Source organism: Platalea leucorodia (assembly GCF_965183815.1).
Source record: "Platalea leucorodia genome assembly, chromosome: 17".
NCBI lineage: Eukaryota > Metazoa > Chordata > Aves > Pelecaniformes > Threskiornithidae > Platalea > Platalea leucorodia.
The window spans coordinates 4946075-5017394 of NC_138839.1; the positions used below are offsets into that span (position 1 = coordinate 4946075).

Here is a 71320-nt window from a genome sequence, read left to right on the forward strand (position 1 = left end):
GCCCCGCGGGCCGGGGCCGCCCCGCGGCGGCGCCCCCCGGCCCCGCCGCTTCCTCCGCGCCCCCGGCCCCGCCCCGCTTCCCGCCCCCTTCCCCGGGGCTGCCGGCGGCGGGGCGGGGCGGAGCGGGCCCGGGCGGAGCGGGCCGCGCCCCGGGCCAGGCCGGGGGCGGAGCGGGGCCGCCGCCGGGCGCTATTTGGGCCATGTGACGGGCCGGGCCCCGCTTGCCGCGCCTGGCGCCGGGAGGAGCCGGGCGCTGCGGCTCCGGCCTCCCCGCCGCGGCGGAGGAGAGGCGGGCGCTGCCCTCTCCGCGCTCCGCTGCGCGCCGCGGCCCCGGGAGCAGCCTCCGGCCGGGCCGCTGCCATGGTCCGGCCGGCAGCCTGGGAACGGTAGGAGCCGGCGGGGGTCGGGCGCGGTGCGAGGCGGGTGCCCGCGGGCCCGGGCGGCGGCGCGGCGGCCCTTCCCCGGGGTGGCGGCCGCCGGCCCGGCTCCCCGCAGCGGGCTCCGGGCTGCCGCGGCCTCGCCTCCCTCCCTCCGTCCCTCGGCGGAGGCGCCTCGGGTCTCTCCTCCCCGCTCCTCTCCCGCCCGTGCAAGCTGCCCGGAACCGGTGCCAACTTCAAAACCAACAAACGCCAGGCTGGGGCGAGGCCAAGCTTTCTGACCCTCCCGAGCAGCTCGAAGGCACTTGCACGGTGGCTCGGGCAGCGTCTGGTGCTGGCTGTGGGGCTGCCTGTGAGCGTGGAAGGCCCTGTCCCCGGGGAGCACTGGTGTCAGTGGGGCACGGTCACGGTGGCTGGGCCCAAAGCGCTGGGGCTAATGGGGCACCCGTTGCTTAAGCAAGTATCGGGGCCCGAAGAGCTCCCAGCGTTTGCAAGGCTCCTGGAGCTGCGGTTGGGATACGGTGAGATGGGTGGCTGCCAGAGGCCAGCTAGCGTAGCTGTGTGTGGATTTGAAAAGCAAACACTGATAATGTCAGTTCAGAGATCTTCAGCTCATTAAGGAAGTCGGGTTGTTTGTTCAGTATCTGTGGTTACAGTGGTGGTCTCTGGAGCACACCTTACAAGGCCTAATTAATATGTCTGGTTTTTTACTACATAACCCTATGCTAATACAATGGGAGCTTATGTAATCCTATATCTGAAGTACCTAGACTGTTGTTATGAGAAGAGACAAATCTTGCTGTAGCCTTGTGCTGAAGTATGCCATTTGTTCTCCTTATTACCTGGCTGAGAAGGGGGCGGTCAGTGTGGCTGATGACTGGTGGTGGCCGTGCCTGATTAGAAACCGATGAATTGTCCGGGCCATTGCTCAAGATAAGGAAGTTTACAAAATGATTGTAAAAATGGGAGTTGCTACTTTGGAGAATGATCAGCTCTTTTTTTTCCTCATAGCGATGCAGGATGAATTTATGAACCTTTTGTTCTAGAAGCAGTCTTTACTTTTCCCACCCCTCTAATGTCTGGTTTCTACACCAGATCCGGCATTGCAAAGCACAGTAGTATAGGCAGCTTAGTCTTGCTGGGTGCAAGCTGACTGCCAAATTACCAGGACCAAACGATGTGGAGTTTCCAGTGGCTTGCAGTAAAAGAGATCTGGCTATAGGATGGATGGGGTCAAAGTGGCTATCCCAGCCTACGAGGAAGGATATTTCTGCAGTGAGTTGATAAGGGAACTACTGGGAATGTGATGGAGCCGTGCTACTGTTTACAAAGTGAATGGCCATGCTGAGAAGCACTTCACTGGCTTGTGGAGGAGCGTCTTCCCTGCGCAACCAGCGGGTGCTGCGCCTGTCTCCTCCCTGCTCTGTCCGTGGGCCTGGCCACCGGCCCTGTCATGGCTCTCGGTAGTTGTGAAGATGGATGCGTAAAGCAGCAGTTTGTTCTTCTCCCCCCTTGAAGACAAGGGATGAACTTCAGCAGTGGATTCCTCTGGGAGGCATCGTATTGTTGCAGTACATCAGCAGCAGGCTTTTTGCAGCCTCTCTCCTCTGCTTTAGAGGTTACTGAAGTGCACTATAATGTGGTTGGAGTTTGTTTGTAAACTTATGTTAGATACTTCTGAGCTGTGGGTTTGTATTCCAGGAACTGGCTAGCTAATATGTGCTGCATCTGTGTAGAGTCAGTTCCCTGCTGCTAGATCCTGGATGTGGAAAATGTGCTCTGCTCGTGGCTCTCCTGTGTCTTCCCCCCCCCCCCCCCCCCCGGCCCCCTACATTTCCTTTCCTCAGAAAAAGTGAAAGCAGTCTGCAAGGGCTGCTTGTCTTGTCAAGTCTGTCTTGCAAGGGCTGATTAAGAATTCATGAAGTTACTGGAATTAAAAAATCTGTAGCTAGTGAGCCAGACAGGACGCTGTGTATGCCAGGCTTTGTGAATGAGTGCAGACCGTGCTGACAGTTCATCTTCCAAGTCACAATGTAGTTTTTGAAGAGATGTGGAAGGGAGTATGCTCTGTGCCTGGCTGAGGTTTGTGTCTCAGTCAAATTTTGTGGCTGGTGCCACTGAATATACTGGAATTGGCACCTGATAGGCTAGCTCCGATAGGCCGATGCAAGCTGTGCTTATTGTTTTGGGCTGTAGTATACATGTACTGACCGAGTCTGGAGTCACTGAGGGCTTGTGTTGACGAGGGGAGCGAGGATTAACTGATGTTGGCAGGGAGTATCAATGAGATGACCTCAGCTGGGCTGTGCTTATCTTCATGTCCTGTGGAAGGAGCCTTGTACATGTTTTAACTAGTAGAGTGATGTAGCATTATAGCAGTGGAGAGACAGCTTACTAGACCTGCATGGATTATACTAACAAACTCTGTTTTGGTATGAGTTTCCCTAACCTTGACTCTACCAAAAGCTGGTGTATGTGGCTGGCTGTGAAATTGCTGCCTTGCTCCTTTATATTTGCAAGCATGTGATGGGACTCAGCAAGTTAAGTTGCTGGTACAAGATACAAGTTGGACACCAGTTGCTTCCAGACAAAGCTGCGTAATGCCTGCGGAACAGAAGTGAGTAAGTGTCTGAGAACCAAGGTTACCAAACTGCAGTCACTGGACTGCTTTGCTGGTGGTCACTGCAGAATGGGTTGATGTCAAGGTGTTGACTCACTTCCAGTTACTGTGCTGCTCTGAGCAACCAAAAAAAATCTTCCCTTGAGTTACTTCATGTGAGTAACTGCTACAGCTGCCACTGTTTCAATAAATAATTGCTGGGGGGGGAGGGATGAGTACAGTTGTCCTTAGCAAAGATGTGATATGTGCTACAGGAGATGGCCAAACACACTCACGGTGTGAAAACCTAGCTTAAAAGTTCTAGTTTCCCAGCACATGGTGGGGAAAAAGTGCCACGGTTAACTGTGTTTCCCCAGGGACTACTAAAGCAGCGTCACCTCTTTAAGAGAAGTAGGGAAGGGGTTGTTCATAGATTCCCTTTGAACTCCGTACTGCTCTGCCCTCACAGGTAATGCTTTGGAAGCTCCTGGGCTAAAGTAAATTGGTCTGTGGCATTGATCAGGAAATTCTCTTCCAGGTGATCATATTTTGGGTGAAGTAGTATCAAGCCTAGAAAAAATATATAATGGATCTGTCATAGAAAGATTCAGCAGTCTGGTTGGGCAACTGAGTATAATAGGAGACTGAAGGACACTCTTGTGCATGGCAGGATGCCTTCCTGGAGGAATTACAGCGGGTTCTATAAATTAAATATAATGTATAAATGTAGTGATGAGTGTGACTGAGATGCAGCCTTGTCTTACAAATGGGAGGAGAGAAGTGCAAACCAAGTAGCCTGAAGGATATGAGCACGCTACTGGAAATGAGGATGTCTGGTTTGGTGCATACCATTGGGAGAACTCGTATGACGTTCATGTATGTCTGCTTCTGCTTGCCTCGCAGCTGGGAGGTCAAGAACAATCTGTCATCTACCCTGGTCCTTCCACCAAAGGACAGACTGAAACACTTAGCTTCTGCGCTGTCTCTGCCCAAACAGCTTCACATAAATGTCACGAGGAAAAAGTTTGAGAGCAAGGGGATGGATGTCTGTCAGTCTAGCTCTTTCACTGACTTTCTTTTGTCCTAGTTATCTTGCCTGATAAACTTGCAACTCCGTAGTAAACACATATATTGCCAGTGTTGTTAGGTATATGTTTGTTTGGCAGTTCTTCCCTGACTTAGTTGCAGGAGTTGACATTCTTGGTGGCAGTGAAATTCTCCTCCTGTTCAGTGATTGGAATAACTGACCAAGTACCAAAGTGCTAACAAATCCCTGTACATCTTCATAGGCAAGGCTTGACTTCCCTCCCTTGCAGTCAGTCCAGCTGGGTACTTCTTTTCCTTCTTGAAACATGAAGGTTTCTTCATGTCAACCAAAATGTCTGTTGCAAATGCATCCTATTATGGGGGATTTAAAAGCCAGCAACTTTCTAATAGTGACTTCTTGGCTAGTCACTAGACAATCTGTCACCATCTGCCTGAACCAGGGATACAGTGTGATCTTGAAACAAACCTGTCTGAGCTTGGAAGCAGGCTGCGCTAGTGTGGTTTTGATCCTGAAGAGGCTCAGGAGTTACTGATGCTGCAGAGTTGCCCATCTGGAAACAGTGTGTGACTAAGGAGTGTTTTTATATGGTGAATGCAATTTAAATCTTTATTCTGGGTGTTAACTGGGTATGGGAGCCGCTTTCTTCTGTAGGTTTGGGGCAGCACAAACTGCCTCAACTCTGTAGTGTTTAAGGGAAGGAAGTACAAGAGACTTTCCCTAGTAAAATAAATTTGGTGTGAGCTGGATGCTATACTGAGGTCCACCCTCTGCATGTAAAGGCAGTGAGTAAGGGTACTGACAGAACAGTCAGCTGAACCATGAATAATGTCCTACCGTTGTGCTGAAAGTGAGTAAAACTTAAACTGTCCCAGCCCAATGGACTGCCTGGGTGCTGCAGGCTGCCTTTGCAGGGGCCCCCTCTTTGGAAAGAGTACAGAGGGAAGAACGATTTCTTAGTGTGTTAACTATAAGTTTGAGCTCTGGGCCTGGACCACTGGGATGAGCAGATGCAAGTGCTGGCTAGTGAGATGGGTGCTTGGTGCTATCTCATGACTGCTGGGGACGGTTCTTCTTGTCACAGGTTGTCATGCTTGGGATTGGGCTTAAGGTCCAGAGCTTTCCAGGCCAGCTGGTGCTTGTGGCAGTCTGACAGTATTGTGTGTGCCCCAGAGAGTGTGGTTTAGAGGGATGAGTGTAGGGCTGCAAGCCAGGGACAGCTGTGGGCTGATCCTTTCTAGACATCTGACTTGATGTGTGGCCTTGCTTCAATCGCTCAACATTTGGCTTTGGGGTTTTTAAAAAGGGAAAAAATAAAGCTAACACTGTTCTTGTCTGATCACCTTTGGCAGGGATGCATACTAATACCAGGTTTTATTTAATGGGCTCTACCTTGTGGCTCATCAAAGCAGCTGGAATAGAAAAGACTTGTGATGCAGGGATTTCTGGCAGTGGGGTGGAAAAGGTGGGAAATGTCTTTTCTGTCCACAGTGTGGAAGTGCCACAGCTAGGAGTGGGAGGCTTAGCACGCCAACGACTTTCTAGTGTTTCATTCATGTGGTAGATGTCTTGCTGTCCTCCCTTCTGGTTTTGTGTGTTGTGCTTAAGCAGCATCAAACTTCAGCTTCAAAGATTTTTGGATTAACATCTTTTTCTGATCTGGATAGAGACACAGCCACCTGCCCTTGCCTTATCTTTTTTTCCTTAACCCTGGAGAGTCTTGTCCACTGACATTTTCTTGTCTTATGGCTCTGCTAGTTTTTCCTCTTCTAGAACATGGGAAGACAGACTTCAAACTGTGCTGCTACTGTATAGTAGTAAGGCTTTTAACCTGCAAAACTTCCCCTGGGAGGAGAAAGGTTTTACTTAAACAGATACAAAAAAACCCACCAAAACACACCACCATGTGCCTGATTTCAAAGTGAGAGCAACAACTTTTGACTTGAGAGCTTTGTGGCAGAAGGTGGTAATGTCTGAATGGAGTTACCAAACATGGGCTTTTTCTTTTAGCCTGGGAGGGGAATTTGATGAAGCTTGTAAGTCGGAGCAGCTGTGTAGATGTTAGCTTCAAACTGCTTTCTTTGGATAGCTGGTATGTTATCAAGTCAGGAATCTGTCCTGAGGAGATCCCAGATGGTGCCTTGACACCATAAATGTACAAAGGCACTCGGTTGCACAAAAACTGCAGAAACAACTCAGCGCTAAAGAACATGAGCCACAGATGGTAAAGAGCCAAGAAAAGCAAGCAAGGGGTAAGGCCAAGCTGTTCTCTACATGAGAAGGCTGCATTGGTCTTGGATGTTTAGAAATTCTTAGTTTAAACTTTTGTGAACTTCGCTGTGGATAACTTCTGGTTTGAATGGCCTTTTGGAAGGTAAATGCTACATTAAGTAGAGATGTGAAAAATGCCTGCATTCCAACAACAGTGTTTGGAGGCTTGAAGGAAGTCCTGGAGTTTGCCAATGTGCGGTTCTTACCTCGATACCCTAATTCATTGTCATATGGTGCTTTGGGATCCCTTGGTCTGTACTGGTGTAGCCTAGTGAGCTGTGCTGCAAGGAAAGAAGCATTGCTCCTCGGTGAGAGGAGAATAAGGACCCTTGAAATGCTTCTGAACAGTAGTGTTTGCTCCATACTATGGAGGAATTGGAACACTGGGTATGTGGAATGGATGGGGTTGGTGCTGTGTTGTCAGCAGTTCTACATGGAGCCTATCTCTTTGATAGACAGTCTCCCCATGCTATTTAAAGGCTGGACCGGTCATGCTATTGAACTTGGACAATGAGGGAGGGATTGCTTTGTTCCATACTAATCCCAGGGCACTAGTACATCTGGGACTTGAAGTTTCAAGTGGTGCCCATTTAAAGAAATACCTAAAACTTTATGGATCAGCTGGTAAGGGGTAAGCTGAACCGGGAGAATTAGCGTTTATGCCCTAGTTCCTATGAACTGTTGAACAGCTGCAGAAGAAACCTGTTGCCATTTTTGCTGAAAAGATGTTTGGGGCTTGTGTGAATCCAGAAAGTACCTGGCTTGACTCCTATGGGCAGGAAATGCAGTTGCTTAGACTTTCTGTTGTGGGGTTATATGATAGGCATGAGCTGCTGCAGGCTGTGCTGTGTTACCCTACAGCTTGCTGTCAAGGTTCTGCACTACTAGCTTGAACGCTTGGCTTCCTTGCCTGATGTCCACACAGTTTCACTACTAATGTTCTGGGGTTTTCCATGTGGCATGTTGTGCGCTTCCAGCTGGAACAAAATGGAGCTGGGGGTGGGAATGAATCAATCTAATGAACGTGTTTCCTTTTTTTGTGAGCCAAGGCATTGCTTTCCTCCCTGTTACCTAACAGGTTTTTTGGAGTGCTGTGTGTCCCTCTTGCAACACAGATCAGACAGGCAGTTATAAGGGGCTTCAGCCTCAGACTTGACTCTAGTATTGATTCAGGCACATGCACCTCTTAGATCTTGCTAGCATAGCTTAGTTTGTTGCCTAAGAGGAAAAGGGCAGCAGGGCTGCACACATGGCACTGATTCCAGCAGGATATTGCTGTAAGGTTAGGTATGTGGCATGCTGTCTTGCCAATGTACAGCTGCTGTGTAGAACTTAAAAAGGGGCAGCTAATCTGCTGTGAAGTGGCTGTGAGCTTGGGTAATGCTGAAAATCCTGGGACTGAAGGCAGACCAGCATGGTAATATGCTACTAGTTTTTCAACTTGTGGGTTTGACTTGCTGTATGTTGGGATGGGGAGAAGAAGAAAGGGCAAAGTGTGTATCTTATGTTTATTAATATGGGTCCATTTCAGTGGCTGAGGTTCATCCTGGAATTTGGATACTGTAGTTAGTTCTTGCTATCTGCCTTAGTTAATTGACATTGAGATGATCTACTCAAGGACCAACAAGCTGCTAAATAGTTTAACTTTCTTAACTCAGTGTTTGCAAGAAGCAGCTTTTGAAGGAACTGAGAGCTTTCTTGGAAGGTTCACTCTAAGCATTCCTCAGCTGAATCTTTCCTGTTTTACTGGGGTACTGGTGTTCCTCATGTGCTTCTGATCCTCTGGGTATGAGGCATGCCCAGTGGCTGTAAGATGTTGCCTTCCAGCGAGCTTGTTGAAAGGGCAGGTCATATGTGCCCACGCAGGCCCAAATCTGCACTTTTGGCATGAAGAACATTAAATCCCGAGGCTTTATCTGAGTAATCAGATAAAGCCTGGTGTGTGGACACTGAACTGGATTTGCAAGAGGCACAGCTTTGTGTGTCAACACTTTTAACTGGGAGGGGACACCTGACTAGAGGGAGCCTGGAAGGAGCAATAACCCACAATGGCAGGCAGGGTGTGATTGTGCAACTGCCTTCTGCTTGCTCCAGAGCCAGAGCAGTGCACTGTTTTACGAGGGGAAGCTTGCCAAGTATGCTGTGTCACTCCGGGATGGCAGATATGTCCAGATGTTTGCCTACAAGGAACTCCAGTGAATCTGCTGCTTTACTGAGCTTATTAGTTTTGGAAGAGGAGAAACTTTGCTGCTAGGTGTACTTGCATACATACTTGGTGATATTTTTTTCTATACGGACTTTCTGCTGTACGTGTTTTCTCCAAAAAGGAATTTGGCTGTGGTGCCTTCAATCTTTGTCCCTCAATGGAGGGATATGGTTTTAAGTGCATGCTGGTGTTCCCTTCCCAGCCAGACCCCTGTAGGTAGAACAGCTCGGCTTGCTGCCGTGGGCACAACCATGTGGCAGCACATTAACAGTGGGGGTAAACAGAATTTCCATTGACTGCACATTGCTGATGGGACATGTGCAGTGTCCTCTGACTAAGCTTAGTAGGCAGAAGCAGGTTTGGGCTTTAGGCCAGAGGGGTGGCATGGCTTTTGGTATGCATCTAGGAACATACAAGAGCAAGATAAGATATATGGCTTATCCTCAGCTGGACTGTGTCTTACGGGATAAGTGTAGCAATAATTTTCTGTGAAAATGGAGAAGGATGGCTGTTATTGGTTTCACTGTTTCTGGTAAGAAGCAAGAATTGAGTGGCTCTTAGACCTTTAAGTGGCAAGAGATTTCTTGATGCAGGTAAGACCTTAGTGGGCACTGGGGAGCAGTGTGCTGTAGATGATACAGTAAGATGGATGACAAATCCCTCTGTATTTGAGATAGGAGAAAGGTTTCAAGCTTATGGTTGTTAAGGTGAAGAGGAAGGACAGGGTATTATAACCAGCACTTGTTCGGAGGCATGTGCTCTTACGTGATTTGGATGAGGCTGTCTTCAAACCTTCCAAAAATGGCAGCCAATCTCAAGTCTAGACTGTTCTTGAACAAATACTTGGCCTCATGGGAATCTCCATTTCAAGGTGCAAAACAGTACAGCAGAAGGCTCATCAGTGATTTTACTGTTGAGATGGCTTTTGTGCTAATGCAGCATTCAATATACTCTTAAATCTTGTTTTGGCATGTCTAAGACACCCACAAAACAAGCTTGTCGTGGAAATTCTGTCTGACCCAGGGTTGTGGTGCTGAATAAGTATCAAATGGAAGTCCTGTCCTTAGGCCTGAGAGGACAAAGCAGAGGGCCCAGCAGGTGGCAGGCTGGCAGCAGTGAAAGAGATGGCTTTGCAGATTGCTGAATGTAGCCCTTTTTTCTTTGCAAGTCTGATAGAAAAGCTGGGCAGTCCAATTAATACATGCCTAGATGCCTTTATGCAGGGTGAATATCTCTGTAGCTAGCTTTTTCAAGTCCTAGTATGGTATCACCAAAGCACTGGGATTATGTGTAGGGGGTAGGTGTGTAGGGTGACTTCAGTTTATACCTTCATAGAGTATTAGAAGTAGTGTAATGAATTGATTGTAGAAATAAAACTGCAAGGTGGTGTGGTTTTTTTTTTGGTGTGAGGTTTTTAAGGGAGGAAAATACTGTTGGATGTGGTGGCTTTGTTTGATATTCCAGGCATTAGATGTTCTAGACAGTTTACATCTATTCCATGTTTGGGAGGTTGTGCGGTACTGAATGGTGGGTGGCAGTGGCCTTCTCATTACTTTCAAATTGGTGCTTGTACTCAGCAAATCTTGGCAAAGCCATCCAGCCTCCTCAAAAGAAGGAGTAAGGACTTCTGTACCAGCCAAAAAACAGTTGAACATATCTTGGCTGAGACTGACCAGCCTTAGAAAAGACAGAACCTTAGATACTGAAGGGAGCAGCTAGCATAACTGTGCTTGTATCTCTACAATTCTTACTCACTAAACTCTGAAAAGCAAGGCAGCTTATCTTTTCTGCTTGTTCCTAAGTATATTAAGTGCATCTTTCTTAAGAACAGATCTTTTGACTGTCTCTACAAGGTTTCTTCCTCTCTCTCTACTTAAGTTCTATTAATGTGTTTCAAAGAGTTTCCTAATTGGAAACTTTCTGTTGATGTCATGGAAGCTTTCTGCGGCCCACATCAAATAGCTTCATTCACCAGGAATTAAGTGACTGTACAAATGTTTATATTAAACACTTATTTAGAAGGCATGTTGACTTATGAGGACCCATGATGATGGTGGTATGTTGGGAGGATAGGTTGCCTGTACAGCATTTGTCTTGCCTTTAAACTGTAAAAGTACTAGCAGCTGTTTAATGCCTAGATAAGACAACTCGGGCTTGCTTACACCTAATGAACTTGTCCCATCCCTGACTATAGTGCTGTTTCTTTTCTCTTACATTGGAGAGGTTTTTGAATGGCTAACCTTAATGGAAAGGACTTGGATGAAAATCTCTGGAATAGTCACAGCAGAAAGCTGTTGGCTTAATTACAGGTACTGCCATTTTGCTGTTTTAGAGAGGAAACCCACAGTTTAGTCTGCTGAGAAGCCCTAGGGAGGGAAGGAAGAGATGGTGAACATGCATGTTCTTCAAACTCTGCTTACTCAGGCTTCTGTGGTGGTGTCAGGGCATTTGAAGGTGGAAATGCAAGGGATAAAAACCATCTTCGCTTGCCCTCTCACCCCCAGATAGACCTCAGACATCGAGCACTGGCCACCTCTTTCCTTCCCTGCAGGAGATTGTGTTTCTTCCTAATTTAAAGGAAAGATCTTTTCAAAGCTGCTTGGGGTGTTATGGAACCTTCCTTATGAAGATCATGTGCTAGTAGCTGCCATCTTTGCAGGAGACTGTCTTAGCAGGTAGCTAATGAAAACCTTTGCATCAGTCAGCTTTGCATGACTTGCTGGACTTCTGCACTAAACTTCATTATCACATGTGGCTGGGTACTCTCTGTATGCAAGACTGATACGTTTCATAGTTACGGGGAGCAGAGGGAAGTCTTGTGTAGAGCTGCAAACTGTTCAGTTACTTCGCTTTTGAGAGTATCCTTCCTCAAACTGATGTTGAAGTTGTCATGGACGCTTCTAATTGCAGTCTTTCCATGTTCCAGCATCATGCCTGTTGATGTAACTGTTGATGATGCTGAGCTGGGAGGCTTTTTGGAAGTGGATAATTTGGGAGAAATATTCTTGTGGCTGGGTGTAAAGATGGACTGCTCCATACAAGACTTAATCTTGTGAGTCTGGATGATTACGCTAAAGCGGCCCAGAGTAAAAATTACTGTGCTTTCAGATGCTATCTGAAAAGATGACGCTTAAAGCTCTTTACCATCAAAAAGCCTGTACAAATGTGTCTCTTTAGCCAATATATCCTATCTCTTCAGCAATATATCCCCTCTGCATGATTCAGAGCATGACTATCTCCTAACCAGTTGTTCTGGTTGCGTGTGCTGAAGCAACTGATGTGAACTGTTACTTCATAATCACTTTTTTCCAATGGAGAGGCACTACCACTATGTAAATTAGCAGTGTTGGACCTAATCATACAGATTTACTTCGTTGCTCAAACTAAATGATTGAGGTGTAGGTTAATGTTGGCACACAGGAGGTGATGAGGAAGCCACTTAAAATATCACTTGATTTACAGAGCTTAAGCTAGTGAAACTGTTGCTTAGGAATGCATTTCTGAGTGTTTCCCAGTAAGACTGAGGGACAAATTCCCCTCCTTGCCACTTGAACCAGCTGCTCGGGACACTAACCAGTAGTGAAGCAACTGTGAACAGTGCTGTAGGTGCATGCCTTGGTTGTGCTTTTTGGCAAAAACATTTGTTCTGCATTACCACAACTGTTATGTCCAGGAAAAAGTTGCTCTTGGATATCTGGCCACCTTACAGTGCAGATGTCCTCTGAAGGCAGCATGTGTATTCCTGCAGCCACAGTTTGTATCATGTGCTTTAATCCATTTCATTTTGGCGTGCTCTACGCTTTCAAATCTGTTTTGTGTAGTTGCACTTGTATAGGGATAAAACTTCAAGCAGTCAGGCTAGGAAAGGGTTTCTAAAATTGTGCTATGTTATGCAAAGCCTTTTGCTGCATGATGTAAGAACCCAGCTGAAGCTTTTGGTCACCCTGCCTATCTCAAACAACCATAGCAATTTCCAAGGACCCTTTCAGGTAATGGTGAAAGCAAAACATTACATCATGCTGAGACTGTGCCCAGCTATAGGCTTCATTCAGATGTACAATGTCTCTCTTCCTAATTATGGTATGTCCCAGGTCAATTATATTTAAACAGAGTCCAACCATGTCATTAAACTTTTTTGGCTAATGACAAGTCAGAAATCTAGTGAGGCATCATCCCAGAATGCTCTGCTTTGGGGAGTTGCTGTGTATGTTCCAGTAAAGCTGGCAGTGTGAGTTGTCTCTTGTGTAATCTGTCTGCCAGGAATATCCTCTTAGTTCAGCACTTTGTTGAGAGCTGCTGTGAGACAGCTTGTTGCTTGTGTGTATTCCTGGATGTGGAGGGCTCACCTTACTAAGCATACTGATGGAGTGGTTTGCTGAATGTTGACAAATGTCTCGGCACTGGTCTGTTGCATGTTTATCTGGATCTTCCTCTGGGTTTTTGCTCATATAACCACTGTTTGAGTTACATAGCTTCTGATAGCTGCCTCGGAAATGAGAGGTGAACGCATCTTTCTAGAGACTGGCAATGGGTTGGGTCAGGCAGAGTGTGCTGTGTTGGCTTCTTTTTGCTTGATAGTTTCAAGCATTTTAAAGGCTGGATAGAAGCAGCTTTCCATATTAACTGCTAATCAGTGGAAGGATGAGGATCCATGCTTCCACTGCAGAAATCATGGGCTAAAGTAGAAGAATAAATGTGTGCATGGTAATCAACATAGCATTTAGATTCTGCAAATCTTGTATTGGATCCATGTTTCATAGCTAGTTTTCATGTGAGCCGCTTGTACCTTGTACTTTTGTGCTAGCTATCTGGTCCTTTCTGGATGCTTGCCCCAAGCTCTAGCGGACGAAGCTTGATGCTACTAGAAGGCATGGGGAAAGGGCAGAGAAGAGTCCTTCCCCACCCAAAACCTCAGGATGGCAGATCACGGTGACCCTCCGTAAAGCTAATGAGTCTGCATAGTAAAGATATTTAGAGGGACTTACTTCAGACGTACTGGGGCAGTGGGTGGACAAGAGCAAGGTGCTTATATATTCTTCTCCCTGCTTAGATAGTGCAAGTGGCATTGCAGAATGTAAATTTTCTGTTTGGGTTGTTTCCAGTGGAAGTCCATTGTACGCCACAGCATGGCTGCTCTTCCTAATATTTTCAGTGCTGTAAAAGCTACCATCTCTTGCCCTAATGTGTGAAGTGCTAGTAAATCCACTTAACACAGCACAGTTGACTTACCCTTGATACGCTTCAGTGACAAACTTCAGGGCCTCTGTTAGGGGACTGGACTTGAGCACGTCTAAAAATTTGTGTTATATAACAAACTCATGATGATCCTGACCTGCCTCTCTGCAAAGAACAGACTGTACCAGGCAGACAAGAAATGCCAATGCTTTTTTCCTTTCTCTACTGGCTGGATTGCAAGCTGTTTATGCCCAAACATTCTGGAGGTGTTCTGCCATGGTGTGACTCTGCTTCCTTTTTGCTAAGGGAGATCCCTAGGAAACTGCTTTCCCTCTGGAGACTTGGAGGGGAAGAGGGAATTGGAAGCTGAAGGGGGGATATCGTGGGCTGGAGCAAGCCAAGGTGCTTGATTACACTAGGATAGCAAGTTTGGATTTGTCTGGACTCTTCACCTCAACTGGCTGTTGCAGCAATTGGAGAAGAGAAATTGCATCTTCCGGCTATGTTGTTGGATTTGGAAAGGGTTTTTCCACAGCTTTTGTTATGTTTTAAGGGTGGTTGTTGTTCCCAGATCAAACTTGAATAGAAAACATAAGGCTGCTGCCAGCTTTCTGTCACAGACACCTTTTATCTTGCATTCATCTCTTCGAAGCAGACGCTGCTTTCATTTCTTGTACTTTTTTGCTACAAGACTAAAATGAACAGCCCTTTGATGCAAGGGAGAAACTGTATTTCAAAGCAAAGTGCCTAGTTAACTTTGATAATAAAACTGTTGTTTTTATCTTGAAGGTAATTCTGTGTTCCTTTGAAACAAATCTGAGGGCTGGAAGCTCCTGAACCCTGCTTGCTCTAACTTAACATGCAGATCCCTCCTTGCCTGGGAACATCAGTGACTGTTCTTTTTGGGTGGGAGGTACAGATGAAGTTCAGCTTCTCAAGGTGAGGCTGTACATGGGGAAGAAGGTGGCAGGCACTGATGTTGATGCAGTGTTCCTGCAGATTGTTTTTCTTACAGCTGATTATAAGCTGCAGTGCATGGCTAATGCTGTCACAGGAGTGCCAGCCACATAGCTCAAGGTGGAGCCCAGCAGGGGGAAGGAGCTGAGGAGAACACAAGTCTTCAACACTTCATTGTGGTAGTGAAGCAGTCTGTATCCTCTGGCCAGACAGTGTTGTCTTTCCCAGTCCACCCTGCCCTCCCTAGCCTTCCTGCCTTCAAAGACTTGTATGGAGCACGAGGTTTGTATGAACATCCAGCTTCTGGCTTTCATCTTTTCCACTTAAAAAGATGAGCCCTGTTCCTGTAAGGTGCAATACTTCCTGAAGGGTGATGTGGGTAAGCTGCATGCGTTGGGAGGAATGTCTCCAAGGGGGAGGCCAGAGCATGCCTGTCCTCATAGGGAGGGCAACTGGTGGATAAGGCTGAGCCACAGCATTGCTCATGTAGCAGGCGGCTTTGGGGAAAGAAGAATTCCTAAACTTAGGCCACGGCTGGCTTGGCTAGTGGCCAGGACATGGAAGAAAAGATGTTGCTGTTGTCTCTTAGCATGTTACAAGAACTATCTGATGCAGCAGGGGCACATCTGATGTGCGGGTTATGGGTCCAAGATCTCATTTGAGAGTAGGGGCTAGGGGAAATACCTCCTAGAAAATGGTAGAAGCCAGATGCTTTTGGAGATGAAATGCAAAAGGCATTTTTTTTGAAAGTGGCAATGGTTGTGTTTTTTTTGTCTGCCTCATCCTACTGAAACTACCAGACTTTCTGCGGGAGGCCACAGAAGGCTTTTTTGCATATAGGCAGGTGCTGGAGGCATTGAAGAATCTGACAGACTTTCAAGTTAGGAAGCCTAAGCTTGATTTAAAGAACCTGTCATGATTGTGTGATGAGCTCCTGCTTTGGATGCATGTGCAGGGGTGTTGACTTCTGAAAACATCCTTTTGCTAAGTGAACAGAATGGTTTTCTAAACAGTATGAAAAAAAATCACTTCCTCAGTGACTCAACTGTCTCCTTTTATGAGGCTTTTGTCTTCAGTGGTGACACCTTCAGTCTCCACAGACCTCAGGACAGGAAAGACTTGAGTCTACAGTTTAAGCTAGGAGAGATCTACTGGGTCTTTATACGCAAGGATGTAACTTCAGTCCTCTTTTTCAACACTTAACAAGCCCAAGATGAAGAGATCTGGGTAAATGTTGCAGAGGAATGCTGAGTTTCTCCATGTGGCAAGGTAAGACAAAAAGACCTGTGAACTAAATTTGTATTTATATTGCTTAAAGTAATTCACTGTCCAGAAAGAACACACTAACTAGTACAAGAGGCTGAACTACATTCACTTGTTTAGGATTTATTTGACCTGAGGATTAACACTAAATTCACCTGAAACTGGCTGATTAAGAGACTGGAACGACTTGAACAGGGAGGAAGATGCAAAACCCTGAGTATAAGGAGAAGTTTTTGTCACTATGGGGCTTGTCAAGCATTGGAACGGGTTGCCCAGAAGTGGTACAGTCTCTATTTTTGAAGGTTTACAAGAGTAAACTGGATAAAGCTCTAAGTAACCTAGTCTGACCCTGCCTGGAGGAGGAGATTGGACTAGAGACCTCCTGAGGTCCTTTCCAGCCTGAGTTAGTCTATGATTCTATGAAATAAGCTTGTACAGGCATCTTGCTGTGATATTATCAGAAGAGTTAAATTCTGGAAGTAGGCTGCTTTATTAGTTGATAGACAGCAAGACTTATCTCCTGCATAGCCAGGCTAGAATCTGGGGTTTTTGGTTGTTTGTTTCCCAGCTTGTCTAAAACTCTCATAACCAGTTTCTGTCCTACAAATTGCCCTGAAACACAGAGGAGATGAATTACTTGTTTTAAGTCTCAGCATTACTACTAAAACTTCTTTACTGTAATTAAACATTCGTATATAAAAAAAGCTTTCTTCCAGTCTTGTGTCAGTGTCAAAGGTGAGCTACAAAACAAACTGACTCTGATTTAACTTCACAACTACCCCTATCCTGCAGTATTGCTGAATACTTAGTAGTGGCAAGTCCTTTTGCTTTAATCATAGTATTGTTCCCTTTAGAGAAGGCTGTCCTTGGAAGGACACCAGTGTTTCTAGGCTCTCAAAGCAGCCACATAAGCTTGCTTTATCTTCTTCCTCTGAGCCCATCCATCTGTCAGGAGGTTTTCTACAGTTGTCATATAGGGGTTTATTTTGTCATAGCAATTGACAGTACCTGGTACAACGCTGTGCCTCTGAAGGCTTTGACGACTTGTTGCAGTGCTGTGGGCTGGACAATGGAGCTAGCTCTTGTTAGTTGTTTGTCCCTTCTGGGATGCTGGAAGAATGTGGTAGGAGAGATGAAACTGAGGGATCCTTTCTCAGGGTGCAGTGAAGGACTAAGTTTTAAGAAAGCAGACAGTACACTGACCGAGCGGCTTCCCTCTGCTTTCTGGATTTATAGGAAGGAGCAGCATCATGAATCATGTCCTTAAAAAGTGTTTGGAATGTGGGGGAATGATTAACAAGGCAAACTAGCTTTCTGCTCAGTATTGTAGGAAAAAGTTTATATCCCTTAAATCCACAGGAGGACAGATCTGACTTGCAAGATGTAAGTAAGATCAGTCAAATGTAGCTTTGGAAGGTGTTTTTCTTCCCAAGATGTTCAATAAGACAAGATGTAAAACAACAGTTACTGAACTGCAGTGCTTCTAGGCTTGGCACTTTGTTTGACTGTTTGAGATCAGCCCTTCTCTAAAGAGGGACATGACTATCATGATAAGTCAAAGGAGCACAATTAAATTAATCGCTTGACCTGGTTGTGAAAGAGTGGAGGGAAACCTACTGTACAGGCGGAGGCAGGCTGCTGGTGACAAGCTACTGCTAGCAGCAGTTCTTGAGTTGGTGGAAGGAAAGCGCTTGGGGAGAAGTTGTGCTTGTTATACTGCATCCTTCTCTGCCCTTTCTTCTACTTAAAGCTCTACGTAGATTGGGTTACGCTATAGCACTGGTCACATGTAGAAAGACACAGTAGCTATGCAGAGGTTCTTAACTGCATTAAGCTCCAGGGTTATAGAATGAATTTTCTTATGTCTCATGATTTGATTGTCATAGTATCTGATCAGGTGGAAAAGACTCAGTCAGGAAACGCATTAGCTCCTGCCTGAGGGGCTTGTGTATTTCCTCCCTGAAAAACAGCAGCAAGCATGCACAGTTGGATGGGAGCCTTTGTACATCCATCCTGCTGGCTGTGGTGGGATTGCTGTGACAGTAGAGGACAACACAGTGACTAAATGCAGACTGTAAAAGGGAGGATGGAAGGGGTGGACTCGGGAGTGGAGCATGATGGTTGAATGTGAGGAAGAGGGTGCCAACTGAGTGGCTGAGGATGCAAGTGTAAATAAATTGTAAAACGGGAGGAGAAAGAAAAGCTAACTCTTGCTTCCTTAAATGTCAGGGAGAAAGCAGCTTTTTGTGAGGAGGAACTGAATACTGTCCTGCAGGGTGTCAAGTGTGCTGGGCCTTAATTTCCTCCGCAGTAGCAGGCAGTTTGCGGGGCATCCTCTGTGGTCCTGTTGTTCACCTTTTGCCCCAAGTATCTCCCTGCGGTGCAACAATGAAGTGTGCAACGCTTCCATTGACCTTCCACTCGTACAAAAAGCATTTTCCCCTACTCTACATGGTAGGTTGGTAGTGGTATTGCTGCCCATCTAAATGGGGGAAGTGCAGATCCAAGGAAGTGCTGTGCTGAAGCTTCCCAAGCTGAGTGGCGATGAAGCAGGAATGGAACATAACTTCAGTTCTGCACCAGAAAGCCCTGATTTTGCTGTGACTGCATGTGCTGCTCTGTCCTCTTTTGCAGAGAACGGTATTCTGTTTGTGGTGGTGTAAGGATCTAATGCTCTGCTTGGAGGGAGCAGAGAGAGACTGTTGTGATGGACCAAGAATTATTTGTTTCTAGTACATGGCCCAGATTTCAACTATGCTTTTTGTGTAGTGCTGATGAGCGGTACCAGACACTTGCACAACTTCCCCTTTGGCATAGATGTATTTGATGTAGATATATGTACTGAAGCTTCAGACACAATAAACCTATTTGAGGGCAACAGGCTGAGTAATCTGGTGCTTGGCAGCTGCTCTGTTGTGGGGATTTTTGCTTTACTGTTAGTAGTGCTTGTGTCATCTTTAAATGAAAAGAGGAAGGAGGCGGCAGTAGCTGGGCAACCTTAATATTAAAATAGCTCAAACTGCAAATGGTTTTCCTGAGAGAAGGAATCCTGCTGGATTCTACATGTCTCCTGGCAGAGTATCCTGTATTGCTTTTAGGAGCAGGGATTGAAATCCTCGCAGTCTGCTGTGCACCTTATATTTTCAAGCCATCTAGTTGAGAAAATGCTGCTTTTCAGGTCTATAATACCCAAATCTATGTGACCCTAATACAGTAAGGGCTCAGTTCCTGTTCTCATGCAGGTATTAGTCCTTGGTGTGTACTGGTGACTTCATTCAACTCTTGATGGGCTCTCTGTGTTTATGGAGGTGTTGTGCATTGCCTTATTCTGCCCACAGCAGCTATCCTGGAAAAAAATAGAACTTCTAAACTAGGATTTCCAGCAGTTGGGATACCATAGTTTTACTCATTAGCCTATGACAAGCCCAACCATGTTGTTTCCCCCATTCCTTCAAACACGTGGCATATGAGAGAGGCTTTCTAAAAATTTGCTTCTAGGCAAAGGATAGCTAAAATAGGAGGCTGACCTCCCAGGAACTAGGAGAGGATAGCACAAGATGCAGCTGTACAAGTGTGTCTGCTCTGCCCTGCTGTCATCTAGGAAGGAGACAGAAGGGGAGTTTTGGTAGGTGACTGCTGAGAAATTTAACATGGATTTCTTTGAATGCAGCTGCTGCTAGCATTAAACCACAGTGATTAATTGTTAACTGTTTCAAGGCTAAAGCAGTGCTTTGTTACCAAAGCCTTTGCCCTGATGGCTTGTTTTGTTGCCCAATCTTGCAGTCATAGCAAAAAAAAAAAGTGCTTTTGATACAGGAATGGAAACTCAGGACAGAGGTAGACATATCAAGCTTCATTCTTTCCACCCACTGCTCCCCTCGCCATCTACTGATCATCAGACAAAACTAATGAACCAAGATACTTAAATGGACATGAGGGATGGACAGTGAGCTGTGTAGGCTGCAAATTAGTAAGTGGGGAAATAACTAAAAGCAGGGAGTTCTTGTGCAAGAGGGTGGCTTATTGTGGATTATGTGGGCTTCTTTAATGCAAATAGCTCTGAATATGAACATCTACTATTTAAAACTTATGGTGGCTTAATTGTGGAGGAAATGCCTTTGTAAATGCAGCCTGTCTTGGGATGTTACAGCTCCAGTGCTGGAGGGAAGGAGGGAGAAACATCAGGCAGGCATGGCAACTTGGCCAGGTGCTGACTTTGTTTTTCCAATGCCAATGCTGAAGTTCACTACTCTGCCTATTGAATGGCTTCTGGAGGGTCGTGGCTGTCAAAATAATTGCTGCTTGCTTCTGCTCCTCTTGTGAGCTGGGGCAAATGTCTGTAGCACAGGGCAGTGAAACAGCTTGCTTGGGGAACAATATCCTGGATTGGTTCCCCAATTCAGTCTTCAGTGTGATTGCACAAATGCTTGCATGGGTACAGCAGTGTGAGGGAGTGGGATGGGAAGGGCTGGAGGAAGAGAAAACAGTAACTAATAGGCTGTAGGACTGTGGTTTTCATTGCACTGGAACGAGGTCTGACCTGATGGTCATCCTCTGGTCCAGCCAATAACTACAGTGAAAGGGCAGACTGTCCTGCTTCCCCTGCTTCTCCCCACCTTCTAGATCAGTCTTCAACAGAAGATTCTGAGTAGCTGACCAACCTAGGCACTGTGTTTGAAATATTTTTGAATGGGAAGCTAAAGTGGACCAGTGTTGTAGTTTAGCTTTGTCAGGGCAGGTACCTCTTCGGTCCTTCATTGTTCCTGTTCATTTTCCTGACACTACTTGGACGATCCTTCTGTTGATTGTCCTGGTTTCAGCTGCAATAGAGTTAATTTTCATCCTAGTAGCTGGCATAGTGCTGTGTTTTGGATTTAGCATGAGAATAATGCTGATAACACAGTGATGTTTTAGTTTGTTGCTAGGTAGTGTTTATACTGGTGAAGGACTCTTCAGCTTCCCATGCTCTGCCAGGTGCACAAGAAGCTGGGAGGGAGCACAGCCAAGACAGTGGACCCCAACTGGCCAAAGGGCTATTCCATACCATATGAAGTCATGCCCAGTATAGAAACCGGGGGAAGTTGGCCGGGGGGCAGTGATTGCTGCTTGGGGACAGGCTGGGCATCAGTCAGTGGGTGGTGAGCGTTGCATTGTGCATCACTTGGTTTGTATATTCTTTTATCATTTTTTTCCTTCCTCTGCTGTCCTATTAAACTGTCTTTATCTCAACCAGTGGGTTTTACTTTTTTTGCTGATTCTCTCCCTCATCCCACTGTGGGAGGGAGGGTGAGCAAGCGGCTGTGTGGTGCTTAGTTGCTGACTGGAGTTAAACCACGACATTGATGCCTTAAAACCTAAATTGCAAAGTTATGGTTCAAAGGTAGACTTTCTAAATGCTTGCTCTTCTCCTGAGTTTTTGTGACGATGGACTAAGCCCTGGAAGACCCTGGGACTTCTTCCTGAGTAGCCATCTAACCTACAGGTCCTGAAGATAAGCTCATTTGAGACACTTCCATGCTGGCTGCACTAGCACTTGGCTGTCTTGGAGTTGCTAAGCTCCTTGTACAGATAAAATGACAGTCCCATTCTCTGAAAGAGTTCTTATCTAAGGGCAATACTATATGGTATCTGAACAGAAGCCTCAGTATAATCCTTGGTTATAGAAGAATTTTTAAAAACTGGGCTGTTCTTTAATTTTAAGAATATGTGGCAGTAGAAAAGCAGCATGGAGTTGGCTGCTGGAGGACAGGGAAGTTGTAAGACAAGTACTGTTAGACAGTGTACTTGATAGTTCAGTCCTGCAAGCTAGTCTTTCAGGTGTAGCTTGTTTATAAAACTGGGTTTTTTTTGTTTGCAATGTGCCAAGCACAGATTTCAACCTTACAGGGATGTGAGGCTTCCTCTGGAAACAGTGCTTGTTTACATGCAAAGTCTCAATAACATAAGGAAAAATCAATTGAAGGTGGCTGGACAGGTACAAAGGTGTAAGAAAGGTGAACCTCTGGATAAGGTGAAAAAAGGTTGCGTGTGATCTTCCTTCCTGCTACCTATGTGACTGATTTCCCATAGTACTTAGTCTGCAAGCAGATCATAGAGCCATCTCTTCAGTGCACATAAAGAAATCGGAACCGTGAAAAGACTGTCTTTTGCAGGTGACTTCTGCAGTTGGTGTATCTATGCCAGCCTAGTTTTTTTCCTTGGAATAAGCTCTTCTGAGACACTAGTGCCTTTTTCTTAAGGCTAAGACTGCACTGAACCAACCTGGGAGCAGCCTTCCCTAGTTGTATCAAACAATTTTAATTTCAATACAAGCAAACTCTATCCCCAGAAAATGGATTCTTGACACAAGCAATGAGGAAAAGCATCACTTGTCTGGATCTAGTCTGGAAATGGTACCAGGAGCTAAAAAAATGACTTTACTAAATGTGACCAGTGAAATGAGAACCTGGTGTGTGGGAAGTATGTCTTGCCTGGTCTGGAAGACATTTGATCTGGTCCTGCTGTGTTCTCTGAATGGGTATCCGCAAGCTGAAGCACGCAGAGAACTTGCTATGCTGGTGGAACATGTTGCAGCTGGAGTGCTATAGCCTCCCATAAGCTGCTCAAACCAGTGCATTGGCTGTAAACAGCCTGCACTCCAGAATGGCTGTGCTGATGACTGTGTGCAAAGAACTCCGAGTGCGAATAGGACTGTACGTAAGGGCATACTAATTGCAATGACTTACTAATTTTTCTCCAGGCTCTCTGTCTGCAGTGGCTGCATTGCTTTGTGCCTCTGCTGTCACATCCCCCTATGCTTACTCACAGGAAAAAGGGAACTGTGTGGATCTTCCTGCTCCTGTAACACCATGTACAGGTGCTGTCTCAGCTCAGGCCTAAATGCCAAACCACAGCTGTTTTGCTGTTTCCTCCAAAAGACATGATCTGGAGTGCAGATCTATGGCTCAAAGCTGAACTTGCCACATCTGTTCTTCATCAGCAGTATGTCCCCACTATAGCCTGTCTACAACTTCTGCATTGAAAACAAGTGATGTCTGCAATTCATTTGTATGTATTGCTAACTCGAGAGCCACAGGCAAATGGTTAGGCTGCTAGCTGAGCTGACTGTCATCGGAGCATGTGACAATCTGTTTTGTGGCACCAAGCATGATTCGGATGCTGAATTCTACCTGGAACCCAAGTTCATCAAGTCAGTCTCCTAGGTTTGTAACAGCTGCCTGTAAATACTTGCTAGAATACAGAGTTTAAAGTTGCTTCTGGAAAATAGCACTTCACCAGTTGGCTACAAACAAATATTCTAGACCAGCAGGAAGTTAGAGAGGAGCAAAGGGGAGAGGTGTAAGGAAGGTCAGTGCTACAGCTGCAGACGTGGGACATGGGAAGGGACTCTGGCTAAGTTTCTCAGTGCTTAGCTAAGATGCAGAGCTGTCAGTTCAATGTAGGATGGTAAACTCAGGGCTCCATCCTGCCATATGGGGGAAGAGCTTTAGTTGCCGGCTTGCTGGCCTGTTCAGTCAGCTCCTACTCACTGTGCATACTTTACCATGGCTTCTCTAAGGCCCCATGGTCAACTTAGCAACCCTCCTTATGCCATATAATGCTGCTTACTTTGCAGTACAGACACTTGCATGCCTGTCTGGTGGTGTTCTGCAATGTTAGGGATATGCATTCAGCGTACATTTCTGTTGTACAACTAGCATGCTGGGAAACCAGAGCAAATTGCTTAACTCTTTAACATCTGTATGTTACACTACCAATAAATGAACTATTTCTAGCCAGAATCTCATTGTCCCCACTTGAACACAGTTTTTGCTGTGTACTGGCCACAGACCATGAGTAAGGCTGGAAAGGAAATGGACACGTCAGACAAGGGGATAAGGAGAAACTGTGCTGTTGGGAATGCAGATGTCTGAAGCCAGCAGTAGTAATTGTTTAACCTACATACCCTTCTGATGCTGCTGTCCTCAGAATACCAGGGACAAAGCGTCCTCAAGGTAGTTTTGGAAAAGGTAAAGAAGAATTGCTTTAGAGTACTGGTCTAAGTAGACCGACCATAGGAAGATGGACTAACAGTGCCTCATGCCAAGAACGTAACAGCTTGCAGTGACTGAGTCTTCTGCATCCATAAAGAAGCTGGGATCAGCTTTTCAGATTACTAGCACTCAGGCTGGCTTCCTCTGCTTCTTGAGGGAGGCAAGGAAGCAGAGGTCCTGATGAGGTACTTTACTACCATTTGTCCTTTAAGGAAGGAAAGTCTCCAGCCCAACATCTCTGTTATGAAACAATGCTTTCTGCAATAAACTACAAAGCATGCTCAGGCACGTAGGAGGGATGAGAGGTCATGGATTGTGCCGGTGGACAGAGCCATTGTGCCAGTATGGCATGCTGATCTTAGTGCTGTGCCTGTGAGTACATGTTAGTCAGACATGGGAGAGGCTGTGGAAGAATACGTGTTCTACTGTGGTTCTGGAGGCTTTTTAGGGAAGAGAGTCTGTCACTTCAAGCACATGGTTTAAGTGAGAAGGAGAACTTAAATCCAAATACTTGACCATTTTAAGACTTGATGCCCACTAAAGATGGCATTGCCAGAGCAGGTGAATGGCTGGAACCTGCCTCTGAGAAGCTATTTTAAAGAGCCTTGAGGAAACATTGTGCCTGGTCTTTAACATGCAGTTGGCATTCATAAGGTACCTGGGAGCCACCTTATACAGGGCTGTAAAGAGTCTAATGGCCTTTCTGAAACATCCACTAAACTTCCTCTATGAGAAACAGCAGCCCGAGTTAACTTTTTTCATTTAAAGAAATATCTTAGTTTCTCTGCAACCAAAATTGCCATTTGTAACTATCCTTTTGTAGGAGAGATCTCTGGCAGGAACTTGTGGAACTCCTTTTGTTTGAGTTGCTTCCATCATTACAAATATTTTGCAAAGTAACCTCTCTTCTGTTGCTTAGTAGTATTTTCTGCTAGACTATGCAGCACTGCAGTTAACAGGAACTGCCTGGGTAGGTGGACAGTGGAAACTTGCTGAAGTTGGTGTCTAGTAAGTGGCTTAGTTGAGGATGGGTGATTGTTGTTCTTCAGGTTTTAGTTTACTCAGATGTGGTGCTCTGAGTAACTTTTTGGTGCTTTGCTTTGGGGAACCAGACACTCCATACATGGTGTAAGAGGGCATGCTGCCTTTCAACACTGCAAAAATAGTTAGGAAACTTCTGCAGAAACTGTCTGCATCATCCCAAGGAGAGGAATGGTGAAGTGCTGTGTTCATACAGACAAGCTGATTCTTAGTGATTACAAGTCCTAGCAGCATTGTGCAATGACATGCTCTTGGCTTCCTTGGACAGAAGCCTCTTCTGGTGTGTCTCAGGGTGGGCATGCTTATGCTAGCTGCCTCATGTACAGAAGAGCAGAGCTATTGGTGTCTGCTTAGTAGATGAATAAGGCTGTTTGCTTAGCAAGGCAGCTTGTTAACTTTGTAGTCTAGGTAAATCAAGCATTGCCAAATAGTGTCTTGTTCTCCCCATCCCTAGAGTATCTTGAGCACAGTTACTTGTCAGGGGCCTCTTACTCTGCTGGAGGATTTTCCTGTTTGCTGGGACACGTGCCATCTTTCTTAATTCTTTCTTGCCCAACCTCCTGTGATCTGAGTGACTGCAGTTTCACTTTCTGTGGAGGCCACACAGCCCTGCCAACAGCTAAACCTGCTGAGCCAAACTGATTCTGCTCTTCAGTAGGTGGGGCTGAGGAAGTTGCCCCTGTGGCAACCTTCTCTGCATGGAGCAAGATAGCAGTGAAGCCGACAGTGCTGCCAAAACCAATGCTATGCAGTAAGGGTTGCCTGCCCAGCCCTGATACGAGCAAAATTGCAACACTCTGAAACTAGCTCTAACCATGTTGTTAGTGCATTTGTTCCTGTCATCTGTTCTGTAGCTGCTGGTGTCTGCTAACACAGCGCTGGAAAACTTCTTCAACAGCATAGGTGAGCTTGCTTTTTTTTCCCCAGGGTTTGATCAATATTTAGTGGGGTGGGAAGGGTGCTGAAGCCAGAATGCTGGTGAAGCGATTGCATGAGTGCACAGCCTCCCTGTGACCAGTTTCTGCAGTGGGCAGAAATACACAGTGCAAGTAAGGTGGTATATTTTTTGATGCTAAGAATTAATGCCAGGGGAAATTGAGTGTCCTGGTTCTTTGGGGCTGAAGTTTGAATGGTATTTGAGGCACGCGAGTTCTTATCTCTCCACTCCAGTTAGGATGTTTTGTAGCATTGCTGATCCATCTTGGCTTTTAGCTTGGTTTTACAGAAGGTCTCTGTCATCAAGGGATCTGTTCTTCTCAGCCCCACCAAGGGAGGAAGGGGAAAACCTCTGGTGTTGAAGCAGCTTCTAGAGATCACCTTAAAGAAGGGCTAGCACTGTGAAGGGTCTCTGTGGGGACTCTGACATACCAGTTGTGCACATACCTGAAGGATGTGAAAGGTGACCCCAAGTAAGCTGCTGCCAGCAGGTTAGTCAGCAAACTAGGAGTAGTGTAGCTCCTTTGTCTACTGGCTTGTGGGACGAACATTCAGCCCAAGAAAATGGACCAAGTTTACTTAATGTTTTTCTAGTAAAATCATGGAAATCTGAGCAAAACTACAGTGGGTTTTTAGTCTCATTTATTAGTACCAAGTTTATTAGTTCCAAAGCTGTAAGCAAGTAAATGACCATGTGCAGAATATATATTTTCTTTCCTTCTCCTGAGGTATTTTCCAGGCTGCAAATCTTCAGGGTAGGGCTCTGATTCATTGTCTGTAAAGCACCCAGAGAATGCTGGGTGTTTAAAGGTTTGGCTTCTTATCTGTAGATGTACACCCAATAAACGTTGAGGGGGGGACACAGAGCTACAGTAAACTAACTTAAAGAAATAGACTTAAAGTAAAACTGGATCAGGAATCAAGGAATTTCAGAGCCTTCATGTATTCTTGTAATTGATGTTCCAGACAGCTGTCCTATAGGTGTTGAGCTGCAGAGCAAGGGAGGACCTATGAGGAGCCATGGGTTTTCTGAACTAAAGTTATCAAACGTTTTGTCATTGTCTGAAGTGTTTCTGGTCCTTCCTTCTGGTAAAGTTTGTAACTGAAGGAGAACGGTTTGCCAGTATTCAACCTCAAGAAAACAGATGTTTTCAGTGGCTGAGTGCCTTACAGGTGCTTAAACAACTGCAGGCATCCTCCAGTAAGTTGGTTGGTTTTTTTTGCTTCCCCTTGTTTTGGAGAGGATGTTTCTAGAACTCTTTATACTCTGGATTTTTCAGTTATGAACCATTGATGCTATACTAAGCCTCTGGCAGCACTTTGGCAGCTCAGGAGCTGGGTTGGTTAATGGAACCAGCAGTGACAGTGACTCCTGAATGGCTAGGACTAACACTTTGCCTTGTGTGCACATGTTGGCCGGGGACTTTGAGGGCTCTTGCTGCTGTGCAAGTTGCTTCCAAAGGGAGCTGAAATCTGCACAGCAGCCTGTTAAAATTACTATGTCACTTTGAGATGTAGCTACCTGAAATAACCTCCCACTGTGTGATAAAACTTGCATGGGAACAGCCTTTTGGCTTCAGATAAAACAATGAGGGCATCTTGGGTGAGTATTCTTTGGCTTAAGTTCACTGTATTGATAGCTTGGATTGCATTTCTAGTGTGTGTTCAGATGAGGTGAATGGGTTTGAATGCCACCGTAGGTAGGAATGAGGTGAATTGTCTGGGAGCAATAAGGAGCCTTGTTTTGAACGTGGATGACTTTTTTTTTTAATCTAGCTGTGTGAATTGTTTGAAGGGCACTGTTTAGTCTCATTTTTGCAGGGTGTTCCTCTAAGTTTTGGGGGACACTAGGGAAGTAATTGAAATCAAGATTTAGTTGTTTCATTCATACTGGGGGACAAAATATTCTGCTGTGGATAGCTGAGACTGCTACCTGCATGACATCTGCCTAGCTGGGTTCTTGGCTGCATTTTGAGGTTCACTGCCAGCTGAAGGGGGTAAATGTGGCCATGGGCACAGGATATGGGTCTGCTCTGTTGTACGCAGCATTTTGGTGAACTAAATGAAGATGACTGCCTCAGTTGGAGAGGTCTGGGGTAGGCATTTATTTTGCCTGGTTCATGTCAATGTCTAAACAGAAGAAGTTGGATACCACCTCTTCTCTGCCATGTACATTCTTTTCTTTGCAGAGCTGTGTTCTCCCCATTAGGCAGCAGGGACTTCTACACGTTCCACTGAAATGTCTTTGCTGTCTCCTGCCTTGATCTATTTGCAGCAAGCAGTTGTTTTGAAACCTGGCATATCTTTCTAGTATGGCAAATTGCCTACTTGCTCTGAACAGCTAAACTGAGGGGAGATCTAATTCTCACCGAAAATAGCAGTGAACACTTTTCTCTCAGGCACTCTTATAATTTCGTTCCAAAGCTTTTAAGCCTAGAAGGTTAACAATAAGACTGAAAATAGCATGGGAGTAGAACAGAGCATCATGGGGATGAGCTTATGTTTATAAAGCAGAGCAGAATTGCAGCAAGCCTGAGCTGTTGATATGATAGATAAAAGCACTTTCAGTGCTTACATTTCTACTTAAGCCTGTAACAGTTCAAAGGTTTTGAAGTAGGTAATTCCCTAGCATATCTTGTCATTTATGGCTGGCTGTGTCTCATATCAAGCTGCCTAGGGCATTAATCCATTAATTTAAGAGGGTAAGCTTTTCTGTATCTGTCCTGCTGAGGGAAAGTGCTTGTATTGTCTTGTGTGTGAAGAGGCTCTTCCTTTTAAAAAAATGAGGGCATAATTGTGCTTCCTGACTGTAGGGCAAGGTGCCACTCTGCAGTTCTAGACCGGGCTAGCGCCAGGCACAGTGGAGCCAGCTCTGAGCAGGAATTGTTGCCTTGCCCTAATAAGGAGCCATGTTGCACTTAAATCTTGGCATATGGTGCTCAGTATCTGACCTGCTCTCATTCTAACAGACCCCTTTTTTCCCAATCTTTTTTTCTGGCTTTCCTGCTTTCTCTTCTTTATTCTGGCCATTGTCCTTCATCTGGTGCTAACAGTCTGCCTGGGGAAAGAGACATAACTAATGCGAGTGATGAGTGGTGCTTGTGTTCAGGAAAGGCTGCTTTCTCTTTGGAGCAGGCAGTGAGACGGTATCCTATCCCATGTGCTTCAGAAGTCCCTGTTGTCTTTCACTGTGGTGATTCCCCTTCTGGTGCAGCAGCCTTGAGAGAAATATGATGAAGCTTATGTTGGCAAAAGGCAAAAAGTCATAATGAACGAGGCATTGTTTTGCTCATGAAGAGCACGGAATTATATTCTCTTACTTCCCTTGAGCATTTTGTGCTTCAAAGCAGTCTGCACCAATACTCCCGCAGTCTGGCAGTCTGCTTTGTCTTGGTTCTTGCTTCCTGTGCAGTGTTCTCACATGTACTGCACAGCTCTCAGGAAATCTCTGCCTCTCCTCCTTCTGCCAATGTTTTGTTCCTTTATCCTAATCAAAGTTCCAACAGCTGAATTTGCCTGTAGACTTCCAAGTGTGCTTTAGCCGGTGCCTTGTTGACAGCCTTTGTCCGTATGCCATAGGCCTTGGGAATGCCAGGTAGTTCATCTGGTACTTTCTGTAGAACACCACATGATTCAGTTCTGTCTCAGCAGCCTGATGGTCTTTATCCCAGCCTGAGCAAATGACTTTTACACTGAAACTTTTTAAAAAGTATTGTTTCTGGTCAGCATTAATGTGCCTTTCCCAGGGAAGGGAAGACACCTGTTAGAGTGACTCCACAAATCTCTTCGTAACAGAGTTGGTGTCGGCTTGGAGGTATAAAACCAAGAACTTGAGTACACACAGGCATGAGGGCTTAAAGATGGGACAGTGGGGTGATTGGGAGGAACTGCTGGTAAACCCTCGAATAACTGCATGCAATACATGTGCTGAGTTGAAAAAGTAGATCAAGCAACTTACTAGGTGGGTTTGTAGGGTTCATTGCGATGTTGCAGCAAAGTCTCTGGAAGACAGTTGCAGCAGTGTACTTAAACTTGTACACCAGCAGCTCAGCTCATGTCTGTATCAGCTTGTTCTTGGGATCCCTTGGGTTGAGATATTGTTCCTTAGGCTTACAGAGCAAGGGAGCCTGTGCCCTTAGAGGCCGGGAGTGCCTCTGTGTCATGGAAACACTTGGGCCCAAGCACCTGAGCTGTGGGGCAGAACAACTAAATAACGTGTTGGGAGAGGGTGACGCACTGGCACCCAGTGACTGTGCCATCCCTCAGCTGGTTTTGCTGTTACTAGCTTATTTTCAGCTGTTGACCAGCTGGCTCACATAATTCAGGATTTGTTGTGATGTTGTGGATGGTGCTTATTTAACTTGCAGGATGTCTCAGTTATCTTACCAGCTGATGATGTGATTGGAATTTATTTAAATGGCGGTTGTTTAACGAACCATCTTCTGTCTGTCAGTGCTGTACATCTGAGGTCCCTGAATAGTTTGAAATGGCTATCCTGCTGCCTAGTAATGTACGTTGGGATGCGACTTCTAAAGAACCTCAGGCATTTTCCTTTCCATACTTGAAAAAAAAGGAGGGAAGGAAAGCAAAAGTAGTCTTGTCTCTCTTTACTTAAGAACTACAAGATTTGAGCTCACTGTTCCAATGGCATACCCTGGACAAGTAGTAAAAACCTGTAGGGAAGCTGGTGAATCGATCCCAAACCCAGAGCATACATGAACCTTCCCTGTCACCTTCTAGCTGAAGCTTTGCTGCTTATGTCCAGTAACCTTATTTTTAAACCAGATCTGATTCATACTCTATTTTTCTATGCCAGATGAGGTCCTTGGTTGTGAGTAAGTGTTGTGACTGTAGCTGGCAGGAGCCCTGCATGATTGCCTCACTTCAGGAAATGTTAAAATAACACTTTTTTTTCTTAGAAAGCTAGTTCGCTCCCCTCCCACTTCTAAATCTCCTAATAGCTGCCCCCAGTTTGGCAGCTGTCTTACAGAGGGTTGTTTGTGTTGCTGAGTGAGAGCAGAGACACTTCAGTGGATGCAGTGCTGGAGGAGAGGTATGCAAAGTGAGCTACTATCTCTAGCCAAGCTGGCTTAAACTTTTTAGAAGTTTCTCTGAAATTTGGAAGGAAAACTGCTAAACTGTGAGAAGAATCTTGCTCCTCCCCCTGGACTCTGTGTCTGAAGCTGTGGATTTTTCCCTCTTGGAGAAGAAAAGCTGCTCATTTGAGACAAACCATACAGCAGGTTTATCTGCTCTCTTGGCTAGGGTAATTCAGTGGGGCCAATAGTACCAATAGCTGCTGGCATGGGTGTCCCCCACGGCTGGACCCAGCAGGTTTTGTCTGCTGTTTTGGACTTGCAGTCAGGCCTCCAAGGTACTTAGCAAAGCTTTAGTGGGGTTGAAGAGAATTACTTCCTCAAATCTGTATCTATGGCTGCGAGTTGCTTTGCCAGCTGATCTGTGGAAGGTTTGTAACTCTCCAGATGGAGAAGCTTTCATTTTTATTGCCTGGCTCCTACCTTGTTTGATCATTGCTATGGGGAGATAGTTTGTGTTCAATGCTTTATTTCTCATTTGGAACTGTTTGCGCAGAGGGAAGAAAATTATTTATGGCTTGATAACAACAGGCAATACTTGTGTGTGCCTTTGCAGTATGTAGCCTTTGCTCTAGGGGATGCCTACATCCTAAAGGTTCCCCAAGAACTTTAATTTACAACTGTCAGCCAAAAAAGGAAGGCTGGAGTTTAGTTGTCTTCATCTAATGTCTGACAGATCTGGGAGCACTGCAAAGGAAGCACTGGAGTACCTGCTAGCAGAACACAAAGTGCTGATCTAGTGTGTTGCATGAATAAGCTGGTCTGGACCCTGGAAAAACATTGTGGGTACTAGGCCTGTTTGTAGTGCATGTTCTACTTGCCAGTCTTACTGTGGTCCTCCTCTTGAGCTAGAACACAAATACATCCCTCCTGAAATGCAGCCTGCTTTCTTTTCCTTATAGTGGAAGCTATAGTTACGAATGTTTTGTATTCTGCAGGGTAGTTTCAACCTCTCTAGAGCAGCAGAGGGAGAAGTTTATTTGGCAATGCCACTCTTTCCTGCTAGGGACAGCTCAGACAAAAGCTCTGCAGAGCAGTTATCCATATAAACCAAACCCTCGCTACGAGTCAGCTGTAGCATGTTACTAAAGGATCCAAAGACAATGCAATTGTGAACTCAGGTCTATCTTTGAGAAATTGACTGAAGCTGTTTGGACTCTTTTTGTGAGTATTAAAAGCCTTGTGTGGTTTGGCTCCATTGTGGATAGCTGTAGAGATGGCTTTGGCAGGAGGAGAAATTCTCCATGGTGGTTGGAAGGAGCTGGAGCAGTGAACACCAGTGGGCAGCCTGGGCCTTTACTGGGATGTCTTGTTCAGCCTCACCTTGTGGTATGAACTAGGGCTGGGAGACCAGGCAAAATTATGCTTATACAAGACACTGTTTTCAGTCTTCCTACCAACTGAAGACAATTAGGAAGAATTTAAGTCTCAAGGATTACTGTGTACTGGGTTCTGAGTCTTCTGCATTGAATAAACTCTTTTCTCAAATTTTCCAGCCGGGACACAATATAGGTGATCATGATGTAAAAGCAAGGTTTGTTGGAGGCAGCCTAAATACAGATGTGATCTCTTCAAGTTTAGTGATGCAGTAATAAGGAGCAGTGCATTCACTGTAAAGAGATGATGAGCTCTGGTGGCTGAATCTATACCTTCCTTAGACAAAGAAGCTGGAATTCAAGTGCCTTTCTGAAGGAGGCATTAGAAACTTAGTACCTATTTGATCTATATGCTATCTCCGCTATGCAGGGTATACTGCATAAGTAGCATGCATTACCCTTCCTTGCTGGTGGAAAGGAAGGACAAGTTGTCAGGATAAACAGATTAAAACTGTGCTCTGTAAATGTTACATACAAGGCTGTATGTGCTAATGTTTAACTCGTCTCTTGTTTTTCTTTCCATCCATTAGGCAATACTGACTGGTGCACATCTTGACAAGGTCTCCTAGCAACCTTTCCTGTAGGGCTGAATGACAGCAGGAGCGGCCCGGTAAATCGATGAGCTTGCCTTGGGAGCCTATAAATAGGCAAAATCAGAACACACAATGGGTCAGAAGGTCACAGGTGGGATAAAGACTGTGGATATGAGGGACCCTGTATACCGGCCATTGAAACAGGAACTCCAAGGACTCGACTATAGCAAACCCACACGTCTGGACTTGCTACTGGACATGCCTCCGGTATCTTATGAAGTCCAGTTATTGCATTCATGGAACAATGATGATCGCTCGCTGAATGTATTTGTGAAAGAGGATGACAAACTCATATTTCACCGGCATCCGGTGGCTCAGAGTACAGATGCCATCAGAGGCAAAGTGGGATATACACGAGGACTGCATGTGTGGCAGATCACGTGGGCAATGAGGCAGCGAGGCACGCATGCTGTGGTAGGGGTGGCCACAGCAGATGCCCCTTTGCATTCAGTAGGGTACACAACGCTTGTAGGAAATAACCATGAATCTTGGGGGTGGGACCTTGGGCGCAACAGACTGTACCATGATGGCAAGAACCAGCCAAGTAAAACCTATCCTGCCTTCTTAGAACCGGATGAAACTTTCATCGTGCCGGACTCCTTCCTGGTGGTTCTGGACATGGATGACGGGACGCTGAGCTTCATTGTAGATGGGCAATACATGGGTGTTGCATTTCGGGGACTCAAAGGGAAAAAGCTATATCCAGTGGTAAGCGCAGTGTGGGGACACTGTGAAATACGGATGCGCTACTTGAATGGACTGGACCGTGAGTATAACTCCCTGTATTTGTTCTAGCAGCATGGATCTGTGTGCTACTTAAGTGCAGGCTTACTAGACCATCCTGGGGAGGGTTTTCATTTTGCTAGAGAGGTGGGGATTTCACACCAGCAGTAGGATGGCTGGATACAGCTCCGAATCCTTAATGGCTAATTCAAAAAGTTTGGCTGTACACATGTACTGCTTACCAAGGCACTGCAGGGAGCAAGCAGGGTTTGGGGAGGCAGTATGGTGGGAGAAGGTGATGCCAGTTGTCTACCTAGAGATAACAAACCTTTCTATATTGCTACCAAAGTATCAGCAGTAATGACCTTCTGACAGTTGCATTATTGGCAATGTAATCCTGGTGTCCCTTTACAGGAAACGGTCTCAGAGGGACAACTACCTTCCTTGAACATCTAATGAAGGGACTTTTAAAATCCCTTGCAGGCAAGAGTGGGAACATCTGTCCCTATCTAAGGAAATGGGAATGTCTCATTTTTCAAAAAAGTAGCTCACTTCTCTGCTTCTTTCAGGGCAGGGTGTGCACATTTCTAGCGTGGGGCTGGATATTGTAGCCAGCCCAACTTGCATGCCAGGCCTTTTACTAACAGGGACATCAATCTCTAGCTAAGCTTAGTAATAATTCTGGCTGTCCAAATGTGCTAAAGTCTGTTATCTCTCATAGTCAGAAGTTCCCGTTGGGCCAGACTGTGACTCAGTCCTCTGGGTAGGGTGGAGGAGAGAGGTGAAGGAAGCGGATTAAAATCTGGATTTATGTTGTTAGTGAAATAAATTTGGCAGTGTTGGTATGAAAAGAGTAGTGTTTCCCCTGCATTCCAGAACAGTATCTGCCCAAAGGCTGTAACATACTGGGCTCTCTTCTTTGTCCTTATAACATGTTCTAATGCTGGGCCAGCAATTGCAACCCCCGGCACTGGTGACATGGGGTACAAAAAGCTGATGCTGGGCACCAGAAAAACTGAGCTGTCAGAATAACCAGGAAAGCCTTGCAAAGGGACAGCAGCAAAATCCACAAGTGCTTTGAGTAATACGCTTCAACCCAGCAAGACCAAATAGAGAGCTCTTGGCAGAGCACTTTCTCACCAAAAGAAAGAAACCTAGCTCATTCTGCCACAACAGCTTAGAGAATGGCAGCAGCTCCAGTAACCAGGTTTTTTGAAGGGTCAAAGCCAAAATCTGCAGCTCCCCTCAAAGCCAGCAAGTCTGTGGAGCTGTTGGCACAGAACTGCACTTAGCAAGGAAACGGCCACCTCTAGTATTGGATTTAGCTGTAATGTGCTCTCAGCATAGGAGTGAATTGTGGGCGTAAGGCCAGGAATGACGGGACGCTATTTTGGCACAGATAGAAAGAAGGTGTCTGGCTCTAGCCACTTCTGAGCATTCAATAGCAACACTGTCCAGTGATTGTAGTGCTTGTGAATGGAAGGAGGTCAGATATGTGTGTGCTTTCTCTTTTGGTCTGGAGATCTCCTGTCAGACTGGGTTATCAGTGCAAACTAGTTGAGGACAAAGTCCTTGTTCTTAATCTCTGTGGGAAGAAGATCCTCTCCTTTTAAGGCCATTAAACTGGAATGTATTTGTTATGTTAATGTCTCTAGGCTTTGAAGGTCAGGGCCCCTGGTCCTCTGGGATGCTGGCTAGACAATACCACTGTCCCAGCTATCTCCATACAGAGCAGGAGGAATTGGGACAGACTTTGAATACGGCATATTTGTACCACAGTGGTTTAAGAATAAGCTACGTTGGGAAGTGCCAAAGGAGTGCTGACAGTAATAGGCTTCTCTGGCAGTGTCAGAGCCAGAGCTGAGACGTGCAGTCCAGCTGTGGAGACCCGTCCCTGTAGAAGAAGCAGCACGGATCCTGAAGCAGGTCACGAGCAGGCAAGACCAGCAGTACTTCGAGCTGGGCGCAGCCATGTTTTCACTGTGGCACAGAACATGTCTGACAAATGGTGGGGCTCGGGAAGCAACAGCACTGCCTTGACAGATCCATTTGCTTTCCACCCAGCTATCAGTGTAAGAGAGGTGTGCATATAGAGGCATGATTCCTCAGGAATAATTAATGCTTGAAGCACTGAGAGAACTTTGAAGAACTGCTAGAAAAAACATTCCACTGCAGCTTCCCCTGGAGCAGGTAATCACTTGCGATCCACAGCGGGGAAGGAAAGCGGGGAAATAGGGCATTAGTTCAGCTCTGGCTGCTAACTTGAGGAGACAGACCAATTCAAGCGCGCATTTCCTGACTTTGTTACCAAGTCTCTTCTCACTTAACAAACTTTCCTTCTCACAGATATGTTGCCAAAACCTAGATAAAAATTAGCTTTCTCCACTTCTCATTGGAAGTGTTTTCTACGTGGAGCAGTATGACTCTAACTTTTTCCAAAGTAGAATTAGGAGTGGCCTAATCAGAGGCTACTGACAACACTCTTTCAGCTTTTAATGTTAGCTGTTATCTTTGAACCTGGAAGGAAGGGCCTTGTATCCACCTTATTGATGGGATGAATTCTGGTAAAAAATGCAGTAACGTGACCATGCTCAGAAAAACTAAGTTTTTCCCTGTCTCTTAGCTGTTCAAAATGTCTGTATTTAATTAATTTGGCTTGTAGTAGTGGAAGCTACATCTTTGGCATCTATCAAGGTTCCTGAAAACTGTGGCTTCTCAGCCAAACTTTTCCATTCCTGTGGATGGTTTTAGGTGTCTGTGGTCAGCCCAAGATGTCTGTAAAGGAAGCTTTCTAATGGTGCATGATGAGCGCTCAGGCTATTAAAAGGATGTCCAGTTATCTGCTTAATTTGGGATGTCTTTGTGTTAGCCCTCTCTTGGGGGAGGAGAAACCCCTTGGGCTTGAGTAGCAAACTGTAAAGGTGAGCTTTGACAGACTTAATGGAAGCTGTCAGAAACTAATCTGTATCTTCCTCCTGTGCAGCTGTGATGCGTTAACTCTGGCTTTGACCTTAGTCCTCCGTATGTTGTGAATGACGCTTCAGCATCAAAGGGCCCCATACGCCATTCCTGAAAAACTAGTATTATCTTGTTCAGTGTTTAAGTACAGGATACAAAAATGATAGCCAAAGGCTTGTATCTTTCCCAGGTTTATGATGCAGGAGGGAATCCTGTAATGGAGAATGTCACAATACAAGTAGTGACACGAAGCTTTGGATGGCTTTGTCTTTCATGGGAAGTATGTAGTACAAATGAAGGGGTTGGCAGCTGTTATCCTACTATATAAAAACAAATCATGCTACTTTCTGGGTACCTTACCACCTGATGCTATCAAACTGGTTGCTGCAGCCTTTTACTTCAGTGAATCTCTTACAAAGGTTTTTGGATACTGCAATAAGAGGCACAAGCTAGAAGATGTGTTCTGACTTGAATGGTATCGCAGAGGGGGAACTTCCATTAGGGGATTCTAGTATTTTTTTCGTTCACACACATGTGGCTTAAATAACCTCTACAGAAACATCATGCTCTGCCTGTGTATTTGAGGAGCTGCAGTTGCTGATAGGTGAATGCTGAATGGCTTGGGTCCTGCAGACATGGCTAGGCATTCACTTTTCTTGCTCAGTCTTTTCTGGGAGATTTTTAGAACTAGCAAAATGAATGTGTAACTTGTGGGCTGGGATGTTAATGTCTTGTGTCTCTTTTACCAGCTGAACCACTGCCTTTGATGGACTTGTGTCGGCGAGCTGTGAGGCTTGCTCTGGGTAAGGAAAGACTCAATGAGATCCCTACACTGCCACTGCCGGCCTCCCTCAAGAGTTACCTGCTCTACCAATGACCTTCATGTTCAAGGACAGAGAGTTGGAACCAAGGCAAAATATTGGAGCTGACCGACTGGGCAATGGGTTCTCCACCCTCATGTCATCGCTACTGTTGGAACGCCTCGGCCAAAGTATTCCTGCCACTGCTTAAGTCTCCATGTGCCCTTATTGGCAAGCTCTCAAGTAATCCTTGTTTTACAACTGAGTGTTTTGTTCTTTGGAAGTCAGTTCCCCAGCATGCTTACAAAAGGAACATCTACAGAAGCTCTGTGCTTCCCTGCTTCTCCTGAGAAAAGGCTGTACTGCATCCTTTGGGTTGTAGAGCCTAGGAGTGAATGATTTTTCTGTACCAGCTAAAGGGAAGAACATAATTTGGGGGAAGGAAAGGCATTAGGAGTAGAAATGTTAAGACCAGGTCCTACAAATGGAAAGGCACAGGGTGGCCAGCAGAGCTGGGAAGAGTCTGGAATACCAAGAATTAATTGCTGAGTTTTTAAAAAACCAAAAAAAAAAAAAAAACACCAAACCCTCACCCCCCAAACCCTGAAACACCAAAACCAAGAACCCTTCCACCAGGACACTTGTTAATTTGGAGAAGGTGGTTATGTCGCTGATGTCTGTCTCTGCCAAGACTTCTCACCATGTTCCAATGTTATTTCATAGACAGTGAATCCTGCTTTCTTGTTTATCACCATTGCTTTCTCAGTTCTCCTGCTCCATTCTCTGTTCTGTCCCTTCTCAGTGGGTTTGACTCGGTTGATTGAGCAGTCATACCAGCCTTCATGTGCTGCCTTCTTGACTTAAAACTGCGTGTTTTAGTCTGGGATCAGGGGTTCCTTGCTGATGTGGGAACAGGGAGGGGACAAACTTCACCTGCAATAGGGTGAGACAGGCTGTATGACCTGAGATTTGTTACACAGCTATAAGTCCTGCCATCCTAGGTCTGCTTTCTGTATAGCCTGTTCCATGTTAAGGCTTTAGAGAAACATACTAATGCATTTCTCTAATGGCTCTGCCAGGGAATTGTCTTCTTAAATAAGCTGCTTAAAGTAATCCAAACCAGGCTTTGTTCTGTCATAGACCATCGGCATAATCTCCACTTAACTATGCAGCAGGAATCGTTCTCTCTTTTTCTTGCTTGGGGGTGGGAAGTTGTCCCAGAGAAAGTGGTAGCAGTGTGACTGCAGAAGTACCATCAGCCAGATGAGAAATCCAGAAGGTGATTGCTGCGGAATATAACTTGTGAGACATTAACAGAGGCCAATGGGGTGATCTTCAGGTACAGCAAGAAGAAACTGAACCTCTCCAGAGCTGGGAGCAGGGGGCAGGAGAGAACTGCAATAAACAGGACAAGCAATTCAGGCAAAATCAGCACATCCCAAATAGATTATCACCTCAGTAGCCAAGTAAAGAGGATGACACTCCTTTACTAGCAGGAGCTGCTCTCTTGACCTATCCACAGGTTACTATGCTGCCTTTCTGGGGTTATTTTGCACATTTCTTTGTCTTGAAAAATGTTTGTGTGATTGGTTTTTTTGCTCTTGAGTTATCCCTTCAGTTCTGTGTAGGTACAAATGGGTTTAGTTGTTGAAAATGTTAATATATATATTTGTGGTTTATGTATAAGAACATGTTTTAAACAGCTGCTGTAGGGTACCTTTTTTAAAATAAACTACTTGCATAGTATATTTTTTAAAGCACAGAATTGGTGCCAAGACTGGGTGGGGTGTGATGTGCCCCTTTTTTTTAATCTAATATTATATGATTCTTTTTACCGTAGGGGTTTGTACTAGTTTCTGTTACAGGGTGGGACATGAAAATTCAGTGTGTATGGAGCCCTACTTGGTTGCCTTCAACTTGAACCAGTGTCTTCCAGAACTCCAGGGAAGCAGCTGTGTTCTCCCTACTTCTAATGCTCTTTGTGCTCCCTTGCTTCCATCTCTTCCCACTTCACCAGTACATGCTTTGTACAGTTTTAAATCCTGACTTTCTATTTTATGACTGTAGATAATGCTCAGTAACCTAATAAACTTTATTAAATATTACTTGATGCTGGTTTTTATTTGTGTGAAATGATCAGAGTTCTTTATATCTAGTTTCGACATGAATGGTGAGCTTGTTCCCCAAGAAGCCAGCCCAAACAGGCAAAGAAAGGGCTGTTGTGGCCTTGTCTCTGCTTGGAAGAATGACAATTGAAAGCTGGCATCTGAAAGGTGTGTACAGGTGGAGGAGGGCAAGCTGCAGCTATGGGTACAGGGTGGCAGGGTGTGGTAACCTCAGATTTTGTAGAGCTGCCACTAGTGCCTGAAAATGGCTGCTCCAGATGGAGTTGAATAAAATCTGCAATGAGACAGCAGCCTTGGTTTCATAATTTAACTTGGTTTACAACTGACTTATTAACCATACTCCTTTTTCTTCAAATAAATTCAAGTAGATTGAATAGATCAGGGCTCTGGTTATCTTAACAAACGATGCATTGTGCAGGCTTGCAGACTTCACTCCTAGATTACAGCAAGCAACTTTTCTTTTTCTTCCAGAAAAGAAGCTCATCTGAAAGCAAGTCACTAACCTACTATTTTATGTTGCTACCCGACTGTCCTTTTTCTTAGGAAGGGAGATGGTGGATAGAAGAAAGCAAAATAAAATGGTGAGGTCTAAAGGGATCCCTAGTTTAATTACAGAAGGTGCTGTGGCAGGTTAAGCTGAGTGTTGGGAAAGTCATTCCTGTATCATGTGTGCTTGAAAAACGGCTGCTTGATTTCAGTGTGTTCTGGGCAACTTCTTCAGGTCATGAACTTGATGTAGCTCAAGTCACTTGGTATTCGTTTTCTGTCACTCCCTACCTACTGCTGTAAGTTGCTGTGTTTTCATATATTTTGAGCCACAGCCACGTTCCTGGGCTGTGAAGGAGATATGGATTATATTGTTTGTGGAGGCACCACCAGCAAGCAACAAACAGTTTGTACTCCAATCTCTTCCACTTCCATCCTGTGCAATATAGAGATGTTCTTGAATTGTATCAGCAGTTAGGTTAAGCCTCTCCAAACTGACTGGAAGTGAGATGATTTGGTATTTTTGTCAGTTATGACAAAGGCTTTAATTTCCCCTCCTGTTCACACACTTTTCTGCCTTCCCCACAGCTACCAACTTGTGTGTGGAAACCAGATGACTTAATCAGTTCACACAAACACTACAACATGTGAGGCTCAACTAAAGCTCAGAGGTATGCTTATGAACTGCCTTATAAGGGTACTGCGTGAGGAGAGCTTAAAAAAAAAAAAAAGCAAGTGGGTTTTTTGTCTCCAGTCAGGGCAAGAATCTTTTTGACTTTTTTTTTTTCCACATGTAGGAGACAACTGTTTGTAGATCCTAAGCTTAAATATCCAGCATATTCAATAATGATCGCTGCTGTTTTGCTGCAGGTAGTGGCAGACTTCAGTGAAACACTTATTTTTCTGCCTGCATGTGAACGAGGCTAGCCTTCCTCTTACCTTTCAGTGGAAGGCTGCCTCTGCTTTGCTGGAAGTGTGGCTGGAAGGGTTCTGGGAGATCAGCAGGCTGGGGAGGGTGCATAAGGTGGGGCGGGTGCAGAAGACTGAGAAATTAGTTCATGCTCAGCTCCAGACACCCAAACAGGCTTGTGTTCCAGCTGCATGGAATATTTGAAACAAATGACCTGCTCAGGGCTGGGAGTTTGCAGTGTTTATGTACAGTGCCATGGCAACAGTGGAGGAAGTCATGAGATGGGGATTGGACCTGGTGGAATCAACAAATGATATCACAGATTAGCAGGTCCTAATGAATCAGTGGCGCTCTGCTTCCCCTGCTATTGCCTCTGCTCAAGCGCTGGCATGTGGCAGGCAGACCTACTCCTTTTTGAGTAGCATTAAACATTGCAAGTCCTACTTGTATCAGGGCCTCCTTGAAAACCAGCCCTGTTACCCTGGCCAGCATCTCTCATCTTCTTGCTGCTGCTGACTAATCATGCACATGGAACTGTTCCTACATTTTATAGGAGGCTTCTGGCCTTGATAGTTCGCCTGCTGTTTCCTTGCTGGTGATACAGAGCTGTGGCAATTTTGCAGAGAGTCTGGCATCCTGATGCTCTAGACAAGCAGTGGGGTGGCTTTTGTTTCTTCCTGGTAGTTGAGGCTTTGGTGAAAGTAGTCTGAGTCTAGAAAAGTGTGCAAGAGGGGAAGTTTTCAGTGGAGGAGTGTAGTAGCTGATAAGGCGGTATGTCATACTACTTCAGCAGTCTTGTCACAATTCCTGTTGAAAGCAAAGCCTGTCTGGGACGGAGGTTACACTCCTGCGCAGCATATCTGTGCCAGCAAACATCCCTGCTGTGCATCTTGGTCACAACTATGATAATGTCATGACAGAAAAAGTTGGGGGGGGGAGAAACAGTTGGCAATTCTCTCCTTTATTTGCAGAACCAAAATTTATTTCTCTGAGCTCAAACAACTTCCCTGTTGGAGCCTAGACATCAGTCTGTACCTGTCAAGTCCTTAGCCAGTACCAGCACAAGGCAATTTTCCCTTTCCCTGTGCCTGAGGTGTGTGAACTTAGAAGGGTGTGCATCATACTTTTAAGAACTTATTTTGGCAGTCACACCTTCTCTCCTGCATAATGTAGGCCAATTATCAAAAACATTTCCTAGCATGCTCCCCCTCTTCTCTCCCATATGCTTCCTATGCAAAGCTAATGCTGTTGATCTTACACCAAAGACTAAGTTGCCTTTGACTGGAGAAGGAAATACATAGTGATTTATTTAGTAAAGTTTATTAAAATTAAAAACCTAACCCAAAGCACAACCTTTCTTGGCATACAAAACAGTGCTGAAAGGAACAAAACTCATTCAGTGCTTGCACAAAACACACTGGAGCACTGATCCTGTCCTTGCGCGTGTTTTGATTCGAAACTATTGCAGGCTTGTCTGCCCTTCAGACAGAAAACTATTTGAAGCAGCTGCCAGATGTTTTGTCTGACTTGTGTTTTACAATTTGCTTACTGCTTAGCAATGCTCTTCCCATCGGGTGTTCAAGCTGCCCTTGTGCATTCTGTTCCTGTGGCACCTCTGTGCCGGTTTCCCGCCCCTTCGCCCCAGTCTCATACGCACGTAGCACGGGAGATACAAGTCTGAGTATTTTACTCAAAGGCTCGGCATTGCATGTCTGCCGCCCAATCTGCTGGCCTCATCTGGGACTAGCACAGACCAGCCACATTCCTCTGCTCACATGTTGCCACAGTGTATAAAAGTTAAGGTGATTTACAGTCTCTTATAAAAGCACTTATGGCCTGAATTTAGGCCTTGCTGAACAACCTTACACTGAACACCCACAGTTCATGGCTTGGGCAGCCTCTTTGACTAGCTGTAACTTAGCTGAGTTGTAAATCTTTTTTCCCCCCATGAGTAAGATGGGCAATAAATTCTCAAATACAATGAAGCAGGGCAGAGACCTTTGTGTTTTTTCAGAACTGTGACAAATTTGACTTGATCAAAAGATACACCAGCTGACCAGGGATACCTCAAGATTTCCTTTGTGTTTGCCCAGCTCCAGCAGCATCCCAGCCAGTTACACTATTTGTGTAAAATTTCTCAGCTGGGAGCAGTCCGATGCGCCTACAGGTTTCGAAGCACACATCCTTGGCTTTCTGGGCTTCTGCACCACTCGCGCTCCTACAAAACCACATCTATACAAATACAGCATCTTAAGGCAGAGTCCTTGTTAAATGGGTTTAACCTGCAGTTTTTCGCTTTGTTCAGACTTGCATCTTTTAATAATTGGAGAGCTTCGGTCCATACTTCTTAGGCACCTAGCATTGCATTTTTCTCTAACATCATGTGTGGCTCTTCTGCAGTCAACAGCTTATGGCCCAGGGAAGCTTTGCTGTGCAATGGTATTGTGGGGGACATAGGCCAAGAAATAGATGCTACTTCTGGATAACCTTCTAGACAGCACCTTGTTTGTCCTGAGGAGTTCCATAAATGCCTGTTCCTACCAGAGTCTGTCATTGCTCCCTCTCACAACCTCTCGTTAAGCCATTAACTATTATTTAGGAGGGCCTAGCAAAATTTTACTGTCTAAAACTTGCATAAGCAAACATGCTCTCCAACTTATTATTATAAAGGGTACATGGGCAGGCAAGAAACACCTGCCTAAACTGGCATCTGGCCAGGACACAGGTGTTGATCTTTTTTTTTTTTTCTTTTCCTTTTATGAAAAAATACTGAAGGTTTCCCTACAACTGAGGCTCTGAACTCTTTGTTCTCTAACTTTTCCCAAAGCAGGTACTTTTGGGACCTTTAGGACCTTTGGGAGTGTAGAACTTTCTCACAGGCTGCGCAAGTGGTACCTTGTTCTGAAGGGTAAAGTGCCACCTACTGAATTAGTAACTTAATTTCCTGCAACATGCTGGATGTTTCTTTTGGAAGAGGACCACCTAATATTGATAGGGTCTGTTCCTACTTAATTTGAGGTCCAACAGAGACTTGAGGAGTAACAGCTGTTACTCCTAAATATGATCTGTATTTTTCAAACTGTCTAGACACCTGGGTGGGTTGCACACATTACCAGCAAAGCTAGTTAATCATGTCAACCTTTTTCTTTCTATAAAGGCCTGGTTTTGGTTTGTTTTGTTTAATGAGCTATATGGAAACCCAGGGAAGGACAGTGAATCAAGCAGACAAGTGGGGAAATTTGATCACTAAGGCTGACATTTTGATATTTTTCATTCTGACCTGGTATAGACAGTGCACAAATTTCAAGATTTCAGAAGTTATCGGCTGTGGTGTTTGATAACAACACTGACACAGTAAACCCTTAAAACAGTAAGCTCTATTGATGTGTCGCTGTATTGATGTTGTCTCTGAAATGCTGGTAAATGAAAACTGATTGAAACTGTGCTGCACGATAGGAAATTACAGCAATGAAAATTAGGTTTACAGAATGCTAGAAATGAAGATTTTAGTTGATTTTGTAAAGGAAAACCTAGAAAAATGAGCACTCGGAGTCCTTATGATGCATCTTGCTTGGATAAATACAAGTGTTTTCAGTTGATGTTCTCACAGATGCCAACTATCTATTCCACAGTGAAGTGCTGTGTGTTAAGATTGTCATTATTAGGAAGGAAAGAAGGTGATTCTTGTATGCAATCTGACATTTTTATTTGCATTTAAAAAATAGTCAGAAAAATGCAAATAAACCTGAAGTTTAAAAGGGCAACAGACATTTCTGGACAGGAACCCACTCTGAAAAGCTGCATCCTGGAGTTCAGATGCTCCTGAGGTGGGCTTGCAGGTCCACAGGCAAGCAATGCCTTGCAGGATGCCTAACATTTAGAGTAAGAGACTTGTGCCACACATGCTTTAGGTCTGTATTTTCTTGTGTTTATGTTTGTGTTTGCTAACTGTGTTTCAAACTTCATAATCAAGACCTTCACTAGAATAAGCTTGTTTTCCTCTGCAAGGTTCCCTGGCACTAGCACTGACCTCAAGTACATTTCAGTAAGCACAAGGCACTTATGTTCCTCTGTAAACAGCAAATACAAATAAAATAATATTATGGTCATAGGGGAGGATACCTGCAACCTAAACAAGCATGAGAATCCCAAGACAAGCTATGATGCATTTCCCAGAAAGTTTAACTTGGAGTCTAGGAGAACTGGGCACCAGCATTAAATACTGTCTCCCCAGATGGGTGTTAAACAGTGTTTTCAGGAAAGGATGAACACTGAAAGAGCAGATCCAACTTTGGAAGAAGCCAAGGTGCAAAAAGATTGTTGGTCAGGAAAAGCCTTTGACATGTTAATCTCTTACCAGATGCATTTGGCAAAGGTTCAGAATCATTCTTGGGAAAACAAAGAGGAGGAAAAGATTTAGCCTAGGGGCTGGTTCAGTGTTCTGATCATGGACCTAGCTGTTTAGCTGTTTGATAAAGGTTGGTAGGTACAAGCTGGCAGCTGAGGCTGAACCTGCAACCTTGCCTCATCTCTGAAATGGCAGGCTGGGTACCTGATCAACAGTTAAGGTGGTTTTCTTTGGTTGTTTTCCCAGTGGTCAGCTGCTCCAAATGGTGCTAGAAATAGTGTGAGAGAAGCAGCACGCTGCAGACTGCTCTCAGTTTCTAAAGTCTCTCAGATATCTTTCTTGCCAAATTCTCTTGGAGGGAGATTGTGTAATCAAACTGGGTTGCATGTAAAAACACACTTGTGTACGTCCAGGCATGCAGGGTATTGCCAAAGTGGACAGACTGTCCTACTTGTGCCTGCCAGAAAAGTTGTGTTTTGTCCAGCGGAAAGGAAAACATCCTTTTCTTTTTGTGCTTTGGAATTTGTCTTTTCAGACTCTGAACTCATTATTAGCAGCGTCTCCATACTACGACAAGTTTGGCCATCTTGGGTCAGGAACATGGTCCAGTAAATTGAGTGTTGTAACAGTAGCCAAAACTCAGCTGTACTCCACAGAAAGTGGCTCTCTTGGTAATGTGGCAGATGCTTCAAAGATTGCAGAGAGCATGCAAGAAGAAAGGAGGCAGATCGTTATTTTGTAATATACAGTCTTTTGTGTTCGTTGTTCTTTGCACTATAAGACAGTATCTGCCTCTGTCTAAAGTAGACAAAGAGGGAATAGTTTCACAACTAACATGTTTAATAGCTGAATTTTAGAACACAGGCAACAGAGGTGATTTGCACAAGGCTTTTGTTTCCCTCTTTACTGCCTGCATTGCATTAAAATGGCAGATTTCCTTGGACTGTATCTTAAAATGAGACTATGTTGTGCTTTAGCCCCAGTCAGCAACCAAGCAGCACACAGCTGCTCGCTCACCCGCCCCCCCAGTGGGATGGAGAAGAGAACTGGAAGAGCAAAAGTAAGAAAACTAGTGGGTTGAGATTAGAACAGTTTAATAATTGAAATAATAATAATAATGATTGATAGAATCGTAATGAAAAGGAAAACAACGAGAGAGAGAGAGAGAGAGAAACAAAACCCTGGAAAAACAAGTGATGCAGCTGCTCACCACCGGCTGCCTGATGCCCAGCACATCCCCGAGCAGTGATCGCCACCCCCAGCCAATCCTCCCAGTTTCTATACGGAACTTTACGTCATATGGTATGGAATAGCCCTCTGGCTAGTTTGGATCAGCTGTCTTGGCTGTGCCCCCTCCCAGCTTCTTGTGCACCTGGCAGAGCATGGGAAGCTGAAAAAGTCCTTGACTGGTGTAAGCACTGCTTAGTAACAACTAAAACATCAGTGTGTTATCAGTATTATTCTCATACTAAATCCAAAACACAGCACTATGCCAGCTACTAGGATGAAAATTAACTCTATCGCAGCCGAAACCAGGACAGACTACCAACTGCAATTGGTAGTTTCACTAAATATGGCCCATGCTTTGCATTCATGTTTGGGGTTACCAGAATGGCTGCATGAGAAAAAACTCACATTAGACACTAGCAAAGTAAAATAGAAGCTCTTAGCGCTCCTAACTTGAGGATCACAGAACCCAGGGTTGCTTCTCCCCTCGTAGACCTCTGCATCAAAATACTTTGGAACTGCTCAGAACTTCTGCCCATCATCCTTAGCCCCACTCTTGCCCCTGCCGACCCTGCACAAAGACAGTCCGTGGCCAGCCTGATACTGCTGTGTTCTCCTGCAGCTGCTGCCTTACTGATTGAACTGTCCCCGTGTGGTCTGAGCACCGTAGCACTTCGCTAGCCAAGCAGTTATGCATTAGGTCTAATGCTTCACTTAATACAAACTTTCTGCTTCAACAAGGAGCCAGTGGCTCCTTCTAAAAGGGGAAGGTCTCATACCTTAGCATAACTTGTCTTTAAAGTTTGGCAGCTGCTGTGTAAAATTATAGGGTGACTCCATCAAACTCTTTTTATACACTGCCCTGGGTGATGGTGCACTGCTCATTCAAGGGAAGGGAACAGATGGAGCCCAGAAGTTTGTTTTGCTCTTTTCCTGCTTAGCTCCATGTCTGGAAACCTCCTAAAGTCTGTCAACTGGCAGTGACAAATGAGTGCAGTGTGAAGGCCAAGCAGGTGGTCTGCAACACAGCCCTTCCAAGCGCAGGAGGCACTGATCACTGCCTGGCGGAGCCTCTGTGGCGGCGCAAGGGCAGACCAAGGGCTCCTGCTATCTACCTCCCTGCTTTTATTTTTTGCTACAGGCAGAAACAAAAAGATTGTCAGATGTCAGTGTCAAAATGACATTTTGCTGCATCTGTGACATTTGGAGTCTCTCTGCATGAAACTATAGCAGCTCCCAGTTCCAAGGATTTTCTTGGAAGGACAAGAGCTGCTCCTCTCCAGTCCCGCTTTTCAACTGGGTGACCAGTTTGTTTGGAAACTTCCTTGTTGGGGGGGTGGACAGGGATATGTTTAAAGCAGCCAAACAAAGGTGGGAGGAGAGGAAGCAAAAGGAGACGCTTTCATGAAGCCAAATTGTGTTGGGGGGTGGCTGGGAGGGAGAAGTTGTTTTGTTTTGTTTTCTGAGAAAACATCTCTATGGCCAAGACAAACAAAGATGCCTGCTCTAGATCTTGTTACCTTTGGTCTCCTTGGGCCCCATGTCAGTTCCCAGATTATTTTTATGAACTGTTTAATCCAGGGCTTTTATTTCCCCTGTAAATAAGTGGTAGTTCAGATTCCAGGACAGCTTCAGATACTAATACCAGCTGTCTAGACAAAGAGTGGCCCATGGACATGGTCATAAATAAAAATAGTCTTGGGGCTTTGTTGTTTTTTTTTTTTCTTCCTTCTCTTGTCAAACTAGCTTGCAGACAGAGACTGGCAGGATAGGCTGGCCGTGTGAAGGCAGGCACAGCACAGTTCTCTTCTCCTTTGCCATCTCTTGGAGGGGACTGGAGCTGGCTGGGGCCGTGCCAGGGGATGCTTGGTGTCTCAGAAATGTAAATAGTTTCCAGATAAGGAACCAGGGGATGGAGCTCACAATTACATAGCACATCTAGGCTTCACAGAGGAGCACTGGAAATGTTTTTATGCCTCTCATGGCTTTCACTATACAGATCTTCAGCTGGCTTTTCCTGCAGGAAGGGGAAAGTTTCTTGCAGCTTCTGTTCTTCGTTACAGCTGTGCAGAGCCACTGTGCAGCACTCTCCAGAACCTGCCATCCCCCAAGCGCTGGGAGCATGCAAGAGAGAACAGCGTGCTAAGACCTGCATTTATTAATTGTAGGAACCAACAACCTTTATAAGATGTGGACATGTAGCTCAGATTGCCAAGGGAAGTGTTGCATTTCTCCCTTTTTGTCAGCCTTTTCCATGTACCTGGCTTGCACCTTGCTCTCTTTATTCATCCTACCGAGCAGTGTTAATTGCCAGCAGCTTCTTTCATTGGGGTTTTTCAAGGCAGGTTGCAGTCAGTAAAGAATTATTTTCCAGATTTACTGTCCAGTCTCACAAGATTGTTACTAAGATCTGTCTTTTATGGAGCAGGAAAACTGTGGAAGAGAACAACTTAAATGACTACATCTAAACCCTCAGAGCCTTTGATGGAGATGTGAATAGGACCAAAGAATCCTGGACTGTTCTCCCCTTGCAGAGATGATCTCTCTGATGTCAAGACTTGTCTTGCTAAATTTCCTTTTCTGATGCTATTTAAGGAAGCATTGATACTTAAAGCATGTACTGATCTTTTTCTAATGGCGGAGCTGATGCCAAAGTGCACCACAGGCTGAAGCAACAGATCACTTCATCCTGCAGCACTGCTGCAGCTGTTAATAACATTCTTTTACATGTTCCTAGGATGCCTGCCCACGGCTTCTCTACAGGCCACACGTACTAGTCACAGATGGATGGGGATATGCACACTTCCAGCTGACTTTTAGTGCTTGACCTACCTTTTTATTGCCAAAATCCATAAGCAAGGAAAAGAGGAGTGAAAGGAGAGGACTTTAAGAATGGAGATGCACTACAGAATAGCCTGCTGGCCTGTACTGCACTTGCTGCCACCTGACAGTGTTATCAGTATCTTGTTGCAGAAGTAAATTCAGGGGTTTTTTTTTCTCTTAATTGTATGTTTTCTATGTTTAGGAAAAGGCAAACATTTGGAGCTGTCCCCATGTGTCCCACTTTTTGTTAGCCTGCTAAGACACCTTGGTAAATGTCTCCCAGAGGGATCAGGCAGGGCTTTGGTACAACAATGACTCTTACACTGCTAGGAATGGATCACAGCCAGATTCATAACAAAAAAAATGTTCTCAGGACATCTAATGTGAGAGTTTAGTGCTAAGAGTCAACAGGAGGGCTGCCTGGAACAAAGATGCAGAGCTGACTGGAGCTAAGCCTGTAGAACATGCTACATAAATATCACAGAACAGTCATCTACAGTAACAGCTCCCACTGAAGTGCTGCCTGCATGTTAAAGAATGACAGTAATTAAAAAGAACAAGGAAAAAGAAACTGTCCTGATTATGGGAAGTTCAAGGTGCAGTACCTTAAGTTTCATATAGCAAACCCAGATTCCTGGCAAGAAAACCTGTATGTATGTGACAAATCTTTTACAAACACATGTACATGTTCATTCTCAGCTGTTCAACATTAAAAAATTATATTCTCTAGCTGCTTGGCAACAGAGCTGATTTATGTTCTTTGTTTCAAATGGGGTAGATACGCACGAGGCTATGGGTGAGAAGTGATGTTTAAGTCACTTTGTTTAAGGTCCTTACAATCTTTTTATTTGGCTCTGCTTTCTAGAAATTATACACATGGGTTAGTAGTGACCACCCAAGGTTCCTCACAGAAGAAGACCTCAGCTCTAAGGTCACTCAGAACCACTCTCTTAGAGCTGAAAGGATTCTGCCCACCTGCTGATATTTCTCATCTACAATCTTGGACACTGCTTGCGCATCAGGAGGGTCTCTTTACAGCAGCTGCAATACATACCTATTGGCTCAGCTGCAGAGATGCATCTAATCCCCTGCCAGGATCCCGAGGCTGCAGTAGGAGAGGCACACAGTACTGATTCCCTTTCCATCTGCCCAAACAGGAGAACTTTGCCTCTCTTGGTAGGAGTATGGGAATCAAAAATGCAACTGAAGTTGCATGTTTCTTTTTCATGTTTCAGCACCATCTGTGGCACCTCCCTGTGCAGGCTCTGTGCACTATGCAATCACCTTTACTTCATGTGAAGGAGGTATGGATGGAAGGGAAGGAAAATGAAATTGCCATAAAAAAGTATGGTTAGCTGTGAATTCTTAATAGTTCTATACCTTTCTCATCATTCTCAACAGACGTATAAGCCATAGGTGTTTAAAATAAACCCTCGTGTTCCAGATAAGTGCACTTGTCAAGTAGGTATTACATACACATTGAAAATAATTGCTCACTTGCAACCCCAAAGCCTCTGAATTTTCTATTCTAATACAAACAAAGAAATCCCTTCCTGCCTGTCAGTAGCATCTCCTCCTACCCAAGTTTCATGGAAATCTTTAGCATTAATTGAAAGAACAAACCTTTTTGAGACAGTGATGGCTACGCCCACTGAGAATCATCTTGCTGTTTGCACCCAAGTCTTATTGACTAGGGCAGAAGCAGCCAAATAGCCGACCGGATCCGCACAGTTACCAACACAGCCAAGCCACAACCAGCCCATGAAATGAATATCCTAAATGCAAATATCCCTGGGGAGAAGGACAATATCTTTAATTACCTGGAGAAGGGTCTTTTCAGATTTTCACAGCAGAAAGCATTATACAGCCTGTCATGGCCCCAGGCAGCACTTCTTTCCAGGGACCTGATTAGATCTTCCCAAAAGGCCTCTTAAAGAAGGAATAGTCAAGCAGAAACCATTTTAAAGGAACATTTATCATTGTCCTTACACCCAGTAATGACTCATATGGCCTTTGCTAAACTATGTAGAAGGAATGGAATTTATTGCTTGACTCTGGAAGACAGGGCTAGGAGCCAGAGTGGCATCCGCTTGGAAACGGCCGTGCTAGGAAGCAGACAAGATATTTGTGCGTAGAACATACTCTCTTCCGATCTGAAATAGTAGTTGTACTTTATAAAAAACAGATGAGCAAGGCTACAGTTAAAGGCCAGCGCCCTCACATCAACAACGGATGAATGGCATACAACAGTGCCTAGGTATCAGAAAAACAAGGACTTGCCTTACAATTTTAATGACAATTGTAATTAGGAATGGACTTATGCTAAATCCTGTTGATGCCAGTGGCAAAGCTTGACTCAGTGATCTCAGTGTTTGCCTTCCTTTGGCCTCAGCTCAGGAACATGCTAAGTTCGGGTTTTAGCACCTGCTCCACTTTAAACACTCACATAGGTGACCTCTGTAAAGAACACTCGAGGTAACGTTGTCTGTTGTTACCACCAGTTCGAAGCTAGTGTCCCTGAAGGGAGATTATTGCAGGAAAAGAAGAAGGAAAATCAAAAAGCGTAAAAAGCTTTTGGTGGGTTGCTTTTCTCTTGACAAATAAAGGGGCAGTTATGTACTACAGAGCAAAAAAAGTTTAAATTTTTCATGTTCCCTTTTAAATATTGGAAGAATCATTCTCATACAATTGTACTGAACATGGATATTGTTTCAAAAGGAGCAAATGATACTGTTTGATGGTTCCTGACCAAAAAGAAATTCGGAACCCTCATTTTGCAGGAAATGTCAACATTTCAACATTTTTCCAATACTGTAATTTTTAAGAAATCCCCGAATTCCTGCTCCCAACCAGCCTTTCTGGCCAGCAGTATTAGACACGATGCCAAAACCCAGCAGAAAGATTGTCTTTTAATAGTGTACGCACACCATGTTTATAAAACTTGCACTTTGTTTTTAGTTGACTCTTTGAGAGGATGTACAACTTCCTCAGCATTTCATTTCCATAGGTTCTCCGAAGGCTTGGGGTATTCCAAGCTGGCTGTGAGCCAAAGCAACCATAAATCAACCATGACAAGAAGTTCCCTTCTCCTCTGTGTGGCTTCCCCACGATAGCATTTTGGGGAGCATAATGTTTTCATTTCATATGCACCACTGGCCTCTGCAGGGTCCTTTCTTTGGCGCTATGATCTCAAGGAATTTTTAAAAGAACTGTTCTATGCAAAAGGCTTATATACTCCATGTGTACCCATGGAGCCCGCTCTGGCACCACTCAGGGAAGTGGTGCTGTGATGCAAGGGCAGTGATGGACATGACAGAGAACTGTGTTTTAGCATTATTTTGCTAGGCTACGGTCTTTATTAGCATGCAAAATCCAGGACTAGAGCTTTGTTCTGAACTGAAACGTCTTATAGATAAGCCCTGCAATATATCTGAGAAGACCCAGAAGGGACTTTTTTCACTGGAGTTGCTGGAGTTGGGGCAGGGAAAAGATTTGGACTTCTTTTCTCACATACAGAGAAAGGCCTGGAAGGCCTGGGTGTTTTTTTCTTTCTTCTAGGAAATTGTCTGTCCCTTTTAGCCTTTTCAGAAGGTGACAGCAGGTAGTAGAAAAAGTATGGAGGTCAGAAAGACAGCAGCATTGCTATGGGCTGGTATGGTTTCTAAACCTGGTATGTATTACTACAGGGCAGTGTCTGGCTGGTGAACCCACAGAGCAGATATATATAGGCCAGGAAAAAACACAGAAGTAATGAAATGTAAGTGTCCTACCATGGGATGTGGCACTTCTGCCAAAAAGAGAGTCTGTCTCAGGGCTGCCTGCTGCACAGTTCTCCCACAGAGTTCTCCAGTTCAGTCCAGGGCATGCTTCCTCCTCCAGGCATTGGATCAGATCTGCTGATTTTCCTCTAGGAAGGTGAGGCGAGACCGGCCAGGAAGCTGGTGCCGTTACAGTTGTCTCACAAATTTCCCCGTCTTGCTAGCAGCCAGGGCAGAGGAATGGCAAAGGGAGGGGGAATGGGCAGATGGATTTTCCAGGTAACACCTGGTGAAAGAGGGACGACAGAGTCTCACTCAGAACAATGGGTTTGTTTTGAGCTGCTTGTCAGGAACTGACCTCTTTCCCCTCTCATCCTCTGAGCATGTGATACTCAGGGTCCTTGTTTTCTTTCTGCTCTCCCTCCCTGAGATAACTTTTTCCTTTCACTCGGCACAGTGAGGCATACAGTGTCCATCAGGTCTCCTTGACATCAGCACCTCTAGGCTAGGTCCTTGCTGGTGTCTCTGTGGGTGCTGAAAGACTGTGAGAGTGGGCTCTAGTTGCAGAGACCAGGTTATAGTAACTCCTCTCCTAAACCAGCTGCCTCGTCTTGCAGACAGCCCAAGGCTTTTGGCAGACATGGTGGCTATGGGAGAGCGGACGTGTTTAACTCCCTTTCGCCCACCACCTGAGCACTTTGTGCGGGGCAGGCACACTCAGGAGGTCAGTTATTGTTGGGGCTGCAAGGAGAGGAGGTGCAGCACTTGCTTGAGTTCTGATGAAGGAAAATGCAAGTGCAAGCCTGGCGGGGAGGATACAGCTGCATCCTCTTGAGTGTACAGGCTGTAGCGGATATGGCCCTCCCTGTCAGGGATCTGTTGCTGTTCTACTGGCTGCTTTCTCCGGAAGCCATGATACACCCACTAGGAATGAACGTTGCTCACAGCCTCTGTAATCAAAATATAATCTGAACCCACAGTTACAGCATGTCCCCTACTCAGACCCCCTCTGCTGAAATCCTAGCGGAAACAATAAAGTGTGGGTAGATGGGCGGGAAGCAAGCCAAGGACAGGCCTCAGGCTCTGCTCTTCACGCTGGCCTGGCGAGTTCTGAGAAGGGTCCTGATGTTGTGTTCATCCTTGTGGCATCCACCGCAAGTCTGCCTCTAGCCACGCAGTGTTGATGTGCCATTCTAGGTCCCACAGAGCAAGCAACAGCTGGCCTGTCGCTACTGTGAGATTTCCACACATTGGGTTGGTATCGTACAGGCCGCACTGCGCTGCTGCTAGGCCTTGATGGATTAAGGCTGCCATTTCCTCAATCCCACCCTGCAGATGGGACAAAGGGACCATGCCCAGGATCGCACCGCTCCTGTCCCTCTCCTAGACAGCATGCTCTCCACAGCTTGGATGGATGCTATCTGTTGTGACATGTTGCTGGCCATGTCAGCAGGATGCCGCCAAGGGTTGTTAGCGTTGCTTCACTAAATAGTCAGCACAGCCTGATGCTGGGACCTGGCGTGGGAGGGAAGCTGCACTAGGCCGTGCTGAAGCAGTCCCAGAGCAGTCCTGCAGTTGCTAATGCGGCGCTCACCGCCTCATGTTTTCCATGACCTGAGCAGGCTGGCAGCTCCTTCCCGCCATTATGGCCTTGTTGGCCAGCTCCGCTCATCTCTGCCTGCCTCTCTGAAGGAGAGGGACATTTCCCTGCTCTGTGAGGTGCCCGGCTGCGCCGCAGCCTCTCCCTACCACAGCTTTCCACTGCTGCAGGCCTGCGCTGTAACGGCACTGCGCCGTCCTCGCCTCAGGGCTGGGGAGAGCCGGGGCCAGGCCTGCATGCAAGCCAGCTGGGGCACCTGCTTGCCAGGCTGGGCGAGGAGGTGCAGAGAGGGTGAGCAAATCCCCACGCTCCCCTCTCTGTCCACAGCAAGGGAGAAATAAGAGCAAAAATAAAGTGTGTGCTTTTAGCCATGAGGCTAAATAGCTGCTGGAGCAGCTTCCCAATGGCCGCCTCAGAGAGGAACAGTAAATGCAGCCTGGTAGATCTTCTGAGAGAAATGCTCTGGCTCCACTGCAGAGGACGGCAGAAGAGCCCTGCGGCCTGCGTTACGTGAGGGCAGGCAAGACATGCCCACGGTCTCTGCCGGTTGTAATGCCTGGATGCAGGCCACGTGAATCATCAGCCTCCTCCCAAGCACTCCTCCCTGCTCTCACACTCTGCAGCTGACAGGCCACTGCTTGGAGTAGCTGCCCATGGCTTCCCTGCCCGGGGGACTGGCCGCCCACTGGGAGCGGCACGAGAGAGCAGAAGACAGCCATGACCCAGGCTCCACCACTCAGCGTGCACTTGCCAAACCTTGGTTTTCTCAGCCAGTCACAGAATTGCCATGACATTTTGTACACATGACGGCCTGCAGTCATGGGAGGAGGCCCTGGACAGGGTTAGCGGAAGGATGTGTAGATAAAGCTGCATAGAAAATTTGGACTATCAGGGATTGTGCATTCACACACAAAGGAAATTCGTGGCAGTAAAGTTCCTGAGGTAAGTTGTGAGGATCTTCGTTACAGGGAGGGACAACGCTAGCCCAAGCACCTGTGCCACAGCATGCTTTATCCTGATTTACAACTAAAAAAGAATAGAAAGATATAAAAAGAATGAAAATAAAACAGAAAAATCATCACACTGTCTGTAACAGCAGAGATTGGCTTCTCATTCTCTACGCAGAAAAACAACCCTGCCAATGCCAACAGCAGCTGAGGTCTCCTTGTGCTTCTCAGGAGCTGTCTGTTAGCCCATCTCACCATGGAGGCAGGAGAACGGGGTACACCTGCCTCTGGGCACCAGTAAAAGGAAGTGACTTTAGCCTTCAAATGTGCTTAGCCTTCCTAGTGCTTAGTAGCTAAGACCTGCCAGCAAAGCTTCTGCGTGGAAATTCTCCTGGGAAGAGGTCAGGAAGGTACTTTTCAAATTTTGTGGTAACTGAAATCAAAAAAGGGGACAAAGAAGGGAAAGGGGCTTTTCATTTTTTTCTATTTTACTTTAAAAAAAAAAAATTCAGCTTGGTTCTAATTAGGTGATGCAAATGCTTCAGATGAACTCTGGGTCTGAGGGGGAATATAAGGTTTTATAGAGCCCGGCGTGAGGTTGTGTGTTTTGTACCTTGTCTCCTAGCAGCAAAAACCACATGGATGTGAAAGGCTGTTTTATGATCCGCCAGGGCTGTTGTTGGACAGGCTACAGTGAGCAGAGTTATTCCAACCATGTTGGATTGCTGTTCCCTCCCTCTTTCTTTCTCTTCCCTCCCCCTCTTCTTTTTTTCCTTCTCTCTTTTTCTTCCCCCCCCCCCGGCAAGTGTGAGAGGGGATGGATGCTTTCATCCTCCTTGTGCCAGAACTCTCTCACTGGACTTGGCGTCAGCGTGCTTCTCATCTCCCCTGCAAACCCTTTTCCCTTGCTGGCTAGGATTTCACCAGGCATTTGTAAAGAGGCAGTGAACTATGTTGGTTACTCTTTCAATTGCTCATCTCTTTAGTGTTTCAAAAAAAAAAAAAACCCAAGCCCCAAAAACAACAACTTTGTGCTCACGCTGTGCAGCAACTTCCGTCAGAGGATTTCTAAGCAGCTTGGCAAACATTAATGAGCTCAGCCTCACAATGCCCTTGTGTAGGAGAGAAGGGCTGTCATCTCTGTCTCACAGCTGGGGAAACTGAGGTGTGGGGAAGCTAAAAGATTTGCCTGGGCACACACAGTGTCTCAATTCCACTCTGACCTGGGTTGACTTCCCTTCTTGATGCTTTAACCTGCTCAGGTTGATTCTGTTCTCGCCATCATCGCCCCCCCGCCCCAATACTCTGCAATTCTTCCTGTCGCTCAGTCTGGTGGCTTTGCAAGTTGTGATTACAGAAATAACATCCTCCCATCTTCTCTGTGCTATCCCACTCCCAGTCACTCCTGGGAATACCTATTCATTGAACTACGTGACTGTTTCTTTTTGTTGGAAAGGAGCTTGTAACTGCTGCTCCCAGAGAGAGACAACTTCAGATCTGCATCAGAGCTTCACAACAGCCCTCTGTTACATTCGTGTTTCACATTGCTTTCCTTATACTGCCTTTTCTCTCTTATTTTCTGCTTGTTAGGCCCATGCAGCAGAACTAAGTATTAACAGATAGTCTTGCACTTAGCACCAGTTCTGGTAGAGCCATTCAGTGTAAGGGCAGTATTGAATTGATCCCCCTAGCTTTGGAAATATCACCTGCACAATCTTTTCAGCTCACCTGAAGTTCAATCCAGAAAACCCTGAAAGAACTGTGAGTGTTTGCATGGGCTTTAGAGGCCTTTGGGTCATAATCCAAACCACATACTGAAAGATTTCGAATATCTTTGAGTAAGAACCTTCCCTGCCCTTCCCCTCAATTCACAGGGCTTCACAACACCAATAATTCCCAGCTTCTTCACTGTTCCGCAAAACATAGTGGAGAAAAATCCCAGCAGAGGAAATGCAATTGCAGTGCAGCTTCCTCTCTGTGGAATGTTTTTGGGCTGTTCTATCAGCTGCCACCCACAGTTCTGCATACGACTGAAATCATGAGTCACAGCAGAAGGGAGCAGAAAGCCTGAGGCATGGACCAGGAAGTGGATTTGTGATTAAAGATGCGATGCTGATAGACGGCACTGGCTCCAGACAGTTAGAGATGCAGAACACAAGTCACGGTTATGAATGAAGAGCTGATAGCATCAGATATGAAATGTGGGTGTCCCTCAAAAGACCATGTGTGACCCAGAATTGCAGTGATGAATTGTGTTGGTTACAGAGAGGGTCATTGTCATTGCTTTTACCACCTCATTTGTTTTAGCCTGGATTTAGGCCCTTTGAATGTGTCTGCCCAAACACTTATTGGTCTATTGCAAATGAGTCTAACGGAGAGAAAGAGGTTCCTAAGTCATTAAGTTCCTGCAAGTTTCATTGAAACGGCACCTGGTCAAAGACAGAGATCCACTTTGTGATAGTCTCTGCTGGAAAGGTTGCGTTGTGAATTCAGTTCCCAAGAATTCAGATTTTACCTCCAACATAGGAAGAGCTACACCCTATTAGGCATGAGAGAATCTAACCACAAGACAGACATACACAAGTAATCAGGCTTCAGTTAGTTCCTCTGCTAGTACAGATATGCCTACCCGTAATATACACCTGGTCCTTGTAAATACAAGGAATTGCTTGCTTGCTGCTTATTATAGAGAATCAATTTGACTTTTAGGCTAACTCACATCACTTGGCTGTTAAGTCTCCTGGGTCCCTGTCTTCTGTCAAATGCAGTCAGGGGTGTTACACACTTCTGATTTGATTTTTTCAGAAGTGCTTAGCACATTGCATCCCATGAAGCTACAGGGGCTTACAGTTGCTCAGCATCACTGAAGCCCAAGCTAGGAATGCATGTTCCCAATCCTTTGCACATATCGTACCTTCCATCCAAAGATGCCGTGCACATAATAAAGGGTAGAGAAAGAACTACCAGCTCTATTTTTATAGCTGGGGAAACTGAGACACAAAAGCTCGCACAGTGAGCCAGTGGTAAAGCTGGAAAACAAATCCATGGAAATCTGACTCCCTTTCTTCCATCTGGCATGCTGGGCCTCACAAGCCAACATTAATGGAGAATCAGAATAGTGAAAAGGTGGTAGGTACTCTGTCACAAGCCTGAAACCTTGCAGTATCTAACCCATCCATTGATGGGAGTCAGGGAGTAAATCAGAAGAAGGATCACAGCATGCTTGTAGTTTACCTTGTATTATTTCCTTAAACATCTGTTACAGACCACTGTCAAAGACAGACACTTGCTAGAAAAATGGTCTGACTCAGTGTGGCATTCTTTATGAATCCTGCAGCAGGAAGAAAACGCAAATTAGCTTTTCGCCTTCCTGCCCTTCAGAGGGGGAAACTGTGCATTGTCCCTGTTGCCGTAAGTGGAAACAGGCTGCTCATGGAAAGAAAGTCTGATGAGACAAAAACATCTGGCTCAGCTCAGTCTTATCCAGCTGAGGCTGGGATTTGCACCAGTTGTTATCTGAATCTTCTGAGTGCTTGTTTCTATTCTGCCAAGGCCAGCACCAAGCTTTTATTCATAGTGGGGATGTTATTCACAATATGCACATCCAGGCAGGGGTGGGGAGGACCTGATTGATCGTGGTGATGGCTGATTGTAATGACAGCTATGTCTCATCATCGCTAAACTCAAGGCCAAAATGCAATATATCAATCTCTGCCTAAATACATGTGGTCCAGAGATGCCCGTTTCACTCCTGGATACAAAGGATATAAGGTGAGGAGGTCTACAGACTGAGCTTTTGCCTTAGGTCCTTAGATTATTTTGGGCCAGGCAAAACATTTTAATCTGTACATGTCCTGAATGTTAGGGTGTCAACTCTGCCCCAGGCAGGCGGCAGTGAAAAGTGACGATATTACTTGCATCCAGTGGCTCCCTGGGTTACCCTTTGCTTCCAAGTGGCATGGAATTGGCCAGGATTTATTTGCCACTGCCAGAGGAAATGTCTGTGATGAATTTTTTTCCCTGCACAGCCAGTTTGCTATGTGTGAGACAAGTCAGGTCACAAGTCAGCCAGAGTAGGAAGTTTGCAAAAGACACAGACCCCAACGAATTTGCCTGCTTTGTGTGTGACCGTAAGGATAGATGATTCAACATGTTAGAGGACTATCCCCCAAGGCATTATCTAGGGAGATTCTGAATGCAATGCTCTCATTCACACTGGTATAAAGCTGTTGGTTCCTTCCTGGTGATTACACAAGTATAACTGGCTCCTTTTTGGTATGAATAAATCACCAAGGAAGTTTTCTGAATGATGGGGAGAATCAGCAGAGTTCAGACCTCTACGTTTGCTCCTTGCTCCTTTCTGCCAGGCTGATTGCTGGATGTACATATGATTCCTGCACATAGCTGGTGGCCAAATGCCACCCAAGCTTAGCATCAGAGGCAGAAAAAATCAGCTTTGCTTAAAAAGAGAAGGACAAGCATGGAAAATCTCCCTAATTATTGTGAATTGCAGCCAAAACCGCTTGAAAGCAGAATAGTTCATGCTGGTTAAGCAGACTTCATAGGTTGAAAATGTCATGTTTAATTAGCAAATCACTTTCTTAAGGTCACACAGACAAACTGGTGTAAGGTACAACATATGGCCACAGCAAGAGGTGTATGTCAAGGTTGCTGGAAGCAACCTGAATGTGCAGGAACCTCAGTGGAGATGTGTTGTCTTGGGAGCCCTGTAGCAGCTGGTGTTCTACATCTATGCAGAAGGGACCCTTCCAAGAGCAGAAGAGGTGACACTGGAAATGTCAGAGGAGCACAAGTGTTTCATCTATAGGAAATAATCTAGTTCTGGGTTCTCGTAGAAGTCCATCTGACTGAATTCATAGTGAACAGGCATCCACCACCCTTTTCTTACCTCCTCCCCTCTTGGGACAGTGTTCCACTGGAGATAATCCAGCGTTTGTACTACAAGTTATTCTAGGAACTATGAATCTGTTCTTCTAGACCAGTTTTCTAAGGCTTCCAGTGCATGAATTCAAGTGAGCGGAGGACTGGGGTACAGGGATCCCTTGCCCTCTTAGGTGTGGTTCGGTCTCTGCCCTTAGGTGTACATGTTGCTCTGCAGCAAAATATGGATCCAGAAAAGAGAGGGACAGGCAGCTGTGGTTTGGGTGGGTTTGTTTTCCCTCTGACTGAAGTCCCACAAGTACTGTGTGTAACTGCAACTAGCAGCAACACCTTTGCATTTTTTTATCTAGGGAAAATGCACTTTTTCCATGAGCTGGGGTCTCCGTTATCATTCCCTTTGCACAGCTATTGACCACTAGGAAAAAGAGAGAGCAGAAGAGGCTACTTCTTACCTTTACTTATTTCTTATCCACTGGTCTGATTTAAAGCACTGGTGGATATTAGTGTAATGGATGACACGGACTTCAGTAATCTCTTATGCTCACCTATTCCCAGGTATAAGAGAGGGCATAAGGTGTGATGCATGAGCAAATCATGCTTTGGACTGGAGCACACATTGTACAGAAGTAATGAGCCTGGCCGTGTGCACCAGGCAGAATGGCACACAAGTGTCCAAGCCCACTGTCCCAAGCCAGAAGTCTGTGCTGTACCAGACGAAGGTATTTCTGAAGGGAAGAAAGTCTGCCCCGTTGAAGTGATCAAATCCAACTGCATAGTATGTCTGTCTGCTGACATCAATGGATTGATACCACAGATGGAAGTGATCCAGTACCTCAGACCTGTTCACCTCAGCATTTCTGAAGTGATTTATTCTAACGGCTGGATTCGCTTTTCTTGCTGCTCTGCCCCCTTGGTTTTGTTCTTCCTTGCCCCTCTTCCCCGCTTTATACTCTTCCTCCCTGTGCGGGTCCCCGGCTCGGCGCTCCTCCTCTGCCCCCCTCCTTTTTCCACCACATGTGGAGAGGATGACACCCTCCTGCAGCCACCCCGAAGGCCTCGGTCTGTGCTGTGAACAGAACCGCTTCCTGGCAGAGAGGGGGCCAGACAGTGCAGCGGTTCATTCCTCCTGCTCTGGCTCCGCTTCAGAGAGCTGAGGCAGACAGCCTTGCGCGAGCGGTGCTGCCCACACGGCTTTGTGGAGAAGCAAGGAACGGGCTGTAACTAATCAGGATTACACCGCAATTAAATAAAAGACAGAGAGCGGGTGCCCTGCGTAAGGAAGGGAAAGAATGGCCGTGAGGTCCCTGAGGCCCTAATCTGCACAGAGAAATACTGCTATGATATTCTACAGCGCTTTTTACACCCAGGCATTGCACATATTTTCATTAAGACTGTTATTGCTGCCGTCTGTATATCTCAAGCAGAAAAAAAGAGTTTCCTACATGCAGGCTAAGAACTAATATGGTTTATCAGGGCCTGGTCAATATTTTAGATAAATTGTGTCATGCTTCTAGTTCCACTTCACTGCAGACTTGTCCAGCCTCTCCAAGCTGTTCTGGATTACTTGCTGTGCTCTGATCTCAGGAGACCTGTGAGCAGTTGTCAGCAATGTGTATACATGCTGGCCCACCTTATACATTCCACTATTAAGTAGTGGCCAAAATATGCCATGCAGCTGGTCTGCTTTGCCTTCTGTGCTCTGCTTGCTTACAATTTCTTTTCTGTAGTAGAGACAATTGTATTTATTTTTTGTGCTTGGTTCGTATGCAGCCAGTTACAGAGAAGCAATGTGAAGAAAGTGATCCAATATAATGGTGTTTACTAAACATACGCTAACATTTTATGCCTGGCTCTGTACATCCTGCTAGTTTCTGGAGCGCTCCCTAGCACAGGACATTGTGCCAATAGAAAGCTTCCCAACTTTTTGAAGAAATACCTCCTTATTGCTCTACGCTACAACAAAGCATATGCACTTGTGTTTTCTTTTGCTGAAACATAGTTCTTGCATTCACCTGCATCACAAAAGGGATTGAGAATGTTTGTGTATAGTAAAACAAGACAGAAAAGAGATTGCTGTGGAGGGTGTGGGGATTGATTTCAGTTTCTCTCCTGCCAGAAATATTTCATTTGGGGGGAGAGGGGAATATTGCTTCTGTGTGAAAGCCATTGGCCACCCACAAAGGCAGAGCCCAAAAGGCACCTTTCTTCTCTTATATAATGTCTTTAAATCCTCCCCGTTCCAAAGAGCCAAAGGGAGCAACATGAGGCTTGCTATTACCGCCTTTCTGTGCTAGTGTTCTCTAGCACAGAGCGCGGTGCTGGCCAGATGGTAGAGCTGCCAGGCGCGTTATATCCACAGTGCTGGCACCCACAACGGGTACTAGCAAATAGCACTGGTGTCTGTTCCTGGCATTTCCTGCATTGTGCGGGATTGTGCTCTTTGCTTGCTGGTTAGAAACGTTTTATCCTGCTTCCACCAGGCATATCGTCACCCAGTAAAGGCTCCTCATCTGCCACTGTCCAAACTGGACTTAGACTTACAAATTCTATGTCAAGAACAAGAGGGTTGTGCAGATCCTATACTTAAACACACTTTGTTGGTCTAACTTAGCCTATGCTTCCTTAATAGGATTAGGAAGAGCAGTATATGGTGCTTCAAAAGCATATTTATTCTACTGTTCCCCTTATTCCTTCCCCTTTACTTGTTGGAAATAGACTGGATTTGATTCTTCTCCTTGCTGTACTTGAATAGTAGCTTTTAAAGGACTCTATCCAAAAGATCGTTTCCAGTCCAAATGCCCGCTGATGACAAAGAAGAGTTTCTGTAATTTCGCAAGCAGAAAATGGCTGATTGAATTAACTGTAATGATAGCAGATATTTCTGTCATTATTTTCCTGCTGAAAATGGTTAATTTTGATTACAGGGTTAATCTTTGCTCTGGCATAAAGCATAGAATGACCCTATCACAGAAGGAGTTGTAATATCAAAGCCTCAGATGCAATACAGCAACTTCTTTACTTTCTTAATGCAGAAAGATATTAACCATTGTCTGCCACATTTCTTTTAAAACTAGCCCAAAGTACGTGTTGTTTGTTTGGGTTTTTTTGGTTTTTTGGTTTTTTTTTTTTAATAATGTCATGCTTAGGTATCTTCTATTTTGAGGGAGGAATACCTTTTCTGAATGTTAGCAACATGAGCCCAGCAGAAACAAAGCCTCCCATTTTGAGATAAACCTTGAGTTTTGCAAGGCCATCTGCTGTCAGGTGTTGCTGCAGATGATCAGCCACAGAGCTGGGGGGAGTTTCCAGCAAACACAGTTTCAGTCTCTCACATATGAGCTCTAGACAGACTAACCACAACCGCAGGCTATGGCAACTGTGGCAGCAGCAGACGGGAAGCAAGGAACATCTGGCCTTTGACTTCCTTTAAAGAAATTTGGGGTTAGGTTGTTCTCTTTTTTTTCTTTTTTTTTTTCTCTCCGCCCTCCCTCTCTCCCCTCTCTCTGTTGGCTTTCACTGCTGCTCGGTAGCGCCGAGAGGCAGACAGGATTTGAAACCACACACCTCGAGGTGCCAGAGGAGACAGACACTAGGGTCAGCCCAACCTCTGCTGTGCCTTCATGAGGTCGTCATTGAAAAAGGGAGGGCTGACTCCTGACGTGACCTTGTTAGGGACATCTTTACATGGCCTTTCTCCTTCTCCCCAGCTAAAGGAGTTCATTTCTGTGCAGTTTCCATCCTCCCCTGCTCCCCAAATTGAACACACCCTCACTTGAGGACACAAAACCAGCTCTGTTCACAAGATGCTTCTTGGGCAATTAGCGATTTGCCTGGGCAGGATGTCACCTAGCCAAATAAGTCTCTTTGAATTTTTTTTTTTCTTCCTGGCTGACGGAGCTGTGGTTTGTTTACTTATTAGTATATATTTTTTGCCTTTTATTCTAAGGAGAAGTGTTTGAAGTACAGGATCCTTTAGAAAGAATGAAGTCTAGTAAACACATTAGAAACAGGGATCGCGCTGAGGCTGAATTAGGCTAGCCCACTAGCACCAATATTTAATGCTTACTTAGCAGTGTTCAGGAGCAGGCCCCCAAGGATGTCTGTATCATTGCCTGTTACAGAAGTAGGGAAACTGAGGCACAGATCAATGAATTGACTCATTGAATGGCAGTCAAAAGGCCAGTGTAGAGTTAGGAATCGAGCTACAGTCTCTTGAATTCCAGCCCAGAGCTCTCTTCACAGGGACACCGTGCTTCTGGGTTTGGGTGTTGCCCAGTTTTTATGTTGCTCTGTCTGCACAGGAAGCAGTTTACTCAGGACATGAATAAATGCGAATAGTGCTCAGAGTTTGATATTTTTTTTTTTTTTTTCTTTTTTCCTGTTTTCTTTTTAAAGGACAGTCTCCCAAAATAAATGTTCCCTTGAGTCAGTTCAAGTTCTGGTAGGAAGAGTTTCCATGGAGTAAAGACCTTTACCATTAGAAGTGTACAAATGGGCGAGTCAAAATTAAAAAAAAAAAAAAAAAAAAATAGCCCCATGATCATATAACTTGCTATATTAGGAATTCATGTAATTGAGTCTTCTGCTCAGTAACTTCTGAGAATAGCTAGTATAGATACTTCAGGGGAAAACAGAACCCTGTCCTCCCTTTCACCTGCCCCTGGGTCTCTATACAAGACAATTGTGTAATGCTAATTTCTCTGTAATCTCAGCTGTGTCTTTGGAACCAACATTGTTACCCTTCCAGTCTTTTCTCTGCTACCTAAAAATGGCCTAATGTCAGTTTTGGCTTCCCAGCTGAGGTTCCCATAGGCTGTGACAAAGGGACTGCTCTACACATATGCAGCACTGCGCTTTCCTCAGTGGATTCGCCGACGCCTCTGGTATGTCTTTGCCCCAGACCTGAGGAGTTTGTCCTGAGCAACCCAGTGTTGTGGCTTTCCATTCCTTATTCACTTCTCTCTACTCTGACTCACCAATACAACCTGACTGTAGCTTCTTTACTGAGCACAGTGCTTAAATTACACTAACTATTGTCGCAAGGGCAGCATTGGTTAGGCACCTCCCTATTCTATGTCAGAATGCACTTTCCAAACCATGGTGTCAGGACAGGAGAGGATCCCGATGAACGATGTCATCATTAAAGTGAGTGTCTGTATGTCTCTCTCCCTGCCACGCTGAAGAAAGGAAAGGGAACGGGAACTGGAGAGGAAAAGAACTTGGAGAGACAGGAGTTAATACCCTGTGGCGCAGACACCTCTAGGAAGGGAGGAGAGAGTGAGACAGATGAAGGGCAGGAAATGCAGTTTCCTGATGGAAGAACTTTGGCTGACACATTTGCTGTGAGTAACACAGGCTTGGTGACCCCTGTCTGATAGCTATTTATAACCTCTCAACAATGATTCCCTTATCACGAGGCCATGGTCAGTGTCTGCGCACCGAGCAGGGGGAGAAATCAAGACAGAAGTGGTGTTTTTGCAACAGGAATAAGTGGATTGCCAAGAAGCCTCTTCTCTGTGAGTGATGCCATGGTCCAGCAGAATACATGTACTCAGAGTCAGAGAAAGGACCCTTGTGCTGCTGACATACTGTGTAGATCAAAGGAATTAAATACAAGCTGTCGTGGCTCTTCACCAAAGCGCACAGAGCCCTGACACTACCCCTTTTGGGAGGCACTGCCTAATTAGGCTGGGAGCCGCACATGAGGTGAAAAGGTAGCCAGCAAGTGTCTTACTGGGACATTGCTGTTTTGTTGTGTGTTATGACCCTGTGTGGTTTGAAGTTCACAAGAGCTGGCTAAATAGATAGGCTGCCCATAGTGTAGAAAGGTGTTCTTGCTTTACAGTCTTGCTTTACTGTCTATCTATGGCATCAGATAACTAGCACTGAAAATGAAAAATGTACAAAGCTTAGATGTAAAATTCCTAGAAAAATTTTAGGAAACAAAAGTTAGTTGTGTAACGCAGAATTAGCTCTGGCTTGTGTACATGTATGAATTTCTCGGGAATCTGTAACAATAGAAAGTGTGTTGGGTTTAGTTCGTTTGTATCATTTCCCTCCTTTCCAACCCTAAGAATTCCCTAGCAATCTTTTCATGCTGCTCAAGTTGTGCTGCATTACCTATCAGTCTCCCATACTGTAAACATGATGTTCCTCTTTGTTCCTGAGCTACATCTTACACCTGAGTTTCTCCTCCAACTGTGAGGTCAATGTAGTTAGGACAAAGTCCTGGAAGTCCCTGGCTGTGAAATAAGTGGAATGTCCTTACAGGCCTGAAAACTACTGCATATCCATATAGGTGCTACTTTCCTCTTAGTTATTTACACCTATACAGATCAAGATCCCTTTGTAGTAGTGACATTGTGTGAAAGGCCATAGAAAAAGACAGCGGAGTTGCTGGAATCCAATGGAGATTACAGTCTAGGTTCAGAGGTAATGACTGATAGCAATCTTCTAAAGAAAGACCAGGGCAAGGTGTGTAATATAACATGCTGATATTCCTAATGGTTCCCTGAGAAGGACTAGCTGCTTCCTGACTTATGTCAATCTGGAGCCATTGTTCTGTGTGTGTGATAAATCTACGGTAACGGTTAATGAAGGGTATTCCCTAGCCCAGCTGTCAGGACTGTAGCATGCAGAGGTGAGAAATCTGTTGTCTGGCAGGCATGGTGTCAAATGCAGTGAGAATCGCAATGCCCAGTATAGCTCTGAATGTGTTACATTTTGAGTCAGGAAAGATTTGAGGCTTGAATTGAGATTTTTTTTTTTATTATTTTTTGCTTTTGTCATTTTTATTTCTGTGCTCTACTATTAATTAGACGGGCATGTTAAGAAACTAATGTCTTTACATTAAATAACTTCTATGCTTAATATATTGTTTGGGCTCTGTTTGAATTTGACCAGAACTGGCAGGAATTAAGAGGTAAGGAGAAGGCAGCATGGGAGTAAGGACAAGGATACAGGCTGTGCTCCAGTGGTGAGAAGATAGCACCAGTTAGGCTCAAGTACTAAAGAAACTGGTGAGTACTGCTCACTTCTGCCAAACTTAGGTAGTGAAGGAGTAGGGGGAAGTGTTTCTTCTCCTCAAAATTAGCACAGACTTCTGTTCAAATAGGAATAGCACTTGGCCTGATCATAAGGGTGAAGATGGGGAATGACAGGTTAAAACTAAAGCAAGGGATTGAAGGGAAGAACCCAGTCAAGCTTTGCCAGCCCAGGGTGGGTAAGAGGTGGCTGCAAATCTACCAGGCTTTCTCACTGCCAGGACCAGGCGAGCGCATGTGAGCCTGTTCACTCCCAGTCCTTGAGTGTCTGCTGCTCTAGGAGGGGAAGGTGTTTTTATTATTCAGCCAAATAGCTCTGCTTGTGTGGCAAGAGAATGACTCAAAAATGCCTTGGAAGCTGTGCTGAGGGTGATGACATCACCGGGCAAGTGCGTCACTAACAGCAATCTCAGTAAGCTCATTAAAAAATAAATCTTAATGACAAGACAGGGAATACAATGATACAGATCTCCAGCAGTAAGCCTGGGGAAGTGCAAAGGGATGAAGGGAAAGCATGCGTGGACACAACTAGGTTCTGGCCCTGATGCTCTTAGGCAAGCCTAGGCCACCCCTTTAGGCTTTAGGCATGTGGGGCCTGTCACCTGAGCTGAGGCATTGGTGCCAGTGAGGGATGGCCCTGGAGGGAGGACTGCTTATGATTCTCCAGGTAGGGGCGGACCATTACAGTACGTGGTGAAAGAACTTCATGCAGCCCTGAGAGAGCTGGTTGTGTCATTGATATTCCTGGACGGGAATAAGGGAAACCTAAACACAGCTGCAGAGACGGCTGAATGGAGACTGTACAGCTTAGCGCAGAGCTCTGTGAAATCTAGCTGAACTTGGCATCGTGGTCTTGCTGCAGCTGCTAGGACTGTCCCCCATCCATCTCCCCATACAAAGAGGCTGGATACTTTTGTCAGTCCTATCATCTTCAAAGCCTTGAAGCTAGTTGCTGTTCTGCTGCTAAGGGGGTGGGAAGGAGCAGTGGGGATAAACCTGTTCAGTCCTTGCAGAGTCAAGTTTTGATGAGTGCTTCCTCTTCTCACCAGGAAGGCGTTTTGGGGATTGGGAGCAGCGAACACAAGCCATGACCATTGCATGTGCAGGCTTCCTCAGCTTGTCCTGGGTGCTTGCCGTTTCTCCTCATTCCCACATATTCATACTTGGGTTTTGCAGGTCTCTTATGCTTGCACAGGAAAAGGCTGTGGAGGAGGAAGCCAGATATTAGTGATTTAGGGCACCCCGTCCAGCCCCTCTCCTCAGAAAAAAAGGAGACCTACAGAGAGAGAAACAAGGCCCAGATGCACTGCCGCCATCTGTGCAGGGCAGCCTCCGTTACCCAGCATGGGAACACTGATACTGCCCGTCAGAATGGGAGTCTCTGTGCCTTTTCTTTCTCCACACAATTGCTGCTAGATTACTGGCTCTTTTAAGATGCCATTCCCACTTCCCTTCCTGGTTGGAAGGGGAAGAAGTCTTTGAAATCTGCTTTTGTGTCCAGGAGCCTCTTGGAGTCTCTCTCTTCCCCTGATTTCTTTTATTATACCTCCCGCTTCATCCAAGCCCATGGAGATGTGAATTGTGTTCATATACCTGTGGCTTGCATTCATTAAAGAGCACAGGTGCTCTCAACTTTACCTGTTTATGAACTTGCCCAGTTTGCTAGTCAGAGAAAATGCATTTGCCATGCTGTCAGACTTCCCAGGCCCCCTTTCCATCTGTATTGATGGCAAAGTAGAAGCAACATAGAAGCAGGTGTCCATTACTCGGGGTTTCCAGGGAGAGCTTGGGACGACGGATGCCCAAGTCATGGAGAAAGGGAAAGACCAGAGCCAACCGTCTGGCTGGAAAATTTGTGTAATGGACACCTGGAGGGAGGCTGCTGCAGTTTTGCCATCGTATCCGTTGTGCCACCGTTCTTTTAACAGTCTGCCTCCTGGCCTTAGAGTGCCCTCAATCACGGCACTGAGAGGAGTCAGAGCCACAGGCTGGTCCATAGAGAAATCGCCTTTCTAGCAAGACTGCCTGGTTCCCCCAGACACAGAACCTCTGTAGGCCAAGTACAACATTCACATAGCTTTCCAGCTGTCCTCACTGCCGTGAGAGGAGAAAACCATGAAAGAGAAAACCTTAGCATGAATTTTCCCTGGTTCTAATCCATGTAGCCGTACCACCTTGTATTTTTGGGTGCCACTGAGCTCTACCCTGTCAGTGACAAATTGAGTGGACACGGATTACTGCAGGCTGACACGTTCATTTCCTTGGCAGATTAGGGAGTTATGCTCGGTCATCCAGCAGGTTACTGTGGGTGTGATGGGCAGGGGTGAGATTCTAACATGGAAATTTTGAGGGTGACGGTTTGAAAACCAGGTATTCTGAACAAAATATCTGGGCTTTTTTTGGTCCTCTTAAAAATCGAAGCAAAATGGTGGGTTTGCTATTTTAGCTAACTGACATTTAGAGATGGTTCAATAAGCAAATGTGTCTTGCTTGTGGAAATCTTTCTCCCTATCTGCTTTCTCCTTTGTTATTTTCTCTCTGCAACTTGAGAGACCTGGATTCAACCCCTTTTGCCTTCACAGATGTTTGTATGACCTTAGGCAAACACCTTTGCTCTCTACACACACCTGGGAACAATGCACTGGCCCACCTCACAGAGGCACTATGGATATAATATACTTGGACGTTCAACTGCTGTGGTGTTGCAGACCATTTCAGTTTCTTAGACAGTTTTAAGCTATTTTTTGCGATGAAGGAAATTAACATAGAGCAGGAGTGGAGTACAGGTAAAGAACCCAGAAGTGCATAAAAAAACCCCAACCAACCAAACAAAAAAAACCAGGAAAAGAGGTCAATCGATTTCCATAATTCAAACTGAAAGAGGATCAACACCTGCCTCCTCTCCCACCCCCATCTATCCACTGGCTGTTTTTACAAAGTCTCCTGGCACCTCCTTCCACTGAGGGTAGATACCGGCCTGGGTGAGCAGCACAAAGTCCCCTTTCCAAAGAATCTTGAAAACTTTCCCTTTCAACCAGTCATCAGCAAATCATCTATGAGCAAATCTGTTGGGGATATAGGAAAAACTTTCAACTTGCCATTTCACATGCCTGGTGCAGGCAAAACTCACTGTGAGCTCAGCTAAACAAAGAGCGGCTGAAGTCCAGAGCCAGCAGAGAATGGAGAAAGCAGCAATTTCATTCTGGAGGTTGCAGAGATGCAGGGACACTGGAGAGAGCAAATGGAATTCCAGAGATTTTTCACGTGCAAATGGATATTTCCTTTGAGAGTCTCTAGACTAAATAATATCCTTGTGTCTGAATGGACAATATATCCTGCTGACCTGGCGGCATCCTCTCAGTCCAGCACAAACCAAATAATGCCATACAGCTGCTTGACAAGGATAGAAAAGAGGGAAGGGAGGAAGAGGAGGAGGCATGAGACAGGTTGATCTTCTTTATCATTTCTCCCTGCCCCTCTCTCTCACACATTTCTCCTTCCTATTTTTCATACCTGCAAAGTCTCAACACTTTGGTTAACGTTATGCTGGAAGTCAAAAAAGAACCGGTCTGTGCTACGCAGATGGCTGGCTCAGATAAAGGACAATACTTTCTCGCCTTCATGTGTAAAAGTGCAGCTGAGATGTAGCTTGCAGTGCAGCGTGGGCATTCAGAAGATGTTTGGACCGTGCGCTTAGTAGT

General features: G+C 45.4%; 1 protein-coding gene across 2 annotated transcripts; it reads left to right on the forward strand.

Annotated features, from left to right (window-relative positions):
- The first annotated feature begins 266 nt into the window (after positions 1–266).
- Positions 267–39554, forward strand: SPSB1 (splA/ryanodine receptor domain and SOCS box containing 1). 2 transcript variants are annotated; one of them, XM_082329299.1, is made up of 3 exons: positions 267–386; positions 32906–33734; positions 37399–39554. In XM_082329299.1, the coding sequence occupies exons 2-3, from the start codon at positions 33041–33043 to the stop codon at positions 37524–37526; spliced, it is 822 nt and encodes a 273-aa protein (XP_082185425.1). In that variant the 5' UTR covers positions 267–386; positions 32906–33040; the 3' UTR covers positions 37527–39554. The 2 variants fall into 2 exon arrangements, with proteins under 2 accessions (XP_082185425.1, XP_082185426.1); XM_082329300.1 differs by lacking the exon at positions 267–386 and adding an exon at positions 25835–25870.
- Positions 39555–71320: the final 31766 nt, after the last annotated feature.

Bases quoted from the DNA above. Each gene is read 5' to 3' on its own strand.
- SPSB1 (XM_082329299.1), top strand. From the start codon at position 33,041: ATGGGTCAGAAGGTCACAGGTGGGATAAAGACTGTGGATATGAGGGAC. The intron at 33,735-37,398 runs GTGAGTATAACT...CTCTTTTACCAG, and splicing joins CTACTTGAATGGACTGGACC to CTGAACCACTGCCTTTGATG.